Below are 72,089 nucleotides of genomic sequence, written 5' to 3'. Positions count from 1 at the left end.
ACTCAGCCCCTACGAAATCATCTTTGGCCGGCCAGCCAACATATGGGGAGTGCCTAGGCCCACGAAGTTTAGCGAGCTGCAACACCCTATTTTGCTTGATTACTTGTATGAATTGACGGCTAAATTGCGTGTTTTATATCAACAGGTCCACAACACCTTGCCTCCGGTCTCTGAGACTCCGGGTCACTCCATTGACCCCGGTTCATGGGTTCTCGTCCGCAACTTTCAAAGAACAAGAAACGACCAGCCCAGATGGACCGGGCCTCACCTCGTCCTCCTGTCTACAAGGTCGGCTGTTAGGGTGGAGGGGAAGGCCAATTGGGTCCACGGGATCCATTGTAAAAAGATACCCTTCCCTCTGCCACATGACCAATGGGTCCAGAAAGGAGGCACTGACTCAGAGCGCACAACTGATGAACGTGTAAAAGAAACTAACCCTGATTGTGAAAGCGAGAACATTTTTCAAGAAACTGTGCCACCACCAGAACAATTGAACTCTGTGGAGCCTGAACTACTATTTCTGGACCAGACAGTACCCGGGAAAAGACGCTACAATTTGCGACCAAGAAAAACAGACTAATCAAAAGCGATTCCTTTTTATGATCTGAGAAAAACCTATGGACTAATAAAAGTGTCTTTTTCCCCAAATCCTATTTTTGAAAGTGCAGATCTCCCATCTAGGTAACTTGCTTATTTTTGTTTTTGGAACCGCCATCCGGGTTCCGCTGCTAGGGTCGCGGTTGATTAAAGACTTTTGGGTGCAGCTGACGACGTTAGGTCGGTAGTTCTGGTTGGTCCAAGGGAGTTGCCCTAGACTGACGGAAGCATCCTTTAGCAGAGGCAACCTACCACCGCGGGCAGCACCTTAGAGAGGATGGAGTTTCCTGATGTGGAGAGGCCTGCCAAACAAATGTACTTTAAGCAGAGACTTTTTAACACGATGACGAAGAAAAGTTTTATAATAGTGTGTATTTTTATGCTATCCAGCGTAATGGTCTTTTTGATAAGCTATGTTTTATTCTCTTTTCATGTGACATTTGCGCCCACTACATCACCCATACCTCCTCCTACTGTTTCCTCTCATTCTTTCCACCCTCTGCCTGACCACGAATCAAATAGGAGATTAGAGTTCATTAATAACTCCTTCGTTCAGTTATTACACCAACACCAACTTGTAATGAACACAACTAACTGTTGGGTGTGTGGTCTCAAGCCCCACACCACGGATAAAGGTATCCCCTATTTGGTCCTGCCATTTAGTCACAATGGTTCAGTCTGGGCATATAGGACAATGTTCGTATATGCACGAGAAATCCAACCCCTACGTTCTGTAAAAGACAACCTCAAGACTAGCGCCCTAGTCAAAGGTATAGTTGACATGATCAAGAAAGTAACTTCTTACGAAGATACCCCGGATGATGAGATACTTGCATATGTAGGTTGGAACGTGACCGGATATGGCACTACATTAAGTGAGAAACAGCAAGCCAAGAGATCGTCCCCTATCTGGATCGTACCCCATCAAGGTCACCTGTGTCTGCAAGGTATTGGCAAGAGTCCCAGAGCTCAGCTAGGGAAGAGTATCTGTACAGAAACGTATGTTTTTGGATCTCAGACTTCCCCTGCGTTTTTAGCCGCTAAGGGTACTTATTTCATCTGCCATGATAAGAGCCTATACATGGTTGCCCCCTGACTTCTCGGGCTCATGTTTTGTTTCATTCCTGTTACCTCCCACCTACACAGCGGCGGCGGATTACCATCGGACAAGGGTAGTTAGAGGTGTTTTGAGTAAAGAAGACACTGCAGGTCAAGAATTTGGTGACTTTGCAATGGGTTTTCTGCCGTTCTGGGGAGCCATGGCTAACAGCAGGAACATAAGGCAATTGACAAGGGTAGTTGAATCCACCGTGACTGAAACTGCTGGTGCCCTTAGTAACCTGACTGCTGAGCTCCAGTCGGATCGACTTATGACCCTTCAGAACCGGGTCGCTTTGGATGTAATACTTGCAGACCGAGGTGGAGTATGCAAATTGATCCAGTCTAGTTGTTGCATTTTCATCCCAGATAATGCTCCAACCGTGTACAGGGCCATCTCCAAATTACATAAGATTTCTGAATCTATCCATGTGGATAAAGGAGATTGGTCGTTAATGGGATGGTTCTGGGAACTGATATCTGCCTGGGGATGGAAAATTCTGATGGTCATTGGAATGGTCTTAGCCATTCTTTTCCTGTTCTGTCTATGCATACAGTGTGCTCCTGCAATATGTGGCCTCTGTGTTACATCATGTGTCAGGAAGCCTGTGTCGAGAGATGAACTAAGTACTAGAATGATGTTACAGCAACATCTCAATGACTTTCGGAATACAGATCTGGACTTGGACTAACATGAAAATAGATTAATTGCCTATGTAAGGGCAAAAGGAGGGTTTGAGGTTCTGAAAATCTGGATTCGTATAAAAGTTCTGTACTCGAGAAATAAAACTTCGGCGAAATATGATGAATTTGGTATCAAAAGACCGAGAATGACGAGTACATCATGTACATGAATTTTTGGTGTGTTCGAGTGACGATTTCACCTTGAAATCGTCATTTACATTCTGAACCCTTGGCTCCCATTTACATGTTGCCCTCTACATAGGCCTTAATCCAGTTGAATTTGATTCCACAAGGACACATACTCCTTAATCGACTTCTCCCTGACCTCAGTACAAGTTAGAACCATTGCCCCAGGCCGAACTCGTTAGGTCAGTTCCCTCCCAGTGGCCGAGCAAGATAGCATCTAGGCTCAACCAGCCATAAAACCATTTCAGCGCGCACACCTGCCATATCTCGCTCACATCTTTTCTCCACTCCTTTTCTTCACTTGCTTTATGATGGGGAGGTGACCGTTTTTATTGGGGGTCCAGCGATATCTGATGAAATGTTGGGCCTTGCCGGATGATTTGTTATGGGCAGCACGACGTGAAATATGTACATGTCATCATGACTCTGCTTTTCTTTTTGTAACCAGTAACTATAAATGACATACCACGAATTCGAAGAATGTTTGCCCAAGGCCGAATATCATGTGTAAAGAGAGAAGCCTGACTTCGTGAAAGTGTGCAGTCTCCTGAGAATATACCCGTATTGTACTTCTAGGACCCTGTTACCTTGGTTGCAGCCAATAAACTAATCTTTGACTTCACCTAGAAGACTCTGAGTTTCTGTAGGTCTGAATCAGGAAGAACCCGAGGTCTCTGGGTGTTGATTCCCTGACACCGCTGGGTTACCGGTTCTGTGCCGGTTCTTAAAAACCCAGTACCTCAAAGTTGGCTTGCCGGTCGAACTCAACTTGCAAGCAGAGTCTCTACCGAGGCCGATGTCAAATAGCATGCGCCTGCCGAAGAGACTTTCCTAGGAGCCAACCCTCTGTCAATGACGAACATGCAACAGCTCCCGCCAGAGCAGAGGCTGCCACTGAGGATCTGCACTTCAGCAGGCAACCATTGTGGAGATCTCTGTCTGATCTAGCCTGCAGGCCAACCTGCTGATAAAGACTTTTCTACAGAAAATCTTCTAAGTTAGAAAGTAAACTTTCCATTGGGACAAACTTGGTCCCTTTACTAAGGGTGGGCGGCCAGCTACGCTCCGTGCACGGAGTGCACGTAGTGCCGTCTCCTACGCATTTTGCATAGCGGGCGTAGCCAGGCGGCACTACGCGCGCTCCGCAGATGGTGCGTAGCCGGCCGCCACCCGCCTCCCTCCCGCCCTCCCTAAATACTTACATAAAAGGATAGTAAGCTTTTAAAAACACTTACCTTGTCTGCCGCGTCCCCGGGGCTCCCTCTCGTCATCCCGCAATTCGCGCCGCCATTTCAGATACTAATGCACATGCGCGGACGGCCGCGCATGCGCATTTCTCATGAGAAATGCGCGGACGCCCGCGCATGCGCATTAGTATCTGAATCGGTGGCGGCGCTAATCGCGGGACGGCGAGAGGGAGCCCCGGGGACGCGGCAGACAAGGTAAGTGTTTTTAAAAGCTTTCTATCCTTTTATTTAAGTATTTAGGGAGGGCGGGAGGGAGGCGGGCGGCGCGTAGTGGGGCTACGCGGAGTGCGCGGGTGGGCGTAGTTCTGTGCCCACTTCGCGTAGCTCCGTGGAGCCCCACTCCGCACACTACGCCCAGGGTTACCCTTTACCTGACCTGCAGTAGCTCACTAGTGGCTTTAACTTCTGACTTGAACCCGGTCTAGTTTGACCAGATAACCGCAATTGGTGCTTTGCGCTTTTAGGTGCTATTTTACCTTAAGCAAAAATAATAATTGTGGACAGAATGCAGAATTATGTCATACATTCACCTCAGTACAGAGATCTGGGCTTAAATCCATTTTTTTGCTCCCTATGCCATTTCAGTTTGAACCCAGCCATATGCAAATCAGTCTTGACCATGCTCCCTATGGGAACAGTCCAGCCTGAACTGGGATTAAACCCAGCCCGCAGGGGGGAGGAGGGAGGGCGGGAAGAGTCGCAGGTGCGCTGATGTCCAAAGCGCTACTCCTGCTGGGACTCGCAGTCCCGCCCTCGTTGACCGAGCTGGCTTCAATCCCAGATCTTTGTGACTGGGAGTGAATGTTTGCATTGCTCAGCATTCCGTCCATCATTTGTTCTTTTTGCCATTTTGGCTTTGGACTTCCTAAAATTATCTCCGTTATTCCCTACATCCCATTGTTGTCATTTTGGTGTCTATTTCTTCATTAAATTCTATTTTTGTAAACTGGAGTAGAATTTTTATTGTGTTGCATTTTCTACTTTTTTCCTGTTTTAATACTAATAAATGTTTTACAAATTCCTAAGTTAAATCTGTCTGCTCTGTGCTACAACTACCAATGTTTGAGCTCAGATGGAAATTATGCAATTGTAACATTTTTGCTTGGTGTGGGCACCAGGGCAATCCCCCGGTGGGCCGCATGGGTGGGGGCCGGTTAGCTGCAAAATCGGCCCTGTAACAAAATCAGCCGAAAACCGACCCTGGCAAAATCTACATTCGAGTGCTCAGACCTGATTAATGCCATCTTAAACCCTATATGAAGTATTAAACTTTCTAAAAATAGCCCCGTTTTTACTTTTGTTAAAAAAACATGGAACTGAGCTGCAGTGGATGTACCATTTCAGTCCAGCTTCTAACCTCCCTCTTCTAGCCCAAGGTCTATAAGTCTAAGCAGAAGTAAAACGATAACAAATAAGTGCAGAACATTTGCTTCATAATTACCTTTATTCGGCTTCAGACCTGGACCCACAGGAAGTGCAATTATTGAATTAATCAACAATCCTTTACATTTATTGATCATTCACTATGCCCTCCTAAAAAGGTAGATGAACAACTGGAAGTGAAGAGGACCAAACTCAAGGAGGTGTAATTCAGCTATATGATTGGCAGGTTTTATAACCTAACACTATTTATTAACCCCCTTGCGTGCTCGTGACGGAACCAATCCATCATGAGCCACGGTGGGGCTGTGCTGGTGACGGAATGGTTCCGTCACGACCCGGCCGCCGCGCCTGAGCGGCGCTGATTCCGCGCCTGCGCTGAGCGTTCCATTGAGCGGGCGGGGCTGTGACGGAACCATTCCGTCACAAGCACAGCGCCACCGTGGCTCGTGACGGAGTGGTTCCGTCACAAGCATGGTGGCGCCGCGCAGCCCCCCCTGCCCCCTAGCGCTGCGGCGGAATTACCGCCGCGGCCAAGGGGTTAAAGTGAACAGTTTAGGATCAAGTGCGGCATCTTCGGGTCTTTTGGACACTTCTGGGAAATATATCTGAGCAAAGGAAAACTCTGTAAATTGTAAACACGTGGTTCAGGATATAGAATGATGCTTTCAGCCATTTTTAGGCCTCATTAAATCAAAGATTTGTTTAATAAAATTCAACATTTTGGTATGGAGGGCAGGGCTACAGAAATGGAGGCATCCAGCAATTTGAGACAGAGCTTTGTTAGGGAGTGTCTTCTATAGCTAAGTACATGTCAATCTGGTGGTGTATTCATTTATAAAAGTAGAGGGGAACAGAAGTGGTTAGACAAACCAAAATAAAGGCTTGATTAAAGTCAGTTATAATTTTAAAAAAAATATGTATTTGATTCATGATTCATAATAAAGGAGTCATCTTTGTGAATTGATGGCTGGTACTTTTCAAGTGATTGCAATGTAGTGCCTTTGTAGTTACATGAGTTATTTATGAAATATTCTGTGGGGGTCAAATAGTTTGATGAAGAATGCCTTGTTCATCTGCGGCTTGAAATAATATGGCAGATGATAATGTTTGAATAAGAAATGGCTGTGACACTTTGATAGTTAAAACACTTAAAAAATTAGAACACCTTGGTGAAGGTGAAAGGTATCACCTTTGCTATGGCTCTTTAACACAAGCCTTACAGACACATGGTTTTTTAGGTCTCGGGCCTAGCCACTGCGTCAGCAGTGGGTGGTGCCCAGAGTCTTTTTCTGAGGGCTTCTGAAAATGTACCTAGGAATTCCACACTGCTCGTGCCTGTTTTTTCCTAGGTGCATTCCTATTGGCCTTCGCGTGCGTGTGCTTTAGAAACAGAACATGCAATAGGCCATAGGCGGTCGCATAGCTCTGCCTATGGAATGGAATGGAATAGGTTTTTATATAGCGCAATAGTTACCCGCAGGCGTCTCAGCGCTCAAGCCGAAGTACAAGAGGGTCAGGCAGGTCGAGGTTATCTGTTGAAGAGGAAGGTTTTTAATTTTTTCCGGCAGGGCAAGATGTTAGGTTCCGACCGGATGGAAAGAGGAAGGGAGTTCCAAAGCCTTGCTGCATTTGTTGAGAACATTCTTCCTCCACTTCTTTCTCTTTTAAACCTGGGAGTGGTGACTTGAAAGGCGAGAGTCGACCTTAGCTGTCTGTTGGGATGGTAGGGGGTAATCAGAGCATGATTGAAGATTGCTCCCCTTCTCCAGTAAGCACGGTGGGCGATACACATGCTTTTGAAGCTGACTCTGTCTTTTACAGGTAGCCAGTGCAGGGCTCTGAGTTCGGTTTTCACTGATTGCTGATGGGGGATGCGCAGAAGAGTTCGAGCAGCGCAGTTGTGAATAACCTGCAGTTTTTTCAGGGTGGATTCGGGGGCTCCTAAATATAGGGCGTTTCCGAAGTCCAGCCGGGAGAGGATTAGACCCTGGACCATGATTTGTCTGGCCTTGAAAGGAAGGAGAGGTAGGATCTTTCGTATGAGTCTAATTATGCTCATGCAGGTGGCTGCTAATTTGGTTGCCTGGTGGCCGAAGGTTAGTGCGTTATCCAGCGAAATGCCCAGGCTCTTGATGGTATCTCTGGCTACGGGAGCAGGGCCTAGTGCTGGCGGCCACAGTGAGTCAATAGATTTTTGAGGGGAGCTGCCCAGCACCATTAGCTCAGTTTTATCGCCGTTGAGATTTAGGTAAGACTGGCTCATCCAGGAACAGACTGCTTCCATACAGCCTCTGAGATCACTGGAGTAGGAGGAGGGATGGGTAAGGGTAACTATCAATTGCGTGTCGTCGGCGTAAGACACGACTTGAACGCCAAAAGGGTGAATTATTTCTGCAAGGGGGAGCATGTAAATATTAAACAGTGTGGGGCTCAGGGACGAGCCCTGGGGAACCCCACAACTGAGCAGTTTACTGGGCGATGTGATCCTGCCCTCACAGACTCGGAAGGAGCGGTCAGAAAGAAAAGAGTGTAGCCAGGCTGCTGCAGTCGAGGTTATTCCTAGTTCTGACATTCTGTGACATAAGATGTCATGATTCACAGTGTCGAAGGCGGCACTGAGGTCCAGTAAAATAATGGCCGCAGTGCCACCCTCATCCACAATCCTTCTAGCTCCCTCTGTCACTGCTAGTAATGCAGTTTCTGTTCCATGCATAGGACGGAACCCAGTCTGTGAGATATCCAGGGAGTTGTTTGTTTCCAGGAATTCAGTGATGCATTTATTTACATGTTTTTCTGCAATTTTTGTAATCCATGGTAGCAGGGAGATCGGACGGTAGTTTCCTGGATTCATCTGATCTAAGTTAGGTTTCTTCAGGAGGGCTTTGACTGTGGCCTGTTTCCACTTCGGGGGGACAAGTCCTGATGAAAGAGAGTTGTTAATCAGATTCTGGATAGTAGGGAGGATGGTGGGCGTGATTGTTTTTAGGAAGCGAGCTGGGGCTGGGTCACTAGGGGATCCAGACTTTACTTGCAGCATTATAGTTTCTAAGCTGGTATGCTCCAAAGGTGTAAAGGATTCCAGGTAGGTAGGAGGGGTAGGTCTGGGATGTTGTTGTTCTGGAAGTGGATGAGGACTGGGGGGAAAGGAGGAGTATATCGTTGCTATTTTATTGTAAAAATAGTCAGCCTGCTCATTGCAACGGGTTTGTGCGGTCAAAGGGTCTGGTAGTTTGTCCGGGAGTTTGAGCCTATGGCCTATTGGTGTCTGTTATGCGCACCAGAAGGCTATATATCTTCAATTATCTCGCCCGTCACGGCGGAGATAATTGAAGACATATGCTGGCAGTGGCGCGCGTGCAACACTCGCCGGCGTTTTTTTTTTTCAGTGCTGCTTGTTTTTCATGTTTCCGTCTGCTTTCTTTTTCATTGTCTCCACTAGATGGCGCTCTATACTAATTTTAACACTAGCACCCGAAACGGTTTCATTGTAAAAGCAGTTCGTCAACAAACCATTATTATCTTGAATATACATCACCTGAACGATCGTTTGGAGGGAGCGCTCAATGGGAAATAAGTTGATGTGTAGAAACTCAGTGATTTAAAATAGGACGTAAAATAGTGCTGCTCGTAGTGCTGGCTTCAGCTTGCGATTCTCCGGTTTCAGTCGCAGGTCCGGATCACCTTGTGATGATGTGTTCTAGTCCATTTGTTATAACTTAACCCTGAAATAGATTATCCATTCGTCCAAGGGATGTATACCCTTCCTTGTTCCTAAGATGTGACTGCCTGCTTCTCCGATATTTGAGGCCTCCAGTCCGAAGAAGGAACCCCACCCCTCCCTTGCACTCTTAAATGTTACCCGTTTTCCTTCACATTTAAGTACCAGTCTCGTGTTTGACACGTGTGCCCGTTTTCAGAGAGCAGTGCCCCCCGGCTTCTCTGGTATGCACCCCTTTTGTTCCATGGTTCCCTCCTGTTTCGTAAGGTGCAACCCCTTCTGGTCTCCTGGCAGATGCGTCCCTCAACTCCGGTGACCCTCGCAACTTCAAGTTGGTGGTAATTTGCGATTTCTTTGAAAAATGCACTTTTTTGTATATTACAAAGTCCAATGTGAAGCACATACATGCCCTTAGGGCATGTATGTTTGCCACATGTGCACCCATGCTTATTTCAGGGGTGCATCAGGGTGTCCTTTTGACACCCCTGCACGCTTGAAATTATTCTCAATTTGCGATTCTCAAATTGCGAATCGCAAATTGAAAAATAACTTCCCATTAATTCCTATGGGCCTCCTGCCCATATAAATGAACGGGAAAGTATTCCTTAATTGCGATTCGCAATTTGCTAATCACAATTAAGGAATATTAAGAAATCGCTAAAAAATTGTCATTTGTTACATACATGCCTATTTGCAATTCTCAAATAGCGATTTCTAAAAAAAATTTATTTGAGAATCGACAATCAGGATGTTGATAATATGGCCCACAGTCTCTGACCTGTGCAATTTATTTATTTTTTAGTTTTATATAGTCCGAACTGGACCCGATGGCATCAGAACACTTTACAAAAACTACATTGATTGCAGGAACTATATCCATAGGATAAGGCATTACAGGATTTACATGTGCATCATTTACAATAGGCATAGCAGAAGCAGGAGAGAAAAGAAGTAATACAATACAGGGCAAGAAGCAAGTAAACAGGGCTCATTTACAGGAAGTGGATATACGTGGGGAGCCAATATAAATACTGTATATGGAGGAGGTGCGGTGGTTGGTTGGAGTATGCACTAAAGCCAGGCTGAACCCACCACTCCAATCAAGGTAAGGGAGTTAAACACAAAAGATAACCCCTGCTCACCATCTTGGTAGATTGGCAGAGCAGTCACGCTTATCCGAGAGGAAATGTGTAAAGCGTTTGTGAAACACACACACACACACACCAGTGACACAATAGGCACACTATGAAAACAGACTCCACAAAATGTTCTATAAAAATATCTTTTGTATTGTTCATAAAAACACATTAGACCACAATCACATAAATCACTTTGCCAACTAGGTGATTGTCAGGATGTCACATAGATCATAAGATCACTTTGCCAAAAAGGCAATTTTCCTAACATCCCAAGTTAGTGCAATTAACTAAATATACCCACCATCACTGCACATATAAGGAGGCAAAGCGGGGAAGGCTCCCACCTGTGATTACCTTCTTCCCCTTTTTGTTTGTGCAGAAGAAGCCCACGCCTCAGGCTTGGGCACAGAATTTCAAGTGCTCACCAGTCGCTAGTCACAAATCCTTCCTCTATCTTGTTTCATAGAGGCAAGGGCACAGAAACAATGCTCACCATGTGCTGGTTTCACAAAGGCAAGGAGCAAAACAAGCACTCCCCACGCGGTGGGCTCCTTGGAGTCACTGGGGCACTCCAGTAGGCAAGCAAAGTGGTAGCCTCTCCTGCTGCCCAGCAGACAGCAGCCAACACAGCAGAAGAGGCAGTTCCAATGGCAGTTCCTCCTGGCAGCCCAGTAGTCCCCTGGCAAGGTGCAGCATGTAGCCAGCAGTGTCTGGTTACAAGTCCCACGCAGTGTCTAAAATCATGGGGTCACTGCCCCTCTACTTATTCTCCCAAAATCTTTGTTTCTGGGGGCACTTCAACACCTTCTGGAAGGGCACAACACTCCCATTCAATCCCCAGCCCTGGCTCCAGACACACTACATGGGGCGGAGACAGAATTGTGAAAGGCAGGCACAGTCCTATTCAGGTGCAGGTGAAAACTCCTCCCACCTCTCTAAATGAAGACCAGGCCTATTGAGCCCAACTATGAGTCATCCAGGAACGGCAGGACACACATCAACCCCCCATTGTGACTGTTTAGAGTAAATACACATCCCCAGCTCCTGACAATCTAAACCAGACATTCAATACACAACCAGACAGGGCACAAAGAGTCATAAGCACATAGAAAGGCCCAATTCTAAAAGTGTCATTTCTAAAATAGCATTAACAACTCGTATCTCCAATAAGCAGGATTTATCACCACTATTCCAAACATACCAAACTTGTCCACACTACCCTTCATATGAAGCAGATATCAGAGAATTCCCAATGCAAACCTATGAGAGGAGCAGCCTCACATCAGTGAGAAACCTAATAGGCTGTTTGTCACTACCAGGACATGCCACACAACAAGGGCACATGTCCTACCATTTACCTACACAGCACCATGCCCATAGGGCTACCTAGAGCCTCTCCTAGGGATGACCTTAATGTAGTAAAAAGGAAATTCTAGACGTGGCAAACACTTGCCACATCACTATGGCAGTAAACTGTGCTTGCAGGCCCTGCAGCAGCAGAGGCTGGAGACAGGTTTGAAAGGCCACTTCTGTGTGTGGCACAAGCAGCGCTGCAGGCCCACTAGTAGCATTACATTTACAGGCCCTGGGTATATAGGCTACCACTGTACAAGGGACTTACCAGTAAATTAAACATGCCAAACAGGTGTAGATCAATCTTATCAAGTTTACACATGTATTTTATCAGTGTTCAGCAGTGATAAAGTGCCCCAAGTCATAAAACCAACAAAAACAGGTCAGAAAAAATACAGGAGTTAGGCAAAATAATTGGGGATGCCCTGCAAAAATTGCCAGGTCCAACATATGGTATCAAGAGGGGAGTTGGGAACGAGGACAGAGTGAATAGTGAATATGTTAGACAGGTACTTGGTGGGTCAAGCAGGGTTGATTAGGTAGAATTTGTTTTTGAATTTATTGAGAAGAGACAATATCAGACTTTTCCTGAAGTGAAGGTAGGATTGCTTGTCACGCAGTTCATCAGAGTAAGAAGTGAGTTTGATTAGACAGGGAACTAAGTAGGTCAGGCAGGTCAGGCAAGGTAGTTTAGGTGGATTTGTTTAGAAATGTATTGAGAAGAGCCAGTTTAAAGTTTTCCTGAAGTTAAGGTAAGATTGGTTGTCATGCAGTTCTTTGAGAAGAACATTTCAATTTCTTGAGACGTTTCCCAAAAAGGATTAAGTAAGGGATTTGGTTTTCTTGAATTTGGGAGGGATGAGTAGAAAGGTGTTGAAGCTTCATAGTGGTCTTTTTTGGCCCGCGTTAGTGAGTTTGTTAGTGAGTTAGGTAGGATTACCAGTATGGAGAGATCTGTGAGTAATGCAGTCTGTTTTGAATATACTCCTCTCTTCAGTTGGTAGCCAGTTGAGTTTCTTGAGAGTGGGAGGGATGTTATCAAATCCTCTCTCGCCCGAAATCAGTCAAGCCACTGCATTGAGTGAGGACTTCATTGGCATGATGTGGGAGTTTGGAGTGCCAATAACTGGTGCTCTGCTGTAGTCCAGTTTGGATAAGACAAGGGATTGAATTACGGTATTCAGGTCTTTGCAGGGGATGTAAGGTTTGATTTTTTTAAGGTGTTTTAAGGCATAAAAGGCACTTTTTGCAGAGGCGTTGATATGTTCTTTCATATTCAGGCTTTTGTCGAGAGTAATCGCAAGGGTTTTGACGGAGTTAGATGTAGATAGCTTACAGTTTAGTGCAGTTAGACTGTTGTGTATATTGAATTTCTCAATGTGATTGTTTAATTTAAAAAGAACACATTTTAGCAAGCAGCGGGAGGTTGGTAATGGGTCTGTAGGTATTAAGGTCGTCAGAGCCGGCATCTGGTGTCTTGATGAGGGGGTGATTCGGCCATGTTTAAGGGAGGCTGGCATGGAGCCACTGGATAAGGCAGAGTTAGTGATATTTGTCCAGGCTGGAGCAATGATGTGATTGAATTTTTTGACAAGGGAGGACGGGAGAGGGCCATAGAAGTGGGAGGTTGGCTTTATGGATGATAGTATTTCCATGACTTCCTTTTCAGAAATGGCTTGAGAATTCGGATCAGTTTGCATAATTTTTTGGGTAGAGGTGATTGACGCTGTAGCTATGGTATTCTGAGGTGTTGGGATTGTAGAGATCCAGAAAAGGGGGTGGTGATGGACCGAGCATCTGAGTTAAACAGAACACTCATACCCAGTCAAAAGATCAGGGCTTGATCCATCACCGTTTTTTAGCTCATTGCACCATCCCAGCTCAGAACCCGGCTATATGCAAATTAGTCTGACCCTGGCCCAGTGCATCATGGGAACAGGGCAGACCAAACTACCAAGCCAATTCTTTACTGGAAAGGAAACAAGCTTCCGGGGACCGGTTTCTGGCACTGCAGCCGTCTTCGGCACGGCTTGCTTGAATCCTGATGGTGCAGTGAGCAAGGGACTCATGTCTGAGCATACCCTGCCACTCCTATAGTGGCCAAAACGATTAAGAAAAGGGGGTGGTGATGGACAGAGCATCTGAGCTAAACAGAACACTCATACCCAGTCAAAAGATCAGGGCTTGATCCATCACCGTTTTTTAGCTCACTGCACCATCCCAGCTCAGAACCCGGCTATATGCAAATTAGTCTGACCCTGGCCCAGTGCATCATGGGAACAGGGCAGACCAAACTACCAAGCCAATTCTTTACTGGAAAGGAAACAAGCTTCCGGGGACCGGTTTCTGGCATTGCAGCCGTCTTCGGCCCGGCTTGCTTGAATCCTGATGGTGCAGTGAGAAAGGGACTCATGTCTGAGCATACCCTGCCACTCCTATAGTGGCCAAAACGATTCAGAAAAGGGGGTGGTGATGGACAGAGCATCTGAGTTAAACAGAACACTCATACCCAGTCAAAAGATCAGGGCTTGATCCATCACCGTTTTTTAGCTCACTGCACCATCGCAGCTCAGAACACAGGCTATATGCAAATTAGTCTGACCCTGGCCCAGTGCATCATGGGAACAGGGCAGACCAAACTACCAAGCCAATTCTTTACTGGAAAGGAAACAAGCTTCCGGGGACCGGTTTCTGGCATTGCAGCCATCTTCGGCCCGGCTTGCTTGAATCCTGATGGTGCAGTGAGCAAGGGATTCATGTCTGAGCATACCCTGCCACTCCTATAGTGGCCAAAACGATTCAGAAAAGGGGGTGGTGATGGACAGAGCATCTGAGTTAAACAGAACATTCATACCCAGTCAAAAGATCAGGGCTTGATCCATCACCGTGTTTTAGCTCACTGCACCATCCCAGCTCAGAACCCGGCTATATGCAAATTAGTCTGACCCTGGCCCAGTGCATCATGGGAACAGGGCAGACCAAACTACCAAGCCAATTCTTTACTGGAAAGGAAACAAGCTTCCGGGGACCGGTTTCTGGCATTGCAGCCGTCTTCGGCCTGGCTTGCTTGAATCCTGATGGTGCAGTGAGTAAGGGACTCATGTCTGAACATACCCTGCCACTCCTTTAGTGGCCAAAACGATTCAGAAAAGGGGGTGGTGATGGGCAGAGCATCTGAGTTAAACAGAACACTCATACCCAGTCAAAATATCAGGGCTTGATCCATCACCGTTTTTTAGCTCACTGCACCATCCCAGCTCAGAACCCGGCTATATGCTAATTAGTCTGACCCTGGCCCAGTGCATCATGGGAACAGGGCAGACCAAACTACCAAGCAAATTCTTTACTGGAAAGGAAACAAGCTTCCGGGGACCGGTTTCTGGCATTGCAGCCATCTTCGGCCTGGTTTGCTTGAATCCTGATGGTGCAGTGAGCAAGGGACTCATGTCTGAGCATACCCTGCCACTCCTATAGTGGCCAAAACGATTCAGAAAAGGGGGTGGTGATGGACAGAGCATCTGAGTTAAAAAGAACACTCATACCCAGTCAAAAGATCAGGGCTTGATCCATCACCGTTTTTTAGCTCACTGCACCATCCCAGCTCAGAACCCGGCTATATGCAAATTAGTCTGACCCTGGCCCAGTGCATCATGGGAACAGGGCAGACCAAACTACCAAGCCAATTCTTTACTGGAAAGGAAACAAGCTTCCGGGGACCAGTTTCTGGCATTGCAGCCGTCTTCGGCCCGGCTTGTTTGAATCCTGATGGTGTAGTGAGCAAGGGACTCATGTCTGAGCATACCCTGCCACTCCTATAGTGGCCAAAACGATTCAGAAAAGGGGGTGGTGATGGACAGAGCATCCAATGCTAGAAACCGGTCCCCGGAAGCTTGTTTCCTTTCCAGTAAAGAATTGGCTTGGTAGTTTGGTCTGCCCTGTTCCCATGATGCACTGGGCCAGGGACAGACTAATTTGCATGTAGCCAGGTTCTGAACTGGGATGGTGCAGTGAGCTAAAAAACGGTGATGGATCAAGCCCTGATCTTTTGACTGGGTAGGAGTGTTCTGCTTAATTCAGATACTCTGTCCATCACCACCCCCCTTTTTGAATCGTTTTGGCCACCACAAGTGTGGAAGGGTATGCTCAGATGTGAGTCCTTTGCTCACTGCACCACCAGGATTCAAGCAAGCCGGGCCGAAGACGGCTGTAATGCCAGAAACCGGTCCCCGGAAGCTTGTTTCCTTTCCAGTAAAGAATTGGCTTGGTAGTTTGGTCTGCCCTGTTCCCATGATGCACTGGGCCAGGAACAGACTAATTTGCATGTAGCCAGGTTCTGAATTGGGATGGTGCAGTGAGCTAAAAAACGGTGATGGATCAAGCCCTGATCTTTTGACTGGGTAGGAGTGTTCTGCTTAATTCAGATACTCTGTCCATCACCACCCCCCTTTTTGTATGGGATTGTAGAGATCAACATCAATTGGAGAGGATGTGTGTGGAGGAGCCAGCATTGGAGGCGGGTCTTTACTAACCCTGGGCGTAGTGGGCGTAGTGGGTCTTCGCGAAGCTACGCGAAGTGGGCGAAAAACTACGCCCACTCACGCACTTCGCGTAGCCCCACTATGCGCCACCCGCCTCCCTCCCGCACTCCCTAAATGCTTAAATTAGCTTTAAAATGAATTAGAAAACCACTTACCTTGTCCGCTGCGTCCCCGGGGCTCCCTCTCGTCATTAGGCCGCCGGCGCCGCCGTCTTGGATACTAATGCGCATGCGCATTAGTATCCAAGACGGCGGCACCAGCGGCGCTATGCGAAGAGGGAGCCCCGGGGACGCAGCGGACACGGTAAGTGGTTTTCTAATTCATTTTAAAGCTAATTTAAGCATTTAGGGAGGGCGGGAGGGAGGCGGGTGGCGGGCAACTTCGCTACGCCCACTGAGTGGGCGTAGTGTTGCCTTCTACGACTACTTTGCAAAAGGCGAAGTAGGCAACACTACGCCCACTCCATGGGCGTAGCGAAGTACTTCGCCCAGGGTTAGTCTTTACTGGTAGGAGAATGGGACAGGGGTCTAAAGAGAGTTCAATATTTAATATCTTTTCTGCAAAAAATGTAGCAAACTCTTCATAGTGTTTAGTGGAAGAATTTGAGGAGTGGAGGTTTAGTTTGGTTTTTGATGATCTTGAAGAGGTCTTTAGGATGGTTTCTGGACTGGTCTACTTGAGCTCAGAAGCAGGCGGATTTTTCTCTGTTTAATGTGCTTTTTATATTTAAGGTGTTCTGTTCGGAGAAGTGAGAGATGAGCTAGAGAGGGTTGGTTTCGCCATTTTCTTTCCCTCATTCTGAGTTGTCACCTCTCATTATTAAGGTCTTTGTTTAACCATGATCTGGAGGGGAACTTCTTGAATTTTTTGTTTTGGGGGGTGATGGTGTCACGTAGTTCAGTCATTTTAGTTTAGTCGTAAGAAGTGAGTTCATCGGTGGTTGACAGTTCGTGTGGAGGAATGATTTCGGAGATTATTGGGGATTCTAATTCTGCTTGTTGGATCTGCTGCATATGTTTCTGCAGGTGGGATTGAGTGGGGAGCTTATGTTGATTGATGTTACGGTTAAATAGAATTAGGTGCTGGTCGGACCAGTCCATGGGCAGGATAGAGTGGAAGGATAGGTCATCGAAGTTGGAGATCATAGCGTCAAGGTTCACACCTTTGTTTTGGGTTTATTTTTTACAGTGTTAGGTGAGCCAATACGATTCTAGAAGGTAGTCTAGTGCTTGTACAGTAGTACCATTAGCATCTCTCAGGTTTAAGTTTAGGTCTCCTAGTATATGTCTGTAGAATGTTTCAGGAAGTTTAGAGTTATGAGGTCTGTTATTTCTTCTAGGAATTGGTATTTATCACCTGGAGGGTGATAGTTGATGTGGAGATTCAAAGGGGTTGGGCCTTTAGAGGGAAGGGTAGCTCCTAGGTATTCATAGGTTGAGTATCCGGTTGTGTGTAAGGGTGTACAGTAGAGGTCACTTTCATGTATGATAGCTAGACCACCACCGGAGTGATCCTTGCAGTCGTGATAGTTTCTTGAGAAACCTGGTGGCGTGAGGAGATCCAAGATGGTTGAAGAGTGGTCGTTTAGCAAGATTTCCTTCAAAAAGCATAGGTTGATTTTGTGAGACAGGATAATCTCTGCTATATCAGTGGCATGCTTCAAAGCTGACCAACAATTTATGAGCATGCAGCTTAATACAGTTGCTGCTTTCGGTTCAGATTGTATGAGTTGGATTGAGGTGATTTGGGCTTGTTGTCTGGGAGGTCGGTTGGTGATAGGGAGTCTGTTCGTGTTGGGGATGACTAGGATTGTGGGGTAGGAGGATGTGTTGGTTGCAGTGGCATAGGAGTGGATCAGGGCTTCCACTTCACTAAAAGACATTTTTCAGTTACAGCACGTGTTGGTTTGAGAGCGACAATGGAGTCGAGTGAGAGGTGACTGGGGGTAGGTTTATGATAAACAAATCAGGAGGTGGGCTGAGGTTGAACTTGAGGTCCTTACATACGGCAGTGATGTTGTTCAGTATGGCATTCATTTTAAGTTCCAAGCGGGTGATTGAGGTGAACATTTGGCATGTGGTTGGTTCCGAGTGAGATGGTGGGATGGGCTGTTGGATGTCGTAGGCTGGGTGGTGGTTGGTGATTGGGTTATTAGTGTAGGCGTTGTGTAGCTTAATGGGGGAAGGTGGCACATAAATGAGATGTGGTAATTAAAGGGATTGGTGGGGTTGCAGGTATGGGGTGTGTGGAGGGGTGAGTGTTGGGTGAGGTGGACATTGGCAGGTTAGGGATGGTGTATCTGGTTCTGTTGTGTAGGGAGAGGGCGAGGGCAAGTTCAGCACTGGTGAGAGGGGCAGTGGGTTTGGGTTTAGGGATAGGGCATTGAGGAGGGTGGGAAGAGAAGGTCAAAGATGGAAAGATTGTGTTCTGTGTTGTGAATGAGAATAATTAAATGTTTGTAGATGGTTATGAAAAGCTCACCAGTGAACATCTGTAAAGGGGTTATGGTGAGTTTGGATCCATTTGGGATGTTGGTGGCAGTGGTTATGTGTAGGTTCTGTAGGAAATTGGTTCTCCATTTGGTAGGTTTTTTGGAGTAGAAAATGAAGTCTGTAATGAGGTCTCAATGAGTTGCACTGTGATATATGTCAGTTATTAAAATTGCTGTGTATTCTTTGAAGAGCTTGTGTTTGTAGTTTTTAGCTGCATGTTTGGAGAGATTTGCTGGGAATTTAATTCGGAAGGAGTTAGGACCATGACTTTTCAAGGGATGAATGAGAAAGTCCATGGTAGGGTGTAGGAAGAGTAAGGCTCTCTGGGAGGGGGTTGGGCTGAGTGGTGTGGGGCTGTGTTGAGGATGGTTACCGGCATTAGGGATCATGAGAGCATGGGTAAGTCAGTTAGATGATGGCGATGTGCATGAGGAAGTAGTGAATGGGGGTGTGGCTACTTCTTTGGAAGAGTTGAGTGCCAGTGTCATAGGTGTAAGGAGGGAGGGCTACATGAGGATCTAGTGGGATATCTGTGAGTGAAAGGGGGACTTGATTGCCGTGAAGCGCCAAAGAGTAAGCTGTATTTTCCAGGTTCTTGAAGGTCAAGGTATCTGAGAGCTGGGGGTAGTGATGTAATTTATTTATGCAGAGCTCTCTGTATTCATCGGCATGGCATGCATGAGCATGGTGCATCCAGAGAGTCACAACTAGTTCATGTATGTGCCAGTTCTGCTTTTGTACGTATGTGCCCGATTAGTGCAGTGGGTCATAACAGGTGGAAGTAAGGACAAAAACGGTGTAATGTGTCACCGCCAGTGTATGTGGTACCTAATATGCGCAAAGGATCTTGCGTGTATGCTCTGTTAACTTAGTTTTAAATAACTCGGTATTATCATTGGTATGAGCCTGTCAATGGGACACATGCATATACCAATTCAAGGAGAGAGGAGTGCCATGCTGAGGAATAACCATCATTTAAACGTTACAAATCAGACAGTGTAAATGGACATAATCACTGAAAGTATGCCATGTTTGCGTAGCATGCGCCACCAATGTAAGTGTATGTGGCAAAACAGAGTAATGAGGCACTCCCCATCCAGTGCAGTTGGTGGTAGATCCATGCATTGGGGCAGATCCGATATAGATATGTAGAGGTTGACCGGAGCCCCGGCACAAACCCTGGCAGAATGGAGGGATCCCTCATCCACCATCGATGGATCCCAGCCTTGGGGCGGATGGGGTGATCAAGGCAAAGACGACATCAGCGGCACTACGGGAGAATGGCAGGGTGCATTGGCAATGCTCTCCCTGTCATGAGGTTTGGGTAAGGGTCAGGGCAGTATAATCAGCAACCTCCCTAAGATAAAAACTCCTTCTCCACAGTGACAATCAGCCCCAGCTCTCTGACAAGCGGAGCGGAGTGTAGAACAGCTATAGGAGGCAGTGACAGCACAATGACAAATTTACAATTTTAGCAACAGTGTTATTATTCTTAGCATAGTGTGGGCACCCTATGCAGAGTGGCGAACAGTTTTAAGATAAAGTTGATGCTGGCACAATGGCATTAATTTCTTTTACACACCAACAAGTAGCAACAGGATCCAATGAACAGGAGAGGGGAGGTCGGGTCCCCTCATCATCCTCAGTGAAGCTATGGGATCCTTGAGTCATTCAAAGCCCAGTTCAGAACTTGGGCGAGCGGGCAGGACCAGCAGCCTTGGTGCAGTGTGCAATTCATAGGTTCCGGATCAGCTGGGAGTAAGAGGCAGCATCAGGATGCAAGGAGCGGGTGAGGAACGATTGGAACTTCTCACCCGCCTCAGTAAAGAAGGCTGACTCCTTCTTACTTACTTTCGGAGCCTGGACGAGCAGGGGGTGCAATGTAGACAGCACCAGCATCCTCACAGCAGACCCCACCAGGCTGTGGGTCGCCAGAAGGCACAAGCGGGCAAAGACCGTCAACCACGAACCACCACGGGCACTTACATTACACTTTGATCCACCGGAGTATAAATAGGATATGGATGAGCGATGATAGGAGTTGCGTTCTGGATCACTGCTCAGACAGTACGTTGCAGAATGTAGGTTGCTTGAGAGGCAAGTTGAGACAAGTTGAAATTTCACTGACATGATGGCACTAGGGGCCGGCTAATTCAGGGATTTTCACTAAAAAGTAATCTCAAGCCCAGGAACCTCTTCAAGGCTTGACCACTCAGTGGCCCTTTTGCAAACATCCTGAATCCTGAGCTCAAATCCTGCATGTCTCACTTGACCAAATTGCGTGATCCACGGGCCTCAGCTTTATTTCATTATGTATACTTTTCTTAACCATCTTGTTTGAGAGCGCAGTCGAGTAATTCAATTTAGAATCTATGCTCTACAAAAACTTCACTATGGTTAATATAAAATAATCTTGCTTAACATTGAATAACAATTTAGGCCATATAAATAGAGAACGTGACAAACTTACATGTCTTGGATAACTCGTTAGGGCGTATGTTTATTTTTGATTGTTTAATGTTTAAAACTATTTCAATAAATGTCACTCAATTCAGTGATATATTTGTATGGTGTAGCACGGTTACAACGAATTTTTTACAACGCACTACCATTACATCGCAACTTTTACCACGCAAACCATTACAACGCAATGCGCTGGGGGGCGCTCTAGGATAGGGAATGTATTTAATATACTATCCAACACCTTCCCTGCTATCCACGGGGACTGGAGTTGGAATAGTAAATTAAATAATTCACTATCCAACGCCTAAAAGCATTATGTGTTGTAATGGACTGCGTGGTAAAAACCGCGTTGTAAAGGCATGCGTGGTAAAAGCATGCGTTGTAGTGACACCAATCCATTTGTATATACTTAATAGAGACATTGAGAAATATTACAAATATTTTTTTGTTATTTTAAAGGCATTTTCTGCCAGATTTGCATCTTTTTATAGCTTAGCTCATTTCTGTCTTTTGGACCCAAGCCAAACCTAATTTTTGGCTTTTTCTAAGGATCTTTGTGTCCTTTCAGAAATGTAGTATCTCCTATGCCCTTGCCAAATAATTCAAATGAGCAAAGGCACATTCAGAATATTAAATCAGAAAGTGGAATTAGGTTAAAATATGTGACAAGTCAGAATTTGTTAGTAAGGATTGGATTGAGCAAACATGGTAGGAAGAGACAGTATCACAATAACCACCAACGGAAAAGTGACTTCACATCAGGTGAATACCAACACATTTGAATATCAATGTACTCACTTTCAGCTAAAGTCTGCATTCATGCAAATAAATACATAACCCCTGAATCACTGACCCACATATACAAATCGTTAAAATGACAAAATTGAAATCAATTCATGCCTACTAAAGAAACAAAAGCCCTACTTTTGATTAACAACAAATACAGAAAAGAAAGGATATGCATATGTGCCAAGCAAAAGCATTTGCTAAACACAAATTAAGGGGGAAATGACAACAAATGTTTACTAACCTCTTAATAATCAATAAGAAAAATTAATATCCTACTTCATCTGAATAAGAAATCACTGGAAGAAATGTGCTAAAATCAGTTCTCAGCCAGAGGTATGCTAGGGCTGTGTCTTGGCCCTGTATAATTTTTTTTAATTTATTTTTTTAATTGATTTCCAAACCCGTTTTATGCAAGGAATACAGAGTATAGATTACATATTATGAAAGCATTACACATAGAAGAAAAAACAAAAAGTCAACACATCAGCACAAAAGGCATAAAAAAGAAGAAAAAAAAGAGATATACATGTCATCTATAAAATGTCCTATATCCAATCCGTTATAGGTGCCCATATCTTCTCTCCCATAGCCCTCTTCCTGTTTTCTTTAGTTTTATAGATGGCAAGTTCCAAATTATACATTAATAATAATCTTTCTCGCCACGTAAAAAAGAGGGCGATTCAGGATTAATCCAGTCTTTTGTAATGCATCCACGCACTACAGCCATACAAATAAAGATTAAACAAATCGTAGCCTTAGATCTGATTTGGCCAGAAATTGCCAGACTTAGACCAGTCAGGACTAATTCTCTTGGATCCCAGCATTGTGGAGGCGCGTTCGTAGTGTGCAGTGGCAGATTGAGTCAAAGGCGACTGACAGGTCCAGGAGGTCGAGGGCCGCGGTTTCTCCGTTGTCTAGCAGGGTCCTGATGTCATCGGGGGTGGCGATGGGGGCAGTTTCGGTGCTGTGGTTGCTCCCGAACCCAGACTGGGATGGGTCCAAGATGCTGATAGGTCGTCCCAAAATTAAGTGAAAAAACTGTTCAAGTGATAAACAAAATTCAGAAAGTTTGGGGCAAGAAAAAAAACATATGCACAGCATCAGCAGCGAATTGTCCACAGCGATTACATTTAGACCCTGTGGACGTACTCCATTAGAGATCTTCCTGGGAGTATAATATAGATCATGAATAGACATAACATGCTGTGATTGCATCATTCCAGTAATCAAAATCCGATTAGCCAACCTAATAGATTCAATGATGTTGATTTCAGCTATCCCAAGGTTAGTTAACCATTTCGCTTGGCAGCTTTCCAAGTCATCTGGAAATTCATTAACAAGATAAGAATAAAATTGGCCTATTGATGTTTTTTTCCCCATACTCTCAATGAGAGGAAATTTCATCAATTGATGCTCTATGCGAGGGCCTAAAGTTTGAAGAAAGCTGCGGATTTGAAGATATTAAAAACATTTATTTTTTGTTAAGCCAAAATTATCTTGCAGTTCTTTAAAAGTAAGTAGATGTCCCTCTTGGATCAAGTCACCTTAACATTGTTAGCATTATTAATAAATCCAGCGGTTACAAAGAAATAATCTTGGCCCTGTTTCTTTGTTAAATCTTATTGAGCATTCTTGATTCCTCACTGATGAAAGCACAGGTGTATGCCTACTTAGGCCGGCATTCAAGTCCATTATTTTTCACCAACCATGCCACCTCAAACAATGAAAATCTTGCTTGGCCCTGCTCTAATTGCAACATTCCAGACTTAACTTCCAGGCCGGGTTCCCTCCGAACAAGAACACAAGCAAACTCAGACACGTTTACCTCAGTGGTATTCGTTTCCATAAACCCCTTTGGCTGGGCAGCCAGAGCACTACTGCTTTTTAGGGCTCGGGCCTACGTCACACTGCGTAGCAGTGTGGGCGGAGCCCAAGAATCCTTTTCTGAGGGGTTCGGAAATCGTACCTACCGAATTCCCGAATGCTCGTGCATTTTGCTATTTTTTTGTGCCAGCTGCATGGCAATTGGCTTTCGCATGTGTGTGTTTTTAGAAGAGAGCACGCAATAGGCCATAGGCGGTAGAGTAGCTCCGCCTATGGCATATTCCGGGCGGTCACGCGCACCAGAAGGCCATATTTCTTCAATTACCAGCTGTCAGGGCCCGCGGTAATTGAAGACAGATGCTGGGCGCGCGTGCACCATTCTTTGCTGTGTGCTCTACGAAGCTTCTGAACTCTATTTGGGCTTCCTGGAGCATGTGCATGTAGTGTCTGGACTGGATTTAGCTGTGCGCGCGTGCACCATTATTTGCTGTCTGCTCTACGAAGCTTGCCTTCTGCCCCCTGATTGCAATAGATAATAAGAAGCGCCCCCGCCCGCATTCTTTTCTCGAGAAGCCAATGGAATCACCTCTCTCCTGCCACCGAAAGCCACACTAGTGGGGCCCTTTATAGCAGCACTCTGTGTGCACGCCTGTAGAAGCAGTGCTTTGTCCCTCCTTAGATGTCCAAGTTTCACTTACCCTTTGTTTAGATTCAGATACATTAGGGTAAGTTCTGCATTGTTGACATCAGAGCTCGAGGCCCCTTTGACCTTTGTCCTGTTCCCAGAAGTAGTACTTGAATGCCGCGGAGCGTTCTATTCTTTGTCGGGGGTGGTGTGGCGGCACCTTCCTATGCTGTACGTGGCATCCCCAGTGCCCCTCTTTGCTGGGATGCTTTTGTTGCGAGTCTTACTCGCCACGTGAAGCCATTATCCTCATACGTGACGTTGTTATTCATTGTTCACCTCCTGTCTCCAGCAGCCTGGAGTGTGCAAGGCAGTTCTTTCCATTGACATCCCCACCCCAGAGGGTCACAACACCCTTCTCCATGGGAAATACAATGAACGGGCGCGCCATAGGAGCCTCGCATTTGCGTACCACCAGGGGCGTAGCGTTGGTGCAGCAGGTTCAGTGGCACTGGGACCCATTCGTTTGGGCCTAAGGGGGAGGCATAAACCCAGACAATGCTGTATTTTAGTGTCTCAGCGGCAGTCAAAAGGGCCAATTTCCATGCTTCAGCAGGGCCCATGGCATCCTTGCTTCACTACTACATGCAACGCTAGCCCCATGAAGGTTTTTGTGAAATACGGAGGCGAAGTAGGCAGTGCTGTTGAGTGCAGAGTGCTGTGTGCTGTTGTGTGCAGAGTTCTGTGTGCTGTTGAGTGCTGTGTGCTGTTGAGTGCAGTGTGCTGTTGAGTGCAGAGTGTTGTTGAGTGCAGAGTGCTGTTGAATGAAGAGTGCTGTGTGCTGTTGAGTGCAGAGTGCTGTGTGCTGTTGAGTGCAGAGTGCTGTGTGCTGTTGAGTGCAGAGTGCTGTATGCTGTTGAGTGCAGAGTGCTGTGTGCTGTTGAGTGCAGAGTGCTGTGTGCTGTTGAGTGCAGAGTGCTGTGTGCTGTTGAGTGCTGTGTGCTGTTGAGTGCTGTGTGCTGTTGAGTGCAGAGTGATGTGTGCTGTTGAGTGCAGAGTGCTGTGTGTTGTTGAGTGCAGATGCTGTGTGCTGTTGACTGCTGTGTGCTGTGTGCTGTTGAGTGCAGTGTGCTGTTGAGTGCAGAGTGTTGTTGAGTGCAGAGTGCTGTGTGCTGTTGAGTGCAGAGTGCTGTGTGCTGTTGAGTGCAGAATGATGTGTGCTGTTGAGTGCAGAGTGGTGTATGCTGTTGAGTGCAGAGTGTTGTGTGCTGTTGAGTGCGGAGTGCTGTGTGCTGTTGAGTGCAGAGTGCTGTTCAGTGCCTGTTGAGGGCAGAGTGCTGTTGAGTGCTGTTGAGGGCAGAGTGCTGTTGAGGACAGTTGAGGGCAGAGTGCTGTTGAGGGCAGAGTGCTGTTGAGGGCAGAGTGCTGTTGACGGCAATTGAGGGCACAGTGCTGTTGAGGGCAGTTGAGGGCAGAGTTCTGTTGAGGGCAGAGTGCTGTGTGCTGTTGAGTGCTGTGTGCTGTTGAGGGCAGAGTGCTCTTGAGGGCAGAGTGCAGAGTGTTGAGGGCAGAGTGCAGAGTAACTGTTCCAGACAGAGCAGGGTATGCTTGTGCGCTTAGACGGTGCACTGACACACAGAAGCTAAAACAAAGAACAGCTGAACACGCGTCTTGGGAGCGTTATTGAGGCAGCCGGCCCTTTGTGAGGGGAGCAGCAAGGAGGAGACGCCTCAGCCAATCAAGCGCAACTACTCACAACCTACTGTACGATTACAACACAGGCCAAAGGGCAGTGCTAGGTCTTTTCGCATTACGTAGGGTGAGGAGTGTGTGAGTGTGTAGTGTGAGCAGTGTGTGAGCGTGCAGGGTGAGCAGTGTGTGAGTATGCAGGGTTAACAGTGTGTGAGCGTGCAGGGTGAACAGTGTGTAAGCGTGCAAGGTGATCAGTGTGTGAGCGTGTAGGTGAGCAGTGTGTGAGTGTGAGCAGTGTTTGAGTGTGTAGGGTGAGCAGTGTGTGAGTGTGTAGGGTGAGCAGCGTGTGAGTGTGTAGGGTGAGCAGTGTGTGAGTGTGCAGGGTGAGCATTGTGTGAGTGTGCAGGGTGAGCAGTGTGAGTGTGTGTGTGTGCAGGGTGAACAGTGTGTGTGTGCAGGGTGAACAGTGTCAGAGTACAGGGTGAACAGTGTGTGAGTGTGCAGGGTGAACAATTCCAATCCAAACCACATAATTCCACTACACACCGCATGCATACACTCCATAACACATGGCTAAAAGACATTGCCATTTACAATGCCATTAGCTCTAACTCAAAAAAATCCGAGACCTATTGCATTTCCAATGCTTGTTTTATAATGAAGACAAAATACAGGTGCTTGATCATTCTGTACTAAGCTTTATACTGTAGTCAAAATGCTTTTTTATAGACTAGCTGCCAAATCCCTCAATGTCAACTTTAGCAAAACTCATTCTTTATTATTTAATAAGTAATCTTCTGGTTCCTTCGTTCAATGCAAAACTCATGCGTTGAAACAATGCTCACTTTTCAATATCTGGGGGTACTCTTCTTCAACAAACTAACTTGGATACCTCTTATCAAAAAGAAGGATAAAAGCAACCTATATAGTGGCAGGTTGGTTTATTGGGAAGACTTAATCTGCGTGACAGTGACTTTTTTTACACGCTTTGAGAAAAGAATAATTCACAAAAGCTACCTCACCTAAAATGTATGGGTGTTCTTTGTTTTTTCCTGTCAGTTGCTTTCCATTTGAATGTATTGAGGGCCCAATTTGGTGAACATTCTTAGCACCCGGGAAAGTAGTACCTTCGGAACTCTTCGGATTGGAAGTCAGTCTGACGTCTTCTTGCTCTTCCATTAAAAACAACTATTTATTGGTATGCTTTAATATTTCATGCAAGACCTGGCATTTTATCGGATGCAGTAATTATACCCTGAAGTTACACAATTTCTTCATCCCAAGCCTTACAGTATGATCAATGGTTTGAATTAGGAAACTAACTTGCAATACTAATGGTTAAATAGGAAGTGTAAATATTGGGCATTGTTTAAATGGCTACATGAGCAGAGCATAGATATCATTTTTTCATGGAAACCCAATTTGAAGAGAATCGTAAAGTTATGTAGAGCTCATCGAAGTGTAGCACTTTTTTATGAAGCACTTGGATCGTAAAATAATAAGTACTGAATCAGCTAGAAGTAGTAGATGGAAATAGTAGCCAAGTTAGTTTGGGTTAAAGGTGCCTCAGGATTTTTTTTTTTTAAATGTATGTACTAATATGTTTTATTAGATCTATCAGGTCCATTTGTGTGGAAGGCGATTTTATTTTTTTTACAAATAGCATGACTTTATCCCTCCATTAAGAAAAAGAAAACAACTAAGATCCAAAATAACTAAGCTCATTACTTCTTTAAAAGCTGATTATGCTAAAACAACCCTGGAGGGTAAATAATCCTACAACAAGGCAATATATTTCGTTTTTATAAAAAGATTTATTTAAGTTGCTCGTGTTGATTTCAAAACATGTTAAAAGCAGGTAATGTGGTAATAAATAGCACCTTGGCGCACGTTTGCATCAGCAGTTTATTAAATCCTACCCCTTGATATAAAATTCCCTCTTAAAAGCAAAAACCATTATCCTTCTATTTATTGCAAAACGTTTAGCATATTAGCATACTTAATTACATATTCAATAGCATAAATTATACATACATTATAATGACGCATAAACAATATAATAACAACACTAAAACAGATAATAAAAAAACGGCCGATTTATGACCAAAGTCATGTATATCTCCATAAATCATATAAATTAAAGTCCTTATTAAACATTTTCAGAATGTGCGTGAGTCAACTGATGAATCTCACAACAAAGATACCATCCTGGTTAGTATGGCCTTGATGAGGTAGGAGGAAGATGGTCTCCACTGTGTCAAACAGATGTTAAACATAGAGCTTAAGTAAGTTTTTATATCCATTCAGTCCAAGGCAAATAGACAGAAAAATGATATAATGACTCAGTCCCCAGCCCACAAATGTAAAAGATATTCTTTAGTGCTATCATACTCTAGGTCACCAACAGCTTTATTTGTTTGTAATGAAATGGTACTGATAGTGGATTCTCAGTGAAGTAAGCAAAAGAGTGATATGTGGAATGCTTGAATTAGTCATTGGTATTTAGTTGGGATCGTATCTCAGTCCATCATTTTTTGCCCACCATACCACTTCAGATTAGACCCGCCATATACAAATTGGTGTTGCTTCTGCTCTAATAGGGAAAGCCCAGCCAAACATCCAAGCCAAGTCATGTCTGAACTGGAGCACAAGCAAACCACTACCGCTTCTGGCCTAGTTGGGTCTGTTCAGTTGGGAGCAGCTAGGGTCCAGTTGCACAGAGAGCATGGGATCCACGTCTGTGCATACCCATCACACTTAGGGCATCGCACTGAAGTGAATAAAAAAGTGATGGGTGAAATGCTTGAACTAACCTTAGCCACTAATCATTACTTGAGGCTGCATCCCAGTGTACCTCCTTTTTTTACCAACCATGCCACCTAGATAAGTTGTTTGCAAATCAGTCTTGGTCCTGCTCCAAAAATAACAGGTTAGCCACAACTGTCAAGCCAGGTTCCCTCTGAACCTGAAAGGGAATTTTCGGTGGCTGTGAAATATTTTTGGGAGGGTCATGGTCACATAGTTGGGAGCCAAGGTACACCCTATTTTCGGTCTAAGGTAGGAGCTTAGGTAATTGATTCAAGTTATAAGCATGATCCATCATGCCCTTAAAAAAATATTTCTTGCAAAATAAGATGAAACTTCATTTCTGATTCCTTTCAAGCTCCTTCCAGAGAAATTAGCAGAAAGATGAAGTTCTTAAATAAAAAAAAGCAAAAATGGCTTTCTCATCACACAATTTCTCAATGTCCGTTCATCTTCACGAGGCGTACACGGGCTCATTATAAAATACCCCTGACATAAGAAGCTTCAAGGAGATATTTTTTAGGTAAAAATGCTTAACCCCAACTAAGTTTTTTTGAGTTGCAATTTGTAGCGAATCCAGCTGTGGGGACACTGATAAAAGTAATGCCCAAGTAATCATGTTTCTGCGTGGTCTTTAATTATCTCAATCAATCAGTCAGCGCTGCTTGTCCCCTGTGAGGGTATCCGGGTGCCAGCAGGGTCCAGTGGTTCAGCCGAAGAGCCAGTCTTCAGCGACTTTTGGAATTCCAGTAGAGATGGAGAGGTCCAGAGATGCCTACTATAGTCCAGGTGAACCTATGACTAGTGGCTATTAAAATCATGATTTTAAATGTGGTCCAGTTTGTTTGAAGACTGTTTTTTTCCAATAGTGAGCGAAAATTACAAGGTCAGCAGAAGCCATAATTGGGACCTTTTTGCGACCTAGTTTGGAAGGGAACCCGTTGACCACGTCAACTAGCAATTAAAAAGTGTGGGAGTGAGGATGCAACCCTGTTTGACCCCAGAACTTGTCTGCATCTGGTTTGTATATTCAATTTATTATCGATGTGTATTTGCACCCAGGCCAGTCATCAAGCTTTTGGATAAAATACAGGCGCATAGGGCTGTTGTAGACCCTGCCAAAAGAATGACTAAAAATCAATAAAGAAATAAAAGTTTGAACACTTGGTAATTCGCACTTCCCTATAGGCATTCACTTTTAGTGCTGTAATACAGTCACAGGTACGGTCATGTGTACTGAAGCATGAGTGGGCCCAATTCAGATTATGCTTTATGTATAACCAGTCTTCAGAGGCCTGTAGGAAACAGCTGGCAAAAGCCTTGCTTAGTGTAGCATGGCTACGAGGCGAAAAAGTTTAGTCTCTTTCCTACCGGTATGAATGTGCCACCTAACCAAGATGGTGGATCATGTTGACTAATCAGCACCTAGTCAAATAGGGTTTTCAGCTGTTGAGACCAGAATGATGCACTGGACTCTAGTAACACTCGAGAAAGGCTTCGGGGCAAGGGCCAGAGAGTTGTTAATAGTGGGATATCCGAAAAAGTGATGCTCATCCCTTCAGACAGGTCACAACTGGAAGAATTATTCATTGTGTGAGTGCTACCTCCATACAGCTATACATGCTACTGAGTGTACAAAGTTTGTAGGACTCACTACCTCTGCTTTGACTACCCCAGGGATATTTTCACTACTCCTGCTTATCTGCCAATATGATTGCTTTACCGTTGTTATGATAAACACGGCTGAACCCATTGTGGTGTATGATAAACCACAATTTAAAAAAAACTGGCGATTGATGGGAGAACAGTCCAGTGATACATTGTGATTTGTAGTTCCCGATATTAAGTTGAATATTGAGATTTGGAGAGGAAGGTGGAGGGGAGTCACAGAACTGCATCTGCTCTGGTCGGATTTTGTACCCGCATATCATATTTTCCTGCAGCCATACCAGCCCAAATAGTGCAGCGTAGCCTTGTTGGCAGAATAGGGAAGAACAGGGCGGTGCTACTTTCATGCTATGCCACTTATTGTTCATTATTAGCCACAACCCCACAGCACAAGCGGTAGGGATGCGGTCATGGCGGTGCTGATTTTACGCACTGCACTTCTATTAAAATAGCCATATCCCTGATTATCAAAGAAATAGCTATCAATGGTACAGCCGGAGCAGTGACTCCAGGGCCCAGAGGTGATAGTGGGTACACTGAGCCCATTCCCTGGCGCCCCTTCGGGCTGGAGTTATTTTAAAGTTTGTCCCTTCAGATTTAGCCCTGGGCCTAGCTCTGTGGGGGTCGGGAAGAGTCGAGAATAAGGGAGAAATGGAAAAGAGGAAATTGACAAAAGGAAATGGTGAAAGATAAAAGGAGAAGGAGGGTCAAATGACAGAATGGGAAGAGATATACTTAAAAGAGAAAGTAGATAAAAAAACGAGCAAAGGGGGAAAGGAAAGAGAAAGAAAAATAGGCGCAACATAAGGGAGAGAATGAGATAAGGACGCCTGAGTGGAAAAACAGGGAAAGAGTGAGACAGAGGATGGAGATGGAGAGGAAGGAGTGAACAGGAGGAAGAGGTATGAGAGGGATGGAAGTTGATAGTAGGAACAGGTATAATGTGGGTTCACAAATTCTTGCAATAAACCCTGTCAAAGGCGTTACTAATATCAACAAAGCAATGCCAGTCCGAACATTGTAAATTCGCACTTCCCCATGGGGTTTCAGTGCAGCAGGTGCAGTGACAGCAGGGTTTAGATCGATGAGGGGTCCCTTGCACCACAGTTATCTCTGCATATTAATGCTGACCCGGGACAGGGGACAGAAGGCACCCAGTTTACAATGTTATGTGCACAATGACCATTACTGCCTCTTGTCCAAATCTGGAAAAAGTACAGAAAACCAGGTCGGGTTGCTTGAAATATATGTACTTTCCCTATACAGGGCACATGTGTCCTTCCTCGCATTTGGCAATTCAGTACCAAAATAAGGAGTACTCACAACTTCAGAGCCATACTGCGTCGGTTGCTAGGGCATAGGACAGTGCAGATACTAGCATAAGCCCCATTCTAGACTCTTCCCTCCTCTACCCCTCCTTGCATCATCTCATACCTCTTTTATGATTCAGATCTCCCAAACAAGCCTTTCCTAACTCTTCCCCCTCCACCTCCCTTATTTTCATTCCAAAGCTTCTCCTACTGCTATGAACTCCCCCCCAAAAAAACCTTCTATCCCTCCACTATACTTTTCAGTCGAAATAACTGACTGACATGTCCACCGCTCAAATTAATTTCATATTTTACTATACTTATTCACCACTAATCCTTTTTGGGTCCAGAGTAGAGTGCTTCTCGCCGAAAAGCGCGTCAACGCCTCATCAGTGGTAGTAATCGTCTATAAATGCAATTACAATACAATACAATAAGCTTTCCTCTGCGCGTGTTTTAAGTCCATACAAAGGACTGCTGCGCTGATTTTCCCATGCAGTGCTACTCTTAGAATCTGGCCCTGAACCGTGACAACTAAAATGTGGACGCCTGTCAACGCCTGTCTCTCTTTTTCTTAGCACGACAGAGAAAACTGCATAAACTTTGAGTTCTGAGTGAACACAATCAAAAATATTCATTTCCTTATAAAAATGCATAATTTTCTCAGTAATGTTAGCCTTGTATGCCCACTAAATATATGTTGAACTGCAAAAACACTTACAATAACAAGAAACAGGTTCCACAGTAGCCCCGCTAAATTACTTTGCACTAGTCTTTCCCACAGTGTATACACTGTAGCTTTTCTTAGGTTCCTTCCAACATGAAACAATCCAAATTTAAAAAACACAGCGTACATTAGACATGTGTTCTCCCCTCTCACACTCCCGTCCATGGCTGTGGTGCATGCGTGGTGTAGTTGGAAATGCTTCAGGTCTGTTCAAGCTCCGCCATGATGGGGTTTTAAGTTTTGCTTCCCAGGAAATTCTGAAAGTAACTATTAATATCCTACGTTCTGGGAGAGGTGCTGAAAGACATTTGAACAATTTTGGGATTTTAAAGGACATAACAACAGGTTTTGACCTTCGCTGAAAAGAAATAAAGCCATAAATATAGAGTTAGTTTCCTCTGTGGGCAAACTATATGTTTATGCAACGAAGGAGATTGTTGAAAACATCCGAAAAAACCCGAACAGATGTTGGTCTAGATTGAGTCTTATATTGAAAAGTAAATATAAATCAAAAGTGCACAGTAAGTAAATCAATCCAAGTCCACATCATTTTATTTCTGCTTGAAAACTGTCAATATAAAAGCAGAGCAAGCTAAAATATCAATAATACACTAAGCATAAGAATCTGCCAGTCCTTATATTTTCTGTTACACATAACACAGCAACATATTATAGCGGCCTGTGTACTAATACGTTTGCCAAGCAGTATGTGCAAATTGCACACTAATTGGTGATGTGCAATCTGTGATGCGACCTATGTACAAAGATGTTTCAAAAACTGTCCCTTTGTAGGAGGTTACCAAACCATCTGCATAATAAATATTAAATAGACAGATCATTATTTGTGACCACCTATGAATGTAGGAATGGTGGGGTATAAGGGATAGCAGACCAACATTCCTGCACTTACAATCCCAATAGAAAATATTTTTTTATAAGCAGTATGCATCCATTTAAGAACATTTATTTACGGGTTTATACCGCGCTAGTATCACCTCCCGAAGGAGTATCTCCGCGCCTTTGAAAACCTTTTCAGCTTGTGGCAGTAGGTACACAGGTATCACTAGTTGGGAAATAGGAAGGTTTTTAACTGTTTTCTGAACGGGAGATATTCCTGGCAGAGTCTCAGAGAAAGAGGGAGGCTGTTCCACAGCCTTGGTCCGGCTATGGATAGCGCCCTTCCACCTTGCCTGGTCTTTCTAGCTCTTGGGACCTGTAATAGAGCTTGGTCACTAGATCTCAAGGACCGTACAGGTTTATAGAGGGAGAATCTGCTGTTTAGATACTCAGGACCTCTATTCTGGAGGCTTTTATGTATAGTACATCCAATCTTGTACTTCACCCTTTGTTTAATGGGTAGCCAATGTAAGATGTTCAAAAGAGGCTTCGATGGTGTGCGGGGGGGCTGATTTAGTACAAGACGGGCCGCAGTGTTCTGGACTACTTGCAATCTTGCAATAACTCCCTTGTTTGCTGATAGGAGCATCCCGTTGCAGTAGTCCAGACGACTCAATATTAGGGCCTGCACTAACGTTCTCCTAGTTGAGTCAGGGAGCATAGGGAAAACTTTCCTCAGCATGGCGATCACATGGAAGCATGAGCTCACCACTTGGTTACTGTGTTGTTTCAGGGAGAGCTCCTGGTCCAGACGCACGCCGAGATTTTTTACCACCTGCTTTGGCTCTGGGACTGGGCCTAGATCTTGCGGCCACCAGTCTGGGGACCATAGGAGCTTAGCCTCACCGAACAGCATCACTTCCATTTTTGCAACGTTGCATTGCAAGAAGTTAGATGCCATCCAGTGGACCACTGCCTTCATCCCCGAGGAGAAAGAGTTCCTGACCGTCTCTGTAAGATGTTTGAACGGAAAGAGGAGTTGGGTATCATCCGCGTATGACATAGGGATGAACCCATGAGATCTCATGATGTTTGCCAGGGGGGCCACATAGATATTATGGTGATGCTTTAAAAAAAAAATCCTGCTACGGAAGACATGGAGAGTACAGGCAGTGGTCCCCTGGAATTTTCTCCATTGAAGCTGCCAAACATGATTCCTAAAGAGTAAGGTGTCCCAAAAGTGCAGCTTTCCCTTTGCAAACAAGTCACTACCCCAACTTGTGGTCTGTGCCCAGAGAAATAGATCCTGTTCCCAAAATATAGCATAAAAACATGTGATCAGTAAAAATGTCATCATCAAAAAATTATAGCTTGATGAAGGCAGCCCGACATTGTCTCAGGCCTTGCACTTTTAAAATAGGCAGAATCCATCTTTTCCTAATTAAAATATAAAACTTACAGAAGAAAATAATATGAATTGTAGACTGAGCAGATATAGCATCACAAGGGCATAGAGAGCATATAGAGCATGACGAGTCATTTATTTTAGGGAATGCAACCATGTTATGGAAGTTGCCTAAAAGCAGGCAGGTCAATAGCAGCCTGTCATAGTTTCCTAGTGTTTTTGTTAGGTAAGGTTTTATCCCCGGTTGGGTCAAGAGCAATTGATTTGCTCTGACAAATGTTTTCATGATATGAGAGGACAATCTGATAATCTCCAGGTGGTTGATGCATTAATTCCTTCCGTGTGACAGGGATCAGACTACCGGGATTAACAAAGTACTCAGGGCAGCCTAAGTAATTCATACATTTTTGACATATACAAGCCAAGGAATGCAATGTACCTGTTGCAGGTTCAAACAGTCATTTATCACGTCCCGATTGAGAACAGTTGCAGTACCAGTCCAAACCTTATGCCATAGTAAAATCGTTTGGATTTTAATTAGGTCAGACAGGTATGAGAGGCCCAATTCTCGGCATTAGAGCGCTTTAAAAATACCATCACTCACTCACTCACTCACAAATATATGTGGCTGTACTGTTCGGAACGGTTAGGAGATATTTTAGGAACCTATTCTCAACTTGCTGTAGGGACTCTACATTTGCATGACCCCCAGATGCCAACTCCATACATTGCAATTGAAGTACATTTGGCATTGTAAATTGTCAACATGTCATTAATAGGACGCTTTCCTAGCTTCCTGGCGAAATTTATCAGGCTCCTACGGCTTTGGCAAATGACAATTTTCTAGTATCAATGACTTTGACCCATGATCCTTTTCTTTCAAAAACAATTCCCAAGTAGGAGAAGTAATTAGCAAGTTCAAGTTTTTTATTGTTTATGAAGATATCATGACACTTATCATTGAACTTACTACATTTCATGGTGAATGTTTTGTAGATGTTTACGTTAAGGGAACGCACCCTGAAGATAGCGCTGGTGATTTATGTGCACCAGGGCTATCGGTATTACAGAAGGGGCCGTACAAGCTTCTCCAGCCCCTTCTGTAATACCAAAGTGCCCCGGGGGCACACAAAGCAGGCATAAATGTCCATTGCGCCCCCGGGCGACTTTGTGTAATAGAGCCCCAGATGTTAAATTCTTTCCACCAGCATCAACAGCATATTGAGTCAAGCCATATTGTCTTCTTTGGTGGTTCCGGGTGTCCTTCTTATGCTTTCTTATACAGTCACATTATCATGGCCATGTGCAGTTGCCGTATAATTTTGTTTATCAGAAAAGGCTATACAATTCAGAAGGCTATGATTTGGGAAGAATCATTAACTGATGTAGGATGTGGCCAAAGATAGTGTGCACTGGCACTCTTGGCTTGCAATTATGGGAGTGACAAATCTGTGATTTCACCTCTTCCCCCCAGCATCAACTACATAGAGTATTGCACATGATCAGTTTCTTGGAATTATAAAGTTTGGTGTTCAACCATTATATGTGCTTTCTTCTCATGCAGACCCTCCAAGTTACACATTAACTTTTATGTCAGGGATATAATTGATGATCATGTTTGAGATGTCATTAGTGGTATACTTTTTAGGTTCATCAGCAGTGCATGGCAGGCATGAGCTATAGTTTTGGAATTGATTATGGCTCATATTCAGCTTCTCATATCTAACAACTTCATTGTTATATTTATGGTTTGCAAATTCATAAAGTAAAATATTCAGATATTCAAATATCTTTTTGTATTTCAGAAATGCAAACCTATCTAGTCATTCAAATAGGAAGGATAACTTAAATATATGGCGTATAAAAAGTGCGGGAGTGATTTACATGGTGTAGATATTGTTTGTCATAATCTCATTGTTTGACAGTTAATGACAGCATGGAATAGCATAATAACAATAATAGTAACAATAGCAATAACACTAGCAATATCATACGTAATAACAATAACAATAATAATAATAATAACAACAGAAATAATAATAATCACTATATATAATGATTTAATCCCAACACTAAAAGGGGTTTCAGTACTGTAAAACTCCTATGAGATATACACAGGCATTTGAATTGGGCTCTTTGCTCAATGGCCATCCAGCCCGGTCCTCCATAGGCCTCCATGGCATGGCCAGATTTTGATCATAAAGTTCTGCACCCACTGTTGCATTGACAGCAGGTAGTCATTTGTACCTACCTACTAGGATAGATGTCACAACCACTGATGCATGATTACCATTTGGGAGATATAAGAATTATCCTCAGAATTGGAGAGAGTGGAAGCAGGAACTGCCATAGCATTAACCTGCATCATCAATGATGCCTTATGGCCAATGAGCATGCTTCACATATATATTTTTCTGATCAGGTGTCAGAGTTACAGGACACTGTCCCAGTAATTGATGGTACTCAGCTGAGATATGGCAGCATTAAACTTAAGCAGGATGTAGCCTATCCGTTGGTTTATGACAACTAGGTACTCCCTATCCCTCCACTGGCACACTGGGGCATGCCTGTTTCTTCTGAATATGAGTTGCATGTCATCTATGTGGGACAAGGTTCTGCATCCAGAATTTCTAATCAGATCAGATAGATGATGTATCTAAATGATAAAGAGTATAGGATGGCATTTCACGCTAAACAGCTGATTTCCCCTAACTTAAGGGGATGGGGGGACGAATCTTGAAGTAATGTTGAATCTGTACCCATAAGTCTTTAGTTCTGACTATGCCAGGGAGATACAACATGATCACTTACTCTGTATAACTGTCATTGAGTGTGGACCTGTCCTTGAAAAGGGCAACAAGCAGTGCTGACCCAGTGCCTTGACCAGGGGCAAAGCCTAGTTGCCAAGGATCTAAGATGTTAAGTTCTTCCACACAGTTAGAAAGTTACTTAGTGGCTTCATTACTAACTTGCCCAGAGCCAGAAGATGAGTAATATGCTGGTTCTTTTAGGGGTTGCTAGCATCACGAGTGTAGAGACAACCCTAACCTTCCAGCAGTTTCCAGGATGTCAAACTGACATAATCATCACAGCACCCCTGTTATCTATACTTGAAATCAATAATTGAAGGTCTAGTGCTGGAAAAAGATCTTTAGGAGAGCTAGACTAGAGGGCATGTCATGCAAAAAAGGATGAATTTCTTAGAAACCTAACTCATTCCTCTATTAACATATCTCCTGTAATCAACAAAGAGTATCATGCAACACTTACTCATCATTCCATCATGGCATTGCATATGGTAATGATGACTCTCCTGCAACCCTGACAGATCCCTTTTTCACAGACGCTTTTGTAATCAGGAAAGTTTGTTTGTGCCCACCATGAGCAAGATACTTTGCCCAGTATAAGAGAGCAGGTTCTGACATGTAAAAAGTCCTATTTTTTTGCTTTTTGGGCATACTGGTTTTTATATATTTGCTGTGAGTGAACCTCACAAATGGTGTCTCACCCGCTACAAGTTTCTGTGCAACTAAGCCAAAGCCCCTGAGGAGGAGGATCTCGTTGGCAACCCTAAGGCTAGTTTAGCAGCTGCAGACTGGAGTCTCTGGAGCCTGTCCATAAGATAACTTGGGGACTCTAGCAGCAAGGCGTTGCAGTAGTCTAACCTACTAAGCACGGTGCAGCGCACCACCTCTATCCGAGCAGTGGGCGGTAGCGGGGGCAAGATTTTTCTCAGGAGGCGAATGATGGTCATACAGCTAGCTACCACCTTTAAGACCTGCGCCTCCAGGGAGAGATTGCTGCTGAACATCACACCCAGGTTCCGGACTACCTTCACAGGCTGGACCAATGTAGAGAAGTCCCTTGGTCAGAAGTTGCTAGGTAGAAAAGATTGTATCCTGGGCTGAGGGCAGTATAACACCTCTGTCTTCCCTGTGTTAAATTGCAGCGAGTTGGCTGTCAGCCATTCCGCAGTGGCTCCCATGCAGTTGTGGAATTCCTCCAAGGAGGTAGAATCATTTCCCTCCAAGGACAGAATCAGCTGCGTATCATCAGCGTAGTTGACAAGTTCGATCTTAAATTGTTTGATGACCGCTATTAAGGGCTTCAAATAGATGTTAAAAAGTATTGGGCTAACTACCGAGCCTTGAGGGACACCATGCGAAATGGTAGAGAAGGCGGATTGGAAGGGAGGAAGGGACACAGCTTGTTCCCTACCCTGGAGGAAGGACTCAAACCACCCAAGGGCACTCCCTGCAACTCCTACCTCTCTCAGCCTGTCCAGCAAAATGCCATGGTTCACCGTATCGAAGGCGGCAGACAGGTCAAGCAGGATCAGAACCCCTGCCTGTCCCCTGTCTGCCCGCCAACGTAGCTCATCCAGTACAGTCACAAGGGCCGTCTCGGTGCCAGGAGCTGGACGGAAGCCGAATTGAACGTCTTCCAGGAGCTTGTGCTGTTCAAGATGTTTGGAGAGAGTGCCTGCCACCACCCGCTCTACAATTTTTGCTGGATAGGGTAGGAGCGAGATAGGCCTAAAGTTCTTAAGGCAGTCTGGGTCAAGGGAGGGCTTTTTCAGTAATGGGGTCACCACCTCTTGTTTCCACTGGGGTGGGACCATTCCCGTAGCAAGTGACTGGTTACACACCAGCCGAAGCGTAGGGAAGAGCTCCCGCTCGTACTCCTGCCAGATTTTTAATGGGAGCTGATCAAGCTGAGACCCAGATGTTATGCCAAAGGCCACTTCCTTGAACTCCTCTGCAGACAGCTGTGCAAATTCTGCAAGGGACTCAACTCCTCCCAATTCACATAGAGCGCCGGGAGTCGGCAGGCTACTGCTGTCAGCTTTTACCGAAGATTGTTGCTGCTTCACCCCCAGGTCATCAATGATCAATTTGATTTTATCCTGAAAGAACCTAGCTAGGTTCTCGCAGAGTTCCTGAGAGGCGGGGGAATTCATTCTTGGCACACTCTGGACTAGTAAGATTGTTCAGGATATTGAAAATGCTGCGAGAGCTATTCGGGGCATCGAGAATCACCTTCGAGAAGTATTCTACCTTAGGTCTGTGAATCTCCTTCTTGTAATCCCCCCGCTTAGCTTTCCAAGCCAGCCTATCACTATCCAAGTACGCATGCCTCCACCTTCTCTCTGCTTGTTTACATTCTAGTCTCAATTTTTTGAGGCTGTCTGTAAACCATGGTGCAGAGGGTCTGCCCCTGCTCGTATCATGTTTGAAGGGAGCAGAGGTGTCCAACACCGAGATAATCTTCGAGCAGAGGGCAGCGTAATTCACCTCAGCCTGTAAGGCGGAGGCAAAGCACTCCTCAACCACGAACGTGGGTGACGCATCTTTTTTCCGAGCAAGGGACTTCCAGTCCCTGCTGACATACTCCCTTGCTTGGCCAGATGTCCCTGCCATAGGTGTGCCTGTCTTTACAAAGAACTTAATCAAAAAGTGGTCCGTCCAGGCCATAGGTAACACATCCCCAACAGTAAGGAGGTTGGTCTCAGAGAAGATCAGATCCAACCGATGGCCTCCTGTATGGGTAGCTTGTAAAATTCGCTGGGAGAGACCAAGGGCCTCACACGAGTGAATCATATTAAGGAAACCTGTATTCAGAGTGCCATTCAGCCACAGGTTAAAATCCCCAAGAATCACCAGATGGTTATGAATAACGGCCATATTGGAAAACAATTCCAATAACGCCTGCTGCTGGGCAAGCGTAAAGACCCCTGGAGGTCTATAGCAGATGATACACGTTAGAACAGGCCTCTGAGAAACAAAGTAATTCACAGCCATTGCACTCTTCAATGTTAAAGACGTTTAAATCAATTGTATCTCTAAAAATCACACCCACCCCACCCCCCCTCCCACTAGATCTGGGCTTATGGCGCATTTTAAACCCTGGTGGGCAGGCGTTCCCAGCATCAACTTCGCACCCCGGCACAGTCCAGGTTTCAGTCATGCACAGGAAGTCTAATTCGTGAGTCTTCAACACCAGTTGAATATAAACACTGTGTTTAGGGAGAGACCTCACATTCAGAAGCCCACCTGTTAAGGAGTCACCCCTCAGAAAGTCCACTACAGGGAAAGCCGTGTGACCCAGCGAGAGGGTCCCTTTATCAATTCCCCTCTCACCAATAATAGTAAGTTCATTACTGGTGTACCGTCTGGGCTCTACCTCTGCAGCAAGCCCTCGTCCTGGCCCTAAAGGAGCAGCATTTCCGGCGCTGAGCGCATCCTTGGCGCGGATGGGCGCAGACGCGCACGTTCGTTGTGCGTTCGTTCCAGCATCGGCTTTTGTGCCCCCTTGAGTCCTGGAGACTAGACCACCACTCTGCTGGTCAGCTACTCCCAAGATGGCGGGTCCGCTCGCACGGACGGACCCCCACTCGAGGAGAGTAGCAAGAGTGAAGCGCGGCTAGCCCGGACCCCCTCTGCTCACAGGTATGTACCGAGCGAGTGCACAGAATATTAAGGAAGTGCCAAGAAATAATTAAAATTTACCAGAGGAGCAAGTTCAGTGCCCGCAGATTACGTATCCCACACCAGATTAAAAACAGCAGTATTTAAAAATGACGGAAGCCACAGCCGTAGCTCCGTCGAAGCAGCCTCCCAACTTCGAGCTGCCCGCACAAGCGTAATCAATGATATCTTGATGCAAGAACGATCTGTTCTTTCGTGAATCAAATAAGTGCTAAATAAATGTAAGAAATGTAGTAAATCCCAAAGTCTTTAAATAAAACATAGTTCAAGTTTCATTTTCCAACATGACTTAAATTTCAAAGTACTTCTCTATATTCAAAATGTTCATCAGAAAAACAAACAGTTCTCCCAGCATAACTTCACACATTGAAAAAACAGGGGTCCCAGTTGCAGCAGGTTGTTATTTTAGATGCGTAGTTTTGGTCTTGGTCACAGTATGTGGAAGTGCTCTTAACATGCAACAACTCACAAGATCATGGATCTCAAGAAATATTTCAACAAAATAAAGATGAAAAATGTACATAATCTTTATGAAATATTTTGTAGTATGAGCGTCAGGGCACTTATTTTAACTAACTAGAAAGAGCTTGACATTTAAGAAGAGAATGAAGAAAAAGGGAGAGTTCTGAATAGAAATAAGTATTGAATATGAATATTGTATATGTTTGTGGCATAAGAAGAGGCTTTCTTGGTGTCTTTATTCCTCAGGTAGAGACTTCATTGTGCAGAACCATCTCCAGTGAATTGTGGAGAATTGAACTTTTTGGGGAATTGAACTTTTATTCTTCCTATTTATATCCAAATAGCTCACTCTTTTAAAAATTCTAATCACTAAGCATGTCTAACCCTGCTATGCTATCTCCACTTTTTTTTTTTATAGAGTTTTGTACAGTGCAAACTTGACCCGAGGGTATCAGAGAGCTTCACAAGTACATGTTATGAGTTGTTTAGATTACAGTTTGTATATCATAATAATATACATAAGGTTCCAGTTCGTGCCTTTCATATCAGTTTCAACAACAACAGAATTAAGATCAGTTAAATTTATAAATGTATATCCGTAGTATTATACATAAGATCTGATGTGTCCTTTCATATCTTTTACCGCAATATTATAGTTAATGTCCCAAAGTTGTAGTCCTGTATAGTCAGAGGGGTCTTTGCAACTAACTGGTGCGTTTAACATTACATTTGTTAATGCTCTGTTGGTGTCAGCACCTTCATCTGATCTAATTGTCTTTGTGTTCTTTTTGTGTATGGTACCTCCATATCTGACTGGACTATGTAGTGTCTGGTGAATAACAATATACAGATGATGAGCAGTCCATGTTTAGTGTAGGAATTTGCTCGTTAGTAAGATCTTTGCTTCCTTCTTGAATGTTGACGTGTTTGGAATTTTTCTAATATTAGGAGGTTGTGAGTTCCAGATTCTGGGGGCCACTCCGGAGAATGCTCTGCCATACCGTTTCTTCTTCTGAAAGATAGGAGGATTTAGCAGCAGGCCTCTGGCATTCCGGGGTGGTCTGCTTCCACCGGATAACTAAATTTTCTGGGCTAAGTACGTTGGCGTTTTGTAGTGGATCGCTTTGTGGGTAATACATGCCAGTTTAAGTTGAATTCTGGCCTCATATGGAAGCCAGTTTAAAGCCATCAGGTGTGGGGAAATGTGATCATATTTTCTTGATCCTGTAATGAGTCTTTCGGTCGTATTTAGATAGGCTTTTAGTGGTGCTGTGGAGATTTTAGGTAGGCCTGTTAATGTTATACATCCATATTCAATCCTTGATATGACTAAGGACTGAACTGCCGAATTGAGGTCCGATGTAGTAATGAGTGGTTTCACTTTTCTAAGATAGTTAAGGTGAAAACGGGCATTTTTAGCCATTTAGATGATGTGCACTTTCATGTCTAGGTTCTTATCAAGCACGATTCCTAGTGATTTGGCCGAGTCAACTAAAATAGGGGGGCAGTTTAGCGCTGTTATCAGTTTGGTCCATTCCTTCACGTCTGCGGAGTTTTTTGAAAGGGATATTAGTAGAAATTCAGTTTTTTGCGCATTCAACTTCAGATGATTGTTGGTTAGCCATTGTAGCGACATTTTCAGGGCTTCATTCATTATCTTGATCTTTTGATGCCTCCTTAAGGTTGTTAAATCTGATCAGACCTGGTTTCATTGTTTTTATTGGTAATTCTATGGCGTAAGGCTTATGTGGCATGGCCACTCAGAGCAAGAAGTCCACTATCATGGAATATGTTCTTAATCAAGACATTTGGCACTCAGCTTATCTTGTGACACCAGTGAGATCACCGGAAGTGAGGATCTCTTGCATAAAAAGATTTGCTCATATAATTGTCCTCAACTTTGCAGAGGCATTCAATTACCTAATTAAAATAACTATCAGAGGATGTTCCTCAGTGCACATTGTTGAGAAATGTTCACATTTTCACATGAAATGCAAGCTCATTTGCCTCAGGAATGCTTGAGATAAATATCAGATTTATTTCCTGGCATTTAAATCCTGATAACTGCAATAGAGAGATAGCTTGGGCATGCTGACAATGTAAATAGGATGGTCCCTTTGACAGTTTGACAGTTTGTTCCTTACTTAAGAAACCAGCCTCATTTGGCATTTACCAGATTTCCGATCCATAGGGTGATTTAACACTTCTGCCATTCTGCTATTCCCCATGATCAGTTAGCTAACATGTTGGTCTAAGGATCAAAAACATTTGATGAAATACATAAAGGCCTGATTCTTAAACCACTCATGCATTAGTAAGACCCTCAGGCATTTTGTGGGCATTCTTTCGGTGGAAAAGGACCAGGCAGTGTGGCAGTTTCTCCAGCCTTGGGTTTCAAAGGGCTCATAGTTTTTTAACAGTCTTCATTCCCTGAAGTAGGCAATGTTTATTTGTTGACATGATAGGTCTGACCAGGTGGTGAATAAAAAGGAACTTACATTCTGTTATGGCTGATGTAGTCTATATGTTCAGTTTTATGTATACAATTTGTCATTAGAGTTTGTCTTACAGGACTATCAACACTGCTCTGTAATCATTACTCATCATGACACATAGCAATATAATAGAAAAGTATTGCTTGATAGGTAAGGTACTTTAAAAACCTCCTGTACAGCAATCTCTTTTTTTTCTTTTTTTTTGTAGCTTTGGAGGCATTCAGTATTTTATTAACTATCATGGCCAACACAATGTGATCCATACTTCCTTTTTTAATTTTTTTTATTGAGAAATTACCTGGTACAAACATCAATAGGCAATTTAAATACTACGTACTTAATTAGAGCATATACAAACAATACAGATAATACCAATATTTTATATATATATATATATATATATATATATATATATATATACACAATAAATAATCTTCTCAATCCATACATAATACAAATTCATAATGATGATAAAAACCATTTTACATAGTAGATAATATGCCTTTATACATACTAAATAGTATCTACTAACCCCTGAGTACAAGAAAAATAGAGCGTTATGGAGTACTGTTTCATGTCAGGGTTTACCTGCCCGCTTTTATTTTATAAATCGGGAATCCCTCCAGTTTTTAAGTGGAGCCCAGATGTTTAACCCCATCTCCCATGCTTTCCTACCCTTGTACTCATATAGGAAGGATTCAATATTGTGTATCCCCAAAAGTCTGGTCAACCACATCTGTCAGGAAGACTGTGCTACCTTATCCTTCCATCCTTCCATCCTGCTGATATAAGGATACGCAGGTCCGCAACAGAAATAAACACAAAGGGCTCGGTCTCATTCTTCAGGACTAGGGGATAGATTAATTTTCAAACCTAGCAGCCCCTCCCAAAATGTCTCAATTTCCCCTCTAATTGAGTTAAGTTTCTCACATTGGTGGAGCATATGCAGTAAGTCAGCCGGCCCTTCTAGACATCTAGGGCATCTATTGTCTTCCCTTTTATCCCACTCATATAGTTTAGCGGGCGTATAGTATAGATTAAACAGTGTCTTAAAGTGTTCTGCTCTTAGATTCGAGGAGCGGAATACTTTCTTATCTAATTGCAGAGCTTTATCCACGTCCCCATCCGAATCACTCAGTTTTGAGGCCCAAGAGACCTCGCATTTTTCCATATCAACTTGGATCACAGTCATTAATGACCTATTTACCATTTTGATCCTCCTACCACCATTTAACAAACAGTCCAGCAGGTTGTTTCTGTTTCCAGGGAGAATCCGGGGCCTCTTGGCTTTTAATGTTTGGGAAACCTGAACATATTTAAACCCTTGATTATTAGAGATGCCATATCTCTGTTGGATACTCTCAAAGCTCAGCACATTTCCTTCCCTAACATCTCCTACTGTTCTAATACCATGCTGCTCCCATCATTTCCATATTCCACCATTACTAAACTGTGGAAAGATACCAGATTTCCACAATGGCGAATGACAATTGATATTCGGGATTGCCAATGTTCTTTGAACAGATTTCCAAACCTCCCATGCACTACCTTTAATCTTGAAGCGCATTTTCTTGAAATACCGTTGATCCGTTTTCCTTAATAACAATCCCACAGCCTCCCTACCCAATAACAGCTCATATATAGAGGGAGGATTCTGATTACCCCAGGGCATGTCGGCCACATTTGTGGCTGGATCGAATAGTATTGCCATCTTGGTTAACAGACATGCCCACTGATAAAACCTGACAATGGGGATTCCTAACCCTCCTTGTTCCTGTGGAAAAAACATGAATTTCAATGAACGCCTAATCTTACCGTATTGCTTTATAAAATTCATAAAAATTGCCTCTATTGATTTTATCCAAACCTCCTCTACTATAAACGGGATAGTGCAGAACATATAGAGGATTTTGGGAAACATGATCATTTTCAATACATTAGACCTCCCTATTAGAGACAAATGTAGCGCATTTATTCTTTTCAGATCTACTGTAATTGATTTTAAGAGTGTAGTAAATTTATCTTTATTAATTAAGTCTGTCGCTGCGTTTACCATAATTCCCAGATAGACTGCCGATTCAACATAACTCGAATCAGTTTTAGTAATGTTATTAGTGCATATTATCTGGGTCTTGCTCTCGTTCAAGCAATATCCTGAATGACGGCCACATTTTCTTGCAATACCGACGAGTGTGGACATGGCCCTATCTGGTTCTGGGGTAATTACAGCCAAGTAATCAGCATACGCCAGTAGTTTAGTCTCAAACCCATTAACAGTTATAGGCTTAATTTCCACACAACCCTGAATCAGACGCACCAGCGGATCAATATATAACGCAAAAAGTATTGGTGAGCAGGGACACCCCTGGCGTGTCTCCCTTGTGATACAGATTTTCTCTGAGCTTTCTCCCATTAGCTGGACTCTGGCCTCTGGATCCTGATACATGGCTTTGAGCGCACCCAGGATTTTGGGGCCAAAACTTCTACGTACCAGTACCCCCCACAAATACTTCCACTTCACACGGTCAAAGGCTTTTACCGCATCGAGGAGGATCATGGCCATCTGTCCGCCCGTAGCAGCATGGACACCAAAAAGAGCCATAGCGCATCTAACGTGGTCAGAAGTCCCTCGACCTGGGATGAATCCATGCTGCCAGGGGGAGACCACACCACCAATGATCCTCCCCAGCCTTTTAGCAAGAATCTTGGCGTAGACCTTGGTGTCTGCATTTATGAGGGATATTGGCCTATAATGATTTTCTTTTGGTTTCCCTTTTTTGTGGAACACCACAATATTTGTTTCTTTGCAGGTCTCAGGGATTAAACCAGTACAGATTATCCCATTAAATAAGTCTAATAATATTGGGGCTATTTCACTCGAGATACTCTTATAGATTTCCAATGGAATACTATCTGGCCCTGCATGTTGCTAATTCTTTTAATGCCTCAAGTACCTCACTAATTGACAAATCTTCATCTAAAACATCCCTTTCTACATCATCAAGCTGAGGATCTTCATCCACGAACTCTCCGCTCATCATACCAATATCTGTCTCTTCCTGATGTAATGCTTGATAACATTTTTTAAAGACTTTCAGGATGTCCGTTGGTTCTGTATATCCTGACCATTCTCCTGTATATTTGAAATTACATTCTTTGTAATTCCCTGCCTAATCCGTAGTGCCAGTGCCTTACCCGCTTGCTCTCCCATTTCTTACAATTTGCACCTGTGGGCCTGATATTCACTAGCTGCTTTCTTAGCCATATGCTTTTGTAGTTCTGCTCTGATAGTGCTAATCCTCTGTTGGCTCCCCTTCCCTTCCTTTCCATGCAAGATGTCATTCCCATGTTGCTCTTCTGCTACTACCAGTTGCCCTGTCAGCCTCTCATTTTCTAACCATTCCTTTTTCCTAAGCTGAGCAGCATAGCTGATTGTCTCACCTCTCAAGGCAGCTTTAAATGCGTCCCAAATGCTGTTTCTAGATGTGCTGAAACGGTTTGCATCAAAATACTCTAGGGTCCATTTCCTTAGATGCACTACCTAACCACTATCTGCTAGTAACTTCCTATCGAAAGTCCATCTTGCCTGTTTTCTCTTGAACATTCCTAAATCATAACACAACATTACCAGACTGTGGTCAGAGATTGTTTTTGGCAATTTTCTAATGTTAACGTTTCTCAACTCTGTTAAAGAAATTAAAAAATAATCCAATTTCGTATAATTCTGATATGGGCAAGAGAAGTAAGTGAACCTTGGGTTATTAGGTTCCTTGTTCCCCCAGACATCCACTAATCCATGTGACTTAATTAAGGAGCTCAGCGCCTGGAATACCCTACTTTTCCGGCCTACATAGGGGGTTTTATTAGTGAGATCAGCAAAGATATTTAAGTCTCCACATATTACAATAGGAGTAGGCCAGCTAGTTATTACATTTTCCAGTAGATCAAACACCTCAGGATCGTCTTGATTGGAACCATAGATCCCACAGATTGTAAAGCCAACAGATAGCTCGGCCAATGCCCATCACCCTTGTGCATCAGCCTTATGGCGCTTTGCGCCCCAAGTGAAGATTTGCCTAAGATTGCTACTCCTCTGACTGTGGAGGTCTGGGAAGAGCAAGCCAATATATCAAAACCTCTCAAGCTCAGCAGCTGTTTCTTTTCCCATGGCAAATGGGTCTCCTGCAAACATATAACATCTGTATGCGTTGATCTAACAAAGTCGGCTAATCTTAGTCTCTTTTTCCAATCATTTAGACCCCCGATATTAATAGAACATACGTTAAGTTTCACCATATTTTCCTTTGAAATTCTCCTTTCCTTTCTGTACCAACAAAAAAAGTATGCCCATATAGAAGATTCTACATCACACAGAATAGAGACAGAATAATACCAGGTATTTTCAATTTGAAGGTTTTTCCTTTTCTCCCCCCTCCCCCTTTGCCCACCCTCAACCCTCCCCGCCACCCAAATCCCTGACCCTCCCTCCAACCCCCCTACACCTCCCTCCCTTGTGAAGTGCTCAGACCGAGGTCTGTGCATGTGGTCAACCTATTCAATCAAAAAAAGTAACACCCTTACCCCCCAAAAGAAAACAGGCATATAAAAAAGAAACCATCCCGAATACCTACCAACTGATCATACTTAAAGTGTTATCTCATATTACATATGGGTCGCCCCCCTTGGCCTGATATAATACATTTAGACATAACACTACCCTAGTTGCAAAGAGAGTCTAAATATTCTCATGCTTTTATTTCAGATGTAAAATACCGGGGTTGTCCTTCATCTATCACTTTAAGTTGTGCTGGATTGATAAGATAAACTTGAATGTTCCTTTCTTGAAATGGTTTGATTAATTGTCTTAGTCTCCAGCGTCGTTCCACCGTTACTTGACAATAGTCGGGTCGAACAAAGAATGTGATCCTCCACTTGACCTCCTAGCTTGCTGTCTTGTCTTCTCCGATATTGCCTGTCGCAAGAGAAAGTTCCCCAAAAATACCAGTATCGCCCTTGGCTTGTCACCTCCTTTTGAACCTGCTCGTATTTTGAATGGGTTACGATGCGCCCTCTGAATTTCAACTGGCCAGTTCCACTCACAAAGTTCAGGCAAGGTAGATTTAAACATCTTAATTACATAACCCCTTACATCTGACCCCTCTATCCCTTCTGGAACCCCCAATACCCTGAGATTATTTCTGCCTATTCTCAAATCCTCCAGCTTCCGCTGGATATCCTTGATCTGGGCCCTCTGGGCTTCTACTTGGGTGGAGGCGGCGGTTGCTTCAGATTCCGTTGCGACTATTCTCTCTTCGAGATTTGACCCTCTCTCTCCTACATTTATGCAGGTTTTGGAGAGCTTCCTTACCACCCCCTGCATCTTTCTCATTGCAGCCTGGGCCTTTCAACTGTCTTGGCGTGTTTCCACCATATGTGAGAGAATAGCCTTATGGATTACCTCCAATATCAGAGGGGGGGTTGCGATCTTCTCGGTGTTGAGTCCCCCCGAGAGTGGGGTGACAGATGAGTAATCCCATCTTAGATCTTTTATACCACGACTTTGAATTTCAGGTTGAGTATTAGCCCTTTTGGTGGTTGCCAGGGGGTTGGGGTCGCTATCTAAGTCAAGATTACTGTCCCCTAAAGACAAGCTCCGTTCATCTTCAGACCACTCAGCCCCTTCAAAGATGGAGAAAAAACATTCACTAGGATCTTTATCCCTTTCATATTCCAGTCCTTCTTTGTCTTTCTCTTTTCCATTTCATAGGGCATCAGAGGAGCACATCGCCTCAATAACTTCCCCCTCCTAAAATATGGCTTTGATCTGCTTCGAATGCTGCCCCTCCAGGTACAATCTCCTTTTGTAGGACAGATTTATCACTATTCACCATGGCAGCTTCTTCCATTATCAAATCACTGGCTCCCATCTTGACCATTCCCCTCCTCCCCAATGGAACAAACCGGGAAGACAACCGTAGGGATAGTGCCTGAGTGTATAGTCAGTTCTGTTTCTTTGCTCAAACAAACTGGGGGGGGGGAGTCTCTACTGGGCTCACCTCATCTAGATGAATCTTCTTGAGCTCTTCTGTGATCGCTGCTCTGGCACGGCTTATTCCGATGCCCCGCTGCCTCTGTGTGTTGTTCCTTGCCGCGTGTCAGTAGCTCTACTATCGTAGGAGCCGCCGGCCGATTCTTGGCCCTGACACCACCTCTCCCTTTCCTCGGCGGGTCTGGGGGAGGCGTCTGTAGCTTCTGTGGCGTCTCTCCCAGACTCTGCTCCAACACACCTGGCTCCGTAGCAGCAGAGCCCGTAGCTCCCTCACCTCGCAGCTTGCGGGCCGCCGCTGCTTTCGATGTCGCTCCTGCCGCTAGTTTTGGAGCCATTGGCCCTCCTCCCCGTTGATTCCAGCGAGTCAGGAGCCTGCTGACTGAGCGCTCCAATGCTCGCACAAGCATCACGGGGGTCGACCAGGGCAAACGTTAGGTCCTCCACTCATAGGTCTTCCTTAATATTTTTTTTTTCCAAAACCGCCAGTCTGCTACATTAATGATATCAATGGGGGATCTAACTTTTTTTTCAATCCAGACCCAGTCCACCAGTGGCTGCAACCGACCACTACGCGGTCGCCATCTTGCTTCCGATCCACCTCAAGTACAGCAATCTCTATGATTTAAATAAGTCCCTCAACCTTTTCTCTACAAGTCAGATAATTTGTGTCTCTTTCCTTAAGTTTGATTCTCTTTGGTGCCTTATTTCCTTCATATGTGCTTTTAAAGTCATGACGTTAGATATCACCAGCACGTTTTTACCTTAGGCAGAAAGCTTGATGAAATCCTTTGAATACAGATTGGTCTAACATGCCCAACTCGTGCACTTCTTATTTAATCTAGAATGATTTGCATCCAGTCCTATCCAGGACAACCTTTAAAAATTTAATAATTCTTCATTAGATATAAAATTATTATTTTCGTATTAATTTGCCTTAAAATCAATATTGCACTAACAACTACAGATGCACAAAGAGTTCAAGTAAATGTGCAAAATATTAACTGCAACTAACAATCTGCACAATTCACACACATACAGACACACACACCTATAGCCCACATACAATTACCCTTAACATTCCTGGGGAATAATTGAGATGCCCAACTTTAGTACAAAAATCATGTCAATCTATGACAACCCAGATGATGCAGCCAGCCAGACTAAGGTGAACAGCTGGATATCCAGACAGAGGAATGTGTTGCAGAACGTGATTCACTCTATAGGAAAGCCTTTTGGCATTTTGACCACCCTAAAATCCAGAAGGAACAAAAAATCAAGATTTCAAGCTATGTACATCTATTAGGAAACACATTTATCATCCTGGATGTCATCAGGAAATACTGGTATGATATGTAGAGGAGAGGCTGTCCTGGTGTGAATCAGTGTGAGGCAACAGTAGAAGACATACAATATAAAACTGAAGATCTATGGTGAAGCCTATCCAAAGTCTGAAGGAAGTAAAGGCTATAAAGGATCAAACAGTAGGCTTAGACAAATGTAAGCACCTACCCCCCTCGCAAAAAAGGCTCTATCAAAGTAACACTTGCACCATGTAGGTAATGTAGTGTAACATGCATAAAATGAAATAAAGGAATGCTTGCAACACAATAGCCTGCTGGGATGTTTCATCATGATGGTGGGGCATATTATAGATAGGGTGACCAGATTTAGAAAGCCAAAAACCTGGACATTTTGTAAAAGATAGAAGAAGGACTCAAATCAAAATCATCCGAGGGGCACAGACTGACTACCCACAACAATGGAGAAACAGAGACAAGGCACAAACATGACTTCCCAGTTTTCAGTCAAACTTCACTGAAAACCAGTCAAAATTGCTAAAATCTGCGAGGACAGTTGGCGAGAAACTGGGACTGTCCCAGCAAATCCAGGATACCTGGTCACCCTAACTATAGAGTCACCTCCAGGCTTAAGTAGATCTATTAAATTTGATTCTATGACTCCAAATGCTATACCAGATTGTAATAATGGCAGGATTCTTCTTCAAGGGAACAAGGTGAGTTTATCACTGATAGCTGCAGATATGTCTGGTTCCATAGGTATCACTGAAAATCTAATAGGACATCTGATCATTAATTGTGAACTGTGGAATGCAATGAGTGTGGTGTGACACGCAGTGCCAATCACATCGTAAGAACTGCATTACATCACAAACATCCCGGAGGCCAGGGCTGATCCACCCAAACCCATGGGCTGGACAGACCATTTTCTTATTAAAATCACGGTGATGGTAGGAGAATCACCCAATAAAGAAGTGTCAACTCGACGCTTTAAAAGACCATGGCACAAGCTTTTGACTAGCGATCTCCACTCCACCCTAGGAGAATTCCACCATAAAGAAAATAAGGACATCAATACATTATATGCGGCTTTCCATGACTGGCTTACAAGAGGACTTGATACTCTTATACCTTCTAAATGGACTAAGGGACGTAGTTCCACATCCAACCCATGGTATAATGAAACTCTGAAAGCCATGCGCAAAGAATGCAAAAAAGTTGAGCGCAGCTGGAGAAGGGAGTACAATGACAGGGATAAAGTCTTATACCTGTCCAAGTTAAAACACTATCACAAAGCCATTCGCGCCGCTCGCGCGTCCTTCTACGCAAAAGAAATTAATTCCAGCACAAATCCTACTAAAACCATCTTTAAACTGGTGTAAGAACTTCAGACCAGTAGGAACTCAACTCCCTGCATCACCTCTACACAGCAGTGTGAGGCCCTCGCTGTTTTCTTTATAGAAAAAGTAAGGAAAATTTATAGTGCTTTCCCGCAGCACCTTTCTGACCTACCTAACCCCTCAAATCCTATTTATAGTGCTTTCCCGCAGCACCTTTCTGACCTACCTAACCCCTCAAATCCTATCACTAATGGCACCATGTTGACAAGTATACCCGAATTGTCCCATGATGACCTAGCTAAACTCTGTAGGAAGGTTCAGTCCGGCTCTCCGGCAGATCCCATGAGGCCGGCCCAATTCCTTGAATCCTTAGATTTCTTCATCCCTTCCCTGACCACGATGCTCAACCTCTCCTTCTCCTCAGCGGAGGTCCCTATTGAGTGGAAACAAGCTTGGGTTTCCCCCGTCATCAAAAAGCCCACTCTAGACCCCATGAAGCTAGAAAATTTTAGACCTATCTCGCTGCTACCATGGGTGTCTAAACTGGCAGAAGCCCATGTAAATAACGTGCTGTCCCACCATGTGACCCAAAACAACATCCTGGACCCATCTCAGAATGGATTCAAGCCAGGCCACAGCACTGAGTCGGCCCTTTTGTCCACTACTGAACACCTCCGGAATATACTCGACGCCGGTCAAAGTGCTGCACTGATTCTGTTAGATCTCAGCGCAGCCTTTGACACGGTCTCCCATAACATCCTGCTAAGGCACCTCGAGACTATAGGGATCTCCGTCCTTGCCCTAGATTGGTTCCGTTCATTCTTGAAGGACAGATCCTTCCGAGTCTCAGCCCCCCCTTTTATCTCCCGGTCCCACTCCATCAGCCAGGGAGTCCCCCAGGGCTCAGCACTCAGTCCATCCCTTTTTAATCTGTATGTACAACCACTTGCGTCAGTGGCCAAAGAGTGGGACCTAACGCTGGTGTCGTACGCTGACGACACACAGCTGGTCATCATTCTCACCGAAGGCCCTTCCATCTCGGCGACAAGATTTAGGGATGGTCTGGCTGCAGTTGCCCAGTGGATGACGGACAACTGCCTACAGCTTAACGCCGGTAAAACCGAGGTGTTGCTCCTTGGAAAAAACTTAAGCCATTGGTGTGATCACTGGTGGCCCCCTCAGTTGGGCCCCATTCCACCACCGAAATCTTTGGTTAAGAACCTGGGCGTCTGGCTGGACTCCCCACTTAGTTTTCAGACCCACACTAAAAAGGTGGCAGCCACTTGTGTGGGCCTGTTGAGGAGCCTCAACCCGATACTCGTTTTTTTCGACTCCAAAACTCGTCAGCTCATTGTTCAATCCATCAACCTCTCCCGGTTGGACTATGCCAGTGTCCTACTTCTGGGCGCCAATAAAACAGAGATAGCGCGATTACAACGCATACAGAACTCGGCGGCGAGAGTCGTGGTGGGCCTCACCCGTAGGTGTTCCGTCAGAACTACTATCCAAAGACTACATTGGCTACCTATTGAATCTCGTATTCAATTTAAGACCCTCACTATTGCCTTCAAGATTCTTAAATCTGAATGCATAGAACTTCTATGTCCGCTCTTAGCACCTTACACCCCTCAACGCAGTTTGCGCTCCCTAGGTCAGCACCTTGTGACAATCCCCCGGACTAGGCTCTGTCGTATTGGTGGCCGTTCTTTCAGAGCTCTGGGAGCTAAACTCTGGAACTCCTTGCCACTAACCATCCGTTCCCTGGACAATCTGTCCGTCTTCCGGAAAGCTATCAAAACCCATCTGTTCCCTTCTTCCTAGGTCTTTCTTTTCTCTCCTTCTTCTGCCTCCTCGGTAGTTCTATGGTTCTCAGCGCCGGGACGCCTCGTTGCTGGGGCAGCTGTTCGCGCTTAATCAAAATACATAACATAACATAACATAACATAACATGCCTTGAAGATCACACTTTTTTAGATAATTGCAATACATCCTCCTTTCTCACATTTGAAATAATGAAGTCATTAAGAATAGGAAACAATAAAAAATAAAAAATGCTCATCCTTATGCTGAATGAAATGACAACTGAAGATGAAAGTAAATATGTGGAGGCACATCAGCGGAATAACATGAACAACCTCTGGAACTTTCATTTTGAGTGAGAACTTAAATAATGTACAACTGACAGGAGAACTGTTATCTTTAAAGAACTACACAAGTCATCATATTTCTTTAGTTTGATTATGGGTCTACCGAATCTACCGGTATAGCCTTGGCTTAAGAGGATTATCCAATCCCATAGATGCACCATGACCACTCTTTTGATCAATCAAACCATTGGTGATTGTCTCAGAGGAAACAAGTGCCTCACCTGCATCACCATTTCCTTCACACAAATCATCCTCCAATTCATTGTTCAATTTACTGATGTCATCCCTTTTGTCATCAAAATCCAACCAAACATTGATGTTATCTTCATCCACCCTAATATGTGTGTTGTCTAGTAACCTTCCATTTGAAAAACATTTAACAGCTCTGCTCATGTGCCAAACCTTTCCATCGCTTAGTTTATCAGAGTTGCAAAATATTTAGCAAATGCCCAAGGGTTGAGAGAATCTGCTCTCACCTTTTCTAACTTCTTTATCCATTCTAGTTAGTACGACTCCTGCAGAAAGCTTGGCATCTATGTCTTGAAGGGTAATTAAGCAATAATTACCAGGCTGTGTCCAATCTCCTTTTTTATGTATAGGTGATATTAACAAACCCTTCCATGTTTCTGGTATTGATGATGATTTGTTGAATTTCTTGAATACTTTCATGAGATATTCTGCCCAAAGGGCTGGATTTTCTTTGTATAATGCAAACGGAATCCTATTCGGGCCAGGAGCTCCGTCTTTTTGTTCTTGAATTAACTTACATACTTGATTTTCAGTTCAGCCAACTTCGTATTCCAAGATCTCATTTACCATTCCTGTATCCTTGGACCTAGTGTCCCATTGTGGGAACCATTCAAACTTTAACCCAATCACCACACTTAAACAACACCTGTTTGATCCATGCTTTTTGTCATACCATTCCTTATAAGATTTCTGTGCCAATGCAATCTTCTTTCCCACCAGTTCTGGTGCCATTCAGCTTGTTTAGAAGCAGACTTCAACTCGTATATTTGCTTAATGCCTGCCTTCCCCTCATCATTGTAAAAGAGCTATTGCTCGTAATTAAGCTGGTAGTGATCCTGTATGCCCAAATAAATTTGCTAATTTCGCCTTCCTAGTTCAATTTACTGCACCTTGTCAGTTGAATGCTACCTTTGAGCACCCTGTTGAAGTGTTCAACTAAGCCATTCCCCTCTGAATGATAAACAGATGTGGTATTATGCGTAATACAACTGCATTTCAAGAATTCCTAAAAAGAAGATGACATTAATTGTGTGCCATTATCTGCAATAATGCAATAATACATTTGGCTAGGCTTTCCCTTATAAAGATTTTGTCTAAGAACATAGTAATGCTTCCACAATCAGCATTGGGCACAATTTTGGCCATCTGTAACATAACTGGTGCTCATGTAAAGAGCTCTGATACCTGATACCTTCGGGTCAACTTCACCCTATATAAAACTAAAAAAAAAGAAAAAAATTAAAAATATATTTAATTTCAGGCCATTTTGAAAAATAATAAACAAGTACCAACATGTATTTACAAAATGTACTTACACTCACCATCAGTACCTTCTACAAGACCAACCACATCCATTCCTATTCTCTCCCATGACATACTTGGACTTTCGATGGAACTCAATGGAGGCTTAAAGGTTTTAAGGTACTTACCAGAATTCATGACACACAACACACTCCCTCACTAACAACTCAATTTGTTTGTCAAGACCTGACCCTCAGTAATTGCATTTTACATTTGTTTGGTTTTAGACATTCACAATTGCATCAATAAGAGCCTATTTAAGTTTGATACCATCTTTATGTATGCGGTGGCCTTAACAAACAACTTCCTTCTGTGCAAACTTGCACTTGCTAAACTCTACAGTCAATCCCTTCAAGCTCAAGATCTCCAGGACTTGTTTGAGTCTGGCCTCATGATCCATTTTGTTACTGCACATGATCAGGATATCATCCTGGAAAAACATCACAACACCCCCCCCCCTTAAAAATATCTGTCATTATTCTCTGGAAAAAGGATGGCAGTGGATGCTAGACCAGCAGGATAAATAAATTGAAATTGAAAGCATCCAAAAGGCGTTATGAACGTTGTGAATTTCTTACTGTCAGCATGTAAAGGCACTTGATGGTACACAGATTTTAAATTTATGGTCGAGAACCAACTAATTACTTTAGTGTCTGTAAACATCTTATTGATGCGAGATAATGGAAACTGATCCACCAGAATATTTTTGTTAAAATCTCTGAGATTAATGTATATTCTAACTTTACCATTGGTGCGTTTGATGACTGCCAATGGCGAAACCCACTCTGAGAATTCCACCTGTTCAATGCTGCCAGCAGCAACTATTATTTGTATTTCCTTGTGCACCTCGTCTTTGATGGAAATAGGTAAATATCAAACTTTATGAACACTAGGTAAAGCAGTGGGATTCGATTCAATTTTGTGCTTAAACTCATAAAGCAAACCCACCTTACCTGAAAGAATTCTAGAAAAATCTTAAACAACATGCGAAAAATTCTCAGCCATATCATTGATCGATGAAACAGGATCTGTACAATTGGGATTCAAAATGATGCCAAATTCTTTCTGGTCGCTCCAACCTAACACAGAAGGTCCTTTTCTTGCCGCAAATAATTTACAATTGGCTTTCCTATTCTTAAATTGGAATTCTAAATTCCTACACCCTACAAAATCAATTCTGTCCCTAGTGTAACTATTGGCAATAACATCTGATTTGTCCAGATTAGAACCCGATTTCTCAACAAAATGATGCTTCCAAACCTCTTCACTCATTATAGTAAAAGGTGAGCCTTAGTCGGCTACCACACTCAACATCACTCTGCCCATGCTTACTTCACATATAGGTTTCGTAACTTTGACAAGATTAACATCTAGATGTCATCAGAACACACGGTTAACATTAGGGGAGTCCAAATCATCTGAATCATCAGAGTTCCCTCGTTATCCTCATGCACACAATGTACTTTTTTATTAGAAATACCCACTTTCCTTCTACACATTTTAGCATGATGTCCAACAATGCCACATAAAGAACATTACTGATATTTTGCTGGACACTTCTTGAAATATGCAAGATATTCCACGGAACCACAGGGATGACATTTCTTATCACTCAAATTCCACCAATAATTCATTTTTCGTAAGGGTATGTTGTATTTTCCTTGTAAGACCTCTGAGTTGCCTTTGCTTTTGACTTAAACCTTATTGATCTTGACAGAAACAAGTTTACTTACAAGTTCAACGTCTTGTAACTCTTCAAGGACAGCTTTAGCACACCGTCCAGTTAACTTAGCTTTCTTGACTAAGGCCACTACCTTTTTTAATGGTGACTCACCTTTGACCCATAACTTATCCTGAATATTAGGATTGGTTGCATGCATAATTATTTGATCCCTGATATGTTATTCTTGTAAAACTTCAAACACATTCCTAATACATCTTAGACACTAAACTTATCAAAGATCAAAAAGAAATGAGTATCAGGTTGTGACACAATACAAGTAAAATACAGTTCCTTAGTAAACTTGTACCCCAACTGTTGAACAAACTTCAAAAACACCTAGATGTTTCTGTAAATGAAAATTAAAAGATGCACATGAAACTTGCATTCAAAGAGTTTCCTTGTATGTAACACACTGCCCCCCGAATAAGGGTCCCACACTGAGGTAAAACAAAAAGTTTGAACGTGCTGAGAAAACATTTGTCACAAATATCTCAACAATAAAGATGGAACTGCTTTGGTTAAAAATGTCCTTCTAAATTTTTCACCTTTCATTCAAAAATGTACACCAGGAAATGCTTAAGTCACCACAAGCAGGTTTACCACATAAACAAAGTGAATGTACCCAGGTCGAATTGAATACCGCGGTCACTGCGCTAGAGTCCGCCAGCTGAGCTTACGGTGAAAGAGGCTATACATTTTCAAACTCTGGAACCTCAAGCCGCGATTCTCACCAGTGGCTCCTATTGCAGTAATGCTCAGGCACGAATGCTGTGATGGGTGCACGATCTGGTGAAAAAACAGAACTGTCCAGGCAAATCTGGGATGCCTGCCACCCTAACTATAGACCCACCTCAATTAGATTTGATTCTATAACTCTAAATGCTACACCAGCTGCACTACAAACCTTGTTTACTGGTCTGCTGTTATATTCTCTTGCCATTGTGGATTTCAGATTGGATGTCATGATCCAAGCATAGACATTAATCCACTCGGGCTCCCCTACCGACCCCTGCCCACAACACATCTTCAACAAAGCCGACTCCATCATCGCATCCCAACTCCGGAACATCATCAACAGCTCCTTCGCATCCGCCACCTTCCCGGAGAGTTGGAAACATGCCGAGCTGAGCGCCCTTCTGAAGGAACCCACCGCGAACCCCACGGACCTCAAGAACTTCCGCCCCATCTCGCTCCTCCCCTTTCCTGCCAAAGTCATCGAGAAGACCGTCAACAGACAACTCTCCGCCTTCCTCGAGACCAACGGATCCCTCGACCCCTCACAGTCCGACTTCCGAGCAAACCACAGCACCGAGACCGCTCTCATTGCAGCTACCGACGACATCAGGTCCCTGCTCGACAACGGGGAAACTGCTGCCCTCATCCTCCTAGACCTCTCAGCAGCCTTCGACACCGTATGCCACCGCACGCTGCAACACCGGAATCCAAGGATCGGCACTGGAGTGGACCATCTCGTTCCTCGTGGGAAGAATCCACAGAGTCCGCCTCCCCAAGTTCCGATCCGCGGCCACCGAAGTCATCTGCGGCGTCCTGCAAGTATCCTCACTCAGCCCCACCCTCTTCAACATCTACATGAGCCCTCTCGCAGCCATCGCTCGCCAACACAACCTCAACATCATCTCCTACGCCAACGACACCCAGCTGATCCTCTCCCTCACCAACGACCCCGCCACCGCCAAAGCCAACCTCCAGGAAGGAATGAAAGACGTCGCAGAATGGATGAAGATCAGCCGTCTGAAACTGAACTCAGACAAGACGGAAGTCCTCACCCTCGGACCATCTCCCTCTGCCTAGGACGACTCCTGGTGGCCCCCTGCCCTGGGCATCGCACCCAAACCAACGGACCACGCACGCAACCTGGGCTTCATCCTGGACTCCTCCCTCACGATGACCAAGCAAGTCAACGCCGTCTCGTCATCCTGCTTCAACACCCTGCGCATGCTCCGAAAGATCTTCCAGTGGATCCCCACCGAAACCAGGAAGACGGTCACCCAGGCCGTCGTCACCAGCCGTCTGGACTACGGGAACACCCTCTATGCTGGAACCACAGCCAAACTCCAGAATAGACTCCAGCGCATTCAGAACGCCTCAGCACGACTCATCCTGGACATACCTCGCCGCAGCCACATCTCTGCCCACCTGAAAGACCTGCACTGGCTCCCCGTCAACAAGAGGATCACGTTCAGACTCCTCACCCACGCACACAAGGCTCTCCACAACACGGGCCCGAAGTACCTCAACTGCCGCCTCACATTCTACACACCCACCCGCCAGCACCGATCTGCCAGCCTCGCCCTCGCCTCTGTCCCACGATTTCGGAAATCCACCGTCAGAGGAAGATCCTTCTCCTACCTGGCAGCCAAGACATGGAACTCCCTCCCCACTCATCTACGGCTGACCCTGGACCATCTCTCCTTCAGGAAACAAATCAAGACCTGGCTGTTCGAGCACTAGCGACCCCAACCCCCAATCAGCGCCTTGAGACCCTTACGGGTGAGTAGCGCGCCATACAAATTTTGCTGATTGATTGATTGATTGATTGATTAATAACCACACAAGACTGCTTTGCATACAAAGCAAAGCCTTCCAGGCATCAACTTGCCATTCCAAGCAGAAGTAGACTTCAGACCTACCAACTAGGTTCTGGTCTTTTTCATAAGCAAAAAAAGGAACTCCCTCTTGACCTATAACCACTTAACAATTGGGGAAAACCTCCAATATCACGGGCATACATAAACCACTTTATTCAACTTTTTTGGGTTATTTATTCATTTTTATTTTAGAGACTTTTTTATCTTTCAGTAGGTCATATTTTCTTTCTTTTTTTGAAAACAGGTAGTTAATCACTGTATTTCATGTAGTTTTCGTTAAATACATGTACAAAATGTTCTTTTATAATTACATTATCTGAATAAATATGCATATCTGTTTTTAAAAAAACGAGACAGTTATTATAACCCAGGTCGAGAACCACAAACACAACTCATCTACTCATTCACACATCCTAATCATGCATAAGTCCACTACAACCAAAAGAACACCCTGTTGTTTTGCACCGTTTTGTCCACTATGCAACCAAAGGTTGGATCTAATTAAAGGAAATGGCCGGCGCGTTTCGGTGGAAGAACTGCAATGAAGACCACCTTCATCAGGACCAGCCAGGGGCAATTCAACAGTGTATCTCGCAACCTGGAGTTAGTGTCTCTTTGTTAAAATATACTGTTCCAACATGTCAATACGATACTCCTTCATGCCTCGACTATCAGCCAAAGGTTTGAGCCACTTTGATTTGGTGGTCAAGTTTTATCCTTGAGTATTTAAAGAAAACTACATGAAATACAGTGATTAACTACCTGTTTTCAAAAAAAGAAAGAAAATATGACCTACTGAAAGATGATAAAGTCTCTAAAATAAAAATGAATAAATAACCAAAAAAAAGTTGAATATGTGGTTTATATATGCCCGTGATATTGGAGGTTTTTCCCAATAGTTAAGTGGTTATAGGTCAAGAGGGAGTTCCTTTTTTTCTTCTGGTTATTTCACCCCTCAACTCTCTGACCTTCAAGTATAATTGGGAGGGGGTCCCTACTCTTATTCATCTGGTCCTTTTCATGTCAACAGAGACAAGCATCCTACTCATCAAAGGTCCCTTTAAGGTACAACTGGACCACACCATCCCTTGGGCTACTCCAGTGACCCAATCTCCTGCCCACATCACTTTCAAGAACTTCCACCAAGTCAATAAGCAAGTAATTTCTGTCACACCACCATACCTGGTAGTGAACACTAGGACCTTATGCGAGACTCATATTCCACTTAGTAATTAGAAGCCCAGAGCTCCAACATTCCAATGTTTGACTTTGTTCACAGCTATTGCTCCGAACAAATACCTCTTGGAGACTGAAAGGATTTAAACCCCCTAGGGCTCCGAGAGGAGTTTGTTTTTACAAATTAGAACATTCTGCATTGATGCAGAATGTTCTAGCTTTAGAGCCCTCCGTAGCGGGCTCTACCGGCCATTTAAGGCCTGCTCCCTTGTTAAAGCTCCTTGCCCTTGGCTCAGGCCTTTAACACTGGAGTTGGCCATTATTGGCCAGTGGAGCCCGCTACGAAGGGCTCTAAGGCTATAGTAGAATCACCAGAATAGATTGTAGGAAGTAGACAATGAGATATGAGGTGTTCTCCTGCTATGTTGCAAGGATCTAGAATGCCACTCCAGTTCAGATCAACTGGACTCTATATCTTCTTCAATTACATAAAGTGTTTAACAGTCAGTTCTTTAAAAAATACTTTGTTTCAGTGTAATCAATGTAGTGCAAGAAAAATATTTAAAAGCTACCAATATCCCCAGCTACCAAATCCTTACCCAGTATTCAACCCTGCCATTCTCTTCGTCACGTGACCCTCTAGCTTCCTTCTGCAAACCTATCATTCTCTTTGCATACTGCACCTCACTGTTACCTCTGATAGCACTCTTCGCCTCTCTGATGCAGGTCCCCACCCTTTCTCCCCTCCATCTACCCATCCTTCATCACTACCGACTACAAAACCCTTTCCCCGTGTGTTGCTTTGTAGCTTGGTTTGTATAGAAGTAATCAAATAAGATGGCGTAAATAGTATACCTATTGAATGTTTACATAGAATAGTAGATAATTGCCGTCATGAAGCATATATTTTTTTTATTGCCTGTGGCCATTTACATGGGTTGAGGCAAATCTGTGTTTACCATGTCTAATATTTTAAATCAGTGAGTGATGCTTTTAAGACTCTGCTTCATCTCATGTGTTCTATCTCAGTATGTTGTTGATGATCCTCATCTTGAGGTCCAGCTAGTTTCAATGAATTGCTTATATAGAGCTGGTAATCCATGTTGCTTCTGTTGTACAAAGGGTTTGATAGTTCTGAAGTGCTTCTTATAATTCCCATGACTCCAAGTCTAATATATCAGTTTGTTTGCCTTCTGATATAATTACATCTGCTGGAGTGGCAGTAAATGAAATGTGCAGTAATATTTGCCTGCAAATCTTTAATGAAATCACGATTTCCTTTTCACATAGTCATAAATAGTGTGCTTGCCCCCTTTGTTACCAGACAACTAAAGTAAACCCGATAATTGCAATAATATTCATTGATCAGACAAGAGTTCACTCCTCACCTACATGGTACTGCATATCATCTCAGTAGTATCTGCAAGTCTATGAATGTTATATGTATATTCAACCACTCGGAACTGACCACAGGAGAATGTGTGCAGCACAAAGAAACTCTTAAAATCAACACCAACAAAAATAAAGAGAAGAACATGGACATTCCTTCACAGAAAATGAAACCAGATGATAATAACACACAATCTAAGCGATTCCAACTAGCGTGACTCGTAATATAGAGCCTTAAATTATCCAATATTTCACACTTTTGGCAAGCTCTGCAAGAAATTTAACCACAAAGTTATATGTAAATATATAGCTTATGTCACAGGTCACTTATAGACCCCTCTCCCATAAGAAAACAAACAGGTAATTGATGCAAATATTTAATTAGCAGGGATAGTGGAAACAGTCAGTGAAATAGACAAATGCATGTACACTCCAATACATAGGTGTTTCAAGGCAGCAAGCTTCGAACTTATTTGAGAAATTCAATAAATACTTATTAAAAACATTTAATTCCGCTAACTTGACTGTTAATTCATGACAATTGTTAATGCAGGGCAAAGGGTAGAGGGGACGCAGTCATGCATCCTTTGTGGATGGATGATTTCTCCTTGATTCTTGTCTACTCCCATTTTCTGCAACCCAACATCCCCTTGCAACTCCATTAAAGCTTTCTACTGAGTGTGCTGATCGTGTTGACTACTGTAAAATCAATATGGCACTACTCTGAGATCCTTCTGGGCAACAACTCCAGCAACAACCACCATCCAGGTCTTCTACTGGACATTTTGTAGAGTGGCGCTTGAATGGGAGTCATCTGCCAATGGTCTGCACAAGGGTGATGCTGGAAAGATGGGTGATGCTGGCATTGGATAGTGAGGGCTCCGCAGTGGGGCCTCTGGGTGTTCTGGAGGCAGTTGGGGCACGGATCAAATGATGAGCATTCTGTCCATTGACAAATGTAGAGCTGATTGGACAATGTAGATCCCCTGAGGTAATTTATTAAGATTCCATTTGGTAACAGAACAAAGATGGGGAGAGAAAATGCAGATAGCTGGATGAAGAGTTCATATGAAGTTGTTGAGCAGCAGATATAGGAATGCTTGATGGACGCTCCAACACCAACTTTGATACAACAGCAGATCACTCCTAGACATCTTAGGAGTAAAAACTGCAGGGATTTAACAGAGGGACTTGACTTTGATACAGGAGGGTTGGTACCAAGGATGAGGAGGTCGACAAAGATACGGTGCAGGAAACCATGCCCATTGAAAAGTATGCCTCCAGGCCCTGCTGAACAAACCAGTCCAGTACAGAACTTGTTGGGTCAGCGGCCTGGACAAACAGCTCTGTAAGAGGAGCAAGTACTTAATGTCTACCCTGTAGACGAGGTTCCCAGCCTAATCAATCTACCTGTACCATTGATGCTGAAGTTAAAGACTCCCTGAAGCTAGGCCTTGGAAACCCTTGGAGAATCATGACCCTCTAACTGCATCCCACACTGACACTTTAATTGTTCTGATCTGCAGGCTCCTGTGACTTTCCTCCCATTCAAGCGACCTCTGCTAATTTTCTTGCGCCACCCAAGATCATCGTTCAGTTAGAAATTATGCATTTAGGAGGAATGGTACAACCTCCTTCAGAAGTGACTACTTTTGACACGTCCCACACACTCCTGATTACATACACAATGGCTTTGTAGACAAAAAGTCTGATGGAGGGCTTTCATGGTGTCAAAAAGGAACTCAGAGGTGACAATCAAGAATACTACTGCTTGAAGAGTTTCAAAGACAAAATAGGTTGGACTTATTGAAGAATCACAAGGGAATATACAGAATCTCATGTTGTCTCTTCATGTGTAATCTCGGGAAACATCCTTTACAACGCAACTTTTACCATGCAAGCCTTTACAACGCGGTATTTACAATGCAAACCATTACAACGCATTGCGCTGGGGGGCGCTCTAGGATAGGGAATAGATTTAATTTAGTATCCAACACCTTCCCTACTATCCACGGGGACTGGAGTTGGAATAGTAAATTAAACTATTCACTATCCAGCGCCCCAAAGCACTATGAGTTGTAAAGATATTCGTTGTAAATACCGCATTGTAAAGGCATGCGTGGTAAAAGCATGCGTTGTAATGTCATACATCCGTAATCTCATAAGACCATCTCCAGTGAAGAGGTGTACATTACTTCTCTGGTAGAAAGAATAGGAGAACTTGCAGCTTGCAGGAAGATATGTAGCAGTCAGCTCTTGACGCATTTCAGGTCCTCCTTTTTCCTGCTTACTGGGTGTTGGTCAGCCACTTCTTGATTTGGATAGGGACCATAAAGTGGAAACCAAATTGTGTATGGATTTTTGCCAAGGGAAATATTTGCCAAAGTCCACTACTTTCATGAAACGTGGGCAGCTCAATAAGCAGCACATACGTGCGGTGCCTTTCCAATGCCATTTATGTCATACATGTTCTCCTCTTCAATAAATATCACTGATACGGTGTCTCAACTCTCTCTGATCAGAACCGTTAAGCAAGCATTACGATGGTTTCATTCTTTTCTTTAAAATTTCTCACGGCCGTATTCCTTTCCCATTCAGCTTCCAACTCCCTCAACATTGGTGTACCCCAAGGCTCTTCGTTGAGACCTACCCTATTTAACGAAAGGGAGGCATTATTTTTGCATTAAGATGTTCTGTTCCCTATGTCTGATGTCATGAGGGGTAAGGAGGATATAGTTGGTATGGTTAAGGGATGTTGATGGGTATGAAATTCACATTACCAGGATATATGCCTCAACTTGGGTCAGAAGGGTTCCAGCTCCCAATTCTAAAAACCTTCATCTATGTTTGTCCTATTGTTACCTACAAATGGCTCTCAGATTTGGAGATATCTGGAGGGAGAATGTGTAAGATTATTTGTTTGCTTGTATATCCATAGTTAGCATTTTAGACTTGATTGAATATTTCTGAGAAATCCTTTAGGACCAGTTCCCTTCAGCGCAGACCAATATATTCTTATGTTGTCAGATCACACTCCTGTTTCAGCCATGGGTCCACTCAATAGACAAAAGAGAAACTGGGTGCATCCAGCTCTGTTTCTTGATCCCATTTTCAAAGATGAATTACAAGACCTAATTGAAGAATACTTTGAGCATAATGAATATCTATGAGATCTCCCAATACCTTTGTCTATCAGGCATTCAAAGCAATCACCATTTACACCTGTCACAGCTGACCTCTTTACTGGGAAATAGTACCTAATACATTTGATAGGCTTGTGCCACAGTGGAGGATGTTCAATCCTGCTATTTGTCATATTTTTCAAGGAAGATGCCTGTGCATTTAGTGGAAAGGCTTTCATACTGAAATCATCAACAAGAGGACTGTGACTATTTGGTATCTAGTCCATGCTCCAGTTTTCCTCAATTCTAGTATCAACTTGGTGAGCAGTCCTAACTTCTGCATAACAACTGCAGTAAAATCTTGACAAACTTATTTCCCACTAAATGATCTCTCTACAAGCATAGGCGTCAGCAGAAATGTTTTTGGGGGTGGGGGAGGGGCATCATTTTAATATCATCCATTCCCAGACCCTTTTTGACAATTTCAAAGGGCAGGGGCATAGTCATTATCACATAAAGCACAGGTATGCAAATGGTTGAGAAGCCAGTTGCAATAGCTGAATAGAAGGATCAAGCTGCCATTATCTGATTATAAATTTCTAATCTGTTTTTCTGTTAACACTATTGAATGCACTATATTATTCATACACACCAATTCAAGGCACTATAACTGAATTATATAAAAAATGTAGAATCTGCATTTAATGTTAATGTGCACAAACAAATGACATTTCATATATATGACAAATGTATTTATTTTGAAAATGTATTAACATAAATATATTAAAATAAATAACATTAAATATATTAACGTTAATACATGTATATAAATAACAACTATTCTCATCCAAATTGGAAAATTAAACATATACAGGCATATTTGCAAGCGCTTGGCGCCGCTGCAGTGACACATTTTATGATGCACCGGTGGCGCAATTTGGTGCAGGTTTCGTAAACCTGGGAATGCGTCAGAATACTATGCCTCCCCAGGGAAGGATTAAAGAAGCGCAACGAGGAGAAATACTTTTATTTCTCCTAGTTTTTTCCTCTTTCTAGTAAGAGGAAAACACCTCTTGTGATTGTTTTTGTGCAGGAATGTGTCCCTTCTTGCACAAAAACAATCATCTCTGCAAAGCAGACATCCTTGCACCGTGGTGCAAGGGTGCCTGCATTGGGACATGGAAGCCCATTGAGCACCAGCGCAGGGGACAGTACAGGGATCCGTCATATTATTGTAAATATGTTGCATCCCTCTGCTCTGAAAGTAACGCAGCATGGTGCAGCCGAATGGCTTGTGGCACTGCAATGCGTTAGTTTCTCATAAATGAGGTCCACAAACGGTAACTAGGTAACTGTTGCATGTTAGGATTTGCAAATATCTACACTCTTGCTCAAATTTAACAATCACATTTTTCAATGAAGAGTTTTTTACAGTTTTTATTCACTGGTTAGTGATCTCGAAAAAGGAACTGCAAATGTCTGTGGTCTTGTGCAAATTTATCAATTACTTTTTCAATCAGCTGTTGTTTGTTTTCATCAATTTTTGCTCGATATATGCTCAACATTCACAAACCCAATAAATGGTCATCTGCCAATGTCGACTCAACAAGCTTTTCACCCTTCTCATTGTGCTGAAAGACCACTCCAGTGTACAAATGGTAACTGGTAACATGAGAGCAATGGGAATTGCTTGCTGGACTGATGGAAATAAATCAGTGTGGTTTAGAAAATCCAGAAATCCATTTTCAAATGCTCATCCTTCATTGACCAGATCTCATACCATGTGACGGTTTCAACTTCCAGGTTTTCAATGTCGTAAATTTCTCTGATGTTTGCAATCTGGCATGTGTATTGCTCAAGTGTCATTTTTGCCATTTGTTTTGGGTAAAGTGAGAACAGGCTGAAATTTTTGTTTTGTTTTTTTAAATTTTTGTTTATTCATTTTCAACCTTAAAAGGAAGACCATAGAAGAATGGTCTAGTACAAACATACAAAAGAACATAGGCCATTACATTACCGCATTCTTCCTCCAAGTGTAAATGGTGTGTGTACATGATGTCAGTGAGAAACAAAAAAATACATATTTGGCAAGGGGGTGATTCAGAATGATACATTGCAGCAGGAGATGGATGGGGACAAGGATAATTATAGAATGACATTCAGTTCATGATCCTGCACATAAGCGGTGAAGAACATCCAGTAGTCTTTCGATCGTGACCTGGGCGGCAGCTCCTCCCAATACGTTAACAATCTGTCTCTGCAATGAGCCATGTCCTTCAACCACTGTTTTATACTGGGGGTGGTTGTGCCACACCAATTTTGCAAAATTTGAAGTTTGGCTAATAACAGTGAGATTACACAAAATCTGCGCTTTTCCGCCTTTACAGTTGTCACCATACCCAATAGACATGTTTTATAGAGCATTCAATCTCCACGCTTCAAATTTCTTTTAATTTAGCGGTGATCCCAACCCAGTATGCTTGTATGTTCCCACAATACCAGGCCAAGTGAATGAAATCTGCCTCTGCCATTCGCACCTCTTGAATTTTGCATCTTCACGCAATCCATATTTGTGAAGCTTCGCCGGTGTGTGATATGTTTGATTAATGTATTTGAAGGGTAACAGTCATAGGTTACCATTCGGGGTAAGTAGTTTAACTAAAGCGCATGTGGTAAACCATTCCTTCTCCGTCATTGGAACCGGGAGTACGTCATTCCATCTTGACATAGCTGTCGTAGTAGTATATAGAAGTTCCCTTTGTGCCACTTTATAGAGTCTTGATACTAAATGCGTTGTGTCTGAGGACGTTAATGCTAGTTGAAGTGTTTCCAGACAGGCCGTCTCTGCAGGAAAGCCTGGGAACAATTCCTTAATGGCCCTTTGCAGTCTATAGTAGGTGAAACGGAACAACATAGTTGGGTTGCTTATATAAGATAAGTCTTCTAATAGGAAAAATTGCCCATCTTGATATAGATCTCCAAACGTATCGATTCCAACTTGTGTCAACAAACCCATGCCCACTTTCTCGTTTGTGACTGATAACTCTGGGTGGTAGTGTAGTGGTAGTGGTGGGGCATAGAGTGGAAATTTATGTGCCAGTTGGCCTAGTTTTCTCCAAGCGTGTGTGGTGGTGTCAATGGTGTTAATATCTTCCGAATGTAAGGGTGGTCTTTTATGTGTAAGTATGGCTGTTAGAGGAACTGGAAATGCGTCACCTTCTTCCACTGCGGTGTGTGTCAGATAGGGTGTCCTGTGAAACCAGAATGCGGCATATTGCGCAAAAGCCACCTTTTTCATAGGGTAGGGTTAGTGTTCTGAGACCTATACGCGCTTGTTTGCCCGCCCAGATTAGTTTAAGCACTAAAGATGTAATATTTTAAAAAACAGTACACAAAATTGAACCCTGTGCTTTTGTGTGGGAAAAGATTCCAGAATAACTAATAAGAAAAATGTGCAGGGAAAACAGACCACATAAGTACATTGGTTTGTGTGCGCAGAATCTACCTCAAGAATAAGCATCAATCGATCTACAGGCCAGGGAGACACATGAATGAAAAATAGGAATAGAAAAATGTATTAAAAATATATAACAAAAATGTATTAGGTACCTCCCTTTAGGGTTACAATCTAAAATATATTAAAAAATCATAATACTATGATGTATGTAGTTAATTAAAAATCAATCAGGTTACAATCAAAATAGTCAAAAACAGTCGACGCAGCGTTTCGGTGTTGTGTGATGGTGTGATGGTGTCACCTTCTTCAGGACAAATTGACTTTACGCAATTGTTTCAAATCTTGATCATGAAGTCTTTAGGCACCTTAAGTCTCAGTCCTCAAGATGTCCTGCAGGTCTCAATGCTGCTTCAGACATTGGTCTATTGTTTCTTAATTTAACTCTGGGTCATTCTCAATGGACACGGGGAGCCACCTTAATATTGTTTGTTTGGCTGCTTATTCCATGGATAGGCAATAGCAAGTTAGTACCCCTTTCGTTTCAATTTGCGGGTTGACAGTAATCTTGATAAACTCAGATGCTGTTTCTCGCTTCCTGGCATCCAATGATCATGGAGGGCTGACCTCTCCGTCTCTGTGAGCCTTTTGTCAAGAATCAGGCCTCCCTGCTGCCGCCGTGTCCGAATTTCAAATCATTTTTAAAAAAAACCTTCGGTGGCGGAATGGGAATATTATTAAACAAATATAGGAATTTAGGTAGGATGTTCATTTTTACAATAGCGATGCGGTCTGCCAATGACAGTGGTAAGTGTATCCACCTATTGATCTTTTCCTCCAGTGTGGTTACTACTCTACCATAATTCGTACAAACAATCTCATCCGGGTGTCTACTGTACCACACTCCTAGATATCTTATTGAGTCAATTTTTCCATTCCAATGGGAATTCCGTGGCATGTGGTGTGGTGGTGTCGGTTAAAGGGATGATCGAAGATTTATTCCAATTGATCTGCAGGCCAGAGTGCCATCCAAATTTAATGTATTCCCGTAATATTGGGTCTAAGTTTTGTATCAGATCTCGGATGTATTGAAGCATGTCATCCGCGTATAATGAAATATGTAATGGTCTGTCCGGGAAGTGTAGTGCAGAATGATTATAATTTTGTCTGACTATGCAGGCTAATGGTTCCAGTGCGAGAGCAAAAAGTAGGGGTGACAGAGGGCATCCTTGTCTTGTGCTCCTCGCAATGGGGAAGACATCTGATACATATCCATTTACACGCACCCTGGCCACCGGGTTTGCATATAGCAGTTGTACCCACTGTATGTACATCAGGGGGAACCCCATTCTTTTTAGGATCGCTATGAGGTACGACCATTCTATTGAATCGAACGCTTTAGCAGCATCCAGCATGACCGGCACGGCTTTAGTTGTTGCCGTGAGATAATGAGAAAGAGCAAAGAGCGTTCTAGTGTTATGTGATGTAGCCCTGGACGGTATAAAACCCGCTAGGTCCGGGAGGACCAGGTTCGTCATAAGAGGCTGTAAGCGGACTGCTAGAATCTTGGCTAGGATTTTAGAATCAACATTAATTAATGATAGTGGACGATATGACTCACATATTTCAGGATCTTTGTGTGGCTTGAGTAGTGTAATTATGATCGCCTCGCGTAGTGTCAGAGGTAGTTCTGCCTGCTAAAATGCGGTGCCATACATAGCCACCAGATGTGGGGTCAGTATGTCTACATACGTCTTGTAAAATTCGCATGTAAACCCATCTGGGCCTGGTGCTTTCCCATTAGGCAGTGTGCGTATATTTTCTGTAACTTCCTCTACCGTGACTGGCATGGATAAGTATTCACGTTGGTTGTCTGATAGCCATGCAATGGCTACATCTTGTAGGTAACTAAATATTTCTTCTGTGGATGCTGTGGGTTTTGATTCATACAACTCGCTATAATTCTGGACAAAACTATGCAGGATACCCTCTGTGTGTGTAATTAGTTCCCCGTTTGTATCCCGTATCTGTAATATAGCCTGAGAGCCTTTCCCGTCACAAATCTTGGCAGCAAGGACTTTGCCCAGCCTGCCACCTTCCCCAAACTGTCGTGCTGCCGGTCTATTATATATATATATATTTAAGCTCGTCCTCCATATGTGCTTGGTGTTCTGTATATACCTGTCTCAGTTCCCCCAGATAGGCT

Source organism: Lissotriton helveticus, chromosome 2_2 (genome assembly GCF_964261635.1).
Source record: "Lissotriton helveticus chromosome 2_2, aLisHel1.1, whole genome shotgun sequence".
Lineage (NCBI taxonomy): Eukaryota > Metazoa > Chordata > Amphibia > Caudata > Salamandridae > Lissotriton > Lissotriton helveticus.
This window is presented reverse-complemented; position numbering follows the sequence as displayed.